Source organism: Phodopus roborovskii, unplaced genomic scaffold, assembly GCF_943737965.1.
Source record: "Phodopus roborovskii unplaced genomic scaffold, PHOROB, whole genome shotgun sequence".
Lineage (NCBI taxonomy): Eukaryota > Metazoa > Chordata > Mammalia > Rodentia > Cricetidae > Phodopus > Phodopus roborovskii.
The window spans coordinates 18405367-18477455 of record NW_026126418.1 but is presented as its reverse complement, the minus strand read 5'-3'; the positions used below and the strand labels follow the sequence as shown (position 1 = coordinate 18477455).

Genomic DNA, 72089 nt, shown 5'->3' with positions numbered 1-72089 from the left:
CATGGCACATTAATAACTCATGATGGAAAGGATGTATTGTAAAAGTGAACATTAAACAGTACTGGTGGGAGTAAAAATTCTTAAAGTTGTCATGGAAATCCATATGGTTGTTCCTCCAGAAGCTGAGAATTTATCTACTTTAAAAATGGAGTACTAACATATTGACCTTATGTCCAAAGGATGTGCTATCATTCTACAGAGAGAACCGTGTATTCTTTGCTGCTCTATGCATAATAGCAAAGAGGTGGAAACAGCCCCTATGTCCCTGAACAGATATGAAATGATAAAGAATATAAGGTAAATTTACACAATGGAGTATTACTCACCCCTAAAATTACAACCAAACAAACAAAAAATAGTTCATGAAATTTTCGAGGAAGTGGATAAAACTAGAAAAAAAATATTTTCAGTGAGGTATTACAGAATTTGAAGACAATTTGGTAAGTATTCCCTCTTAATATATATTAGATGTTAAGTCAATTGCAACCAAGCTATAATCCATAGAAGAACCTAGGGTAGGTTTAGAGTAAAGGACTAGAGGGAACAGCTATATCTCATTAGAAAGGGGGAATAAAAGAAATAGATATGGATAGAAAGGGTGCTGGGATGGAAGATCAAGTAGGGGAGAGGGGGGTGATTGTGGGAAAGAATTTAGAGAGAAAAATAAAATTAAGGAGGGTTGAATGGTAGTATGGAAACTTAATACAGTAGAAACTTCCTAAAATATATACATATATATGTGAAGGCAAACTAAATGAAATTACCAAATAATAGGGGAGACAAAGTCTCAAATGGCCATCTTGTATCAACAAATAGAACTGCTAGTATTGGGATATATCTAGTCAAGTTGTTGGCTAAAGGAACCCCACAGGAATTCCCAAACAACCCAGGCTGTTGTAAAGAGTGTATATAGGTTACTTTCCACAACCTGACAGAAAAATTCCATTGATGAAGACAACTCCCACAAATCTCATGAGCAGTGATTTTTAGCCAATGACTACATAAGAGCCTTCACCCCTACATTGCAGTGTCTTTGATACAGTAAGTTATGCTACCAAAGTAGAAAACTAAACACCAAGCTAGCCACAAAACCTTTATCAACAATGGGTATTTCCTGTAAGATATGATGTGGCAATGAAGACACAAAGCTTATGGAAGTTACCAACAAATAGTTGATTTGACTTAAGATCCACTCCATGAGATGGAACCTATACTTGATACCACTCTAGTGAACTAAAACCTGAGACTAGACAGCACAGGAATCAAAGATAAAAGAAACTGATATTGGTCTCAAAAAGGGGGGAAATGAACTAATAAATGATCCCAAGTGATTGATATTCTGCTATATTCATAGATCATTGCCTACTTCAGAGAAAGCTCCTCCTCAGCAGATGGGAACAAATACAGAAACTGATAGCTGACAGTCAGACATTACAAAAAGAATGAGAGATATTGGAACATATACCTGACAATGGGATGCTTCCACCAAATCTTTCCTTTGGAGCTCAGGGAAGCCCATAGAAGAGGAACCTGAATGAATTTAAGAGCAAGACGGGATAAAGGACACCAGAAAACAAGACCCTCCAAATCAACATGGAGAAATACCAGATGAACTCACAAACACTGGGAAGTGTACACAGGACCTTCATAGGTCTGCATCAGATCCTCTGTGTATATATTATGGTTACTGATTTGTCATGTCTGACTGCCATGTAATAATTTTTGTTTTTATCTTATTATATGCTTTTGTTATATTAAGATGAATGAATGAATGAATGAAAATCTAGCCACTAGTATAAATGTTAACACATGAGCTCTCTTTTATTGCTACCAAGAGAAGAAAAATCCATATTCTCCAACAGAATGACATTGAGTATATCAAGCACACCAGTGTCAACTTTATGTCAAGAAATAGATCAACATTTTTCAAACCTCACAGGTTTTAGTGTAGTTGTTGTTATTGTTGTTTGTTTATTGTACCTTCATTTAGTTACAATTTGACTGTCTTTTGTTGTGTTTTTTCTACTTTTGGATGTAGATTTAGTTTTTGTAAACTTAGTTATACAGGTTTGTTGTATTAGTTTTTAGTTTGTTTGTTTGCTTTGAATGAGAACTTCAAGTTGGATGGGTAGCTTGTGAAAGGATCTGGAAGGACTTGGGAGACATAAAGAATATGTTCATAATACATTTAAATTTAAAAAATGTTTTAAGTAATAGTGTAAGAAGAGAGAGAAAGGAAGGAAAAAGGAAAGAATGAAAGAACACAGATTGAATTAGAAAACAGAGTCCATTTTACTGCTGTATCCAAGAAACACAGCCCACCAAAAAGGGTGATAAAAAAAATGAAAAAGTTATTTCAAGCAACTGAACCCAAAAAGCTAGTAAGGATGGCCAGATGCCTACCCCACAATTTACTTATCAGGCATTAGCCATTATTCCAACTCATATTCCTAGATAGGAAACACTTAATCCAGTCACTCAAAGTCCCTTCTACAAAGGAAGATATCCTATGAAAGGCAGGCTTTCTATATTTTGGATTCCAAATTTCTTCCTCCTTGCCTGTCCCTCATATAAAGTAGCCCTTGGCCTCTCACAGGAACTTTATCTGACTCAGTTAGCAAGCCATTTTGTAAGCTTTCACAGGCCCTCCTCCAGGCTCTAGCCCTATGTCTTCCATATCTAACTTGCTCCTACTCTGTATGTTATTGAAAAGGAGAGAGAGCACTAACTATTTTAGAGCTCTTATACATGAGACAAAGAAGGAAGCTTTTTTCCTTCCTGTATGAAGAAATTCATAAGGCATGCTATGCTATTATTTCAGAGGTCATACGGGTTGAAGCACAGAATCTTCCCACCCAGTTACATCCTGAGGATGAAATCAAGAATGTCGCAAGAATCTTGATGTCCAATTCAGCAGGAAGTAGTCTAATGAAAATGTTACCCCTTTTCCAACCACTCCAGCTGCTTATTTAAAAAAAAATCTGGGGGGGGTGTAGGGTAAAGAGGCCAGCCAAAGAGACCCACACTGGCTTTGAACCCAGAGATGGTGAAAGAAACACACTCAGGATCTGAAACCTGAGCCAGTGAAAGAAACACTGTTAGCCCTAAACCCAGACTATAAGAAAGACACCCTGACTCTGAAACCAGGGCCAGGAAGTATGCTTTAGCTCTAGAACCAGAGCCAGTGATAGAAATATTCTCTGACCCCCAAAATAGATGCAGAAAGGTTAAAAAGAAAAAAGGCCAATAAAAGAAACACAATAAAAAGGCCAATGAAAGAAATACAATTTGGCCCAGAAACCAGAGCCAACTCTGCTCCTGACCAACAGAAACACAAAGCCAATCAATCCCTGAACAGGAAACTAAGCAGTTCCTGAGCACTTTTGAGGTTCAATATTTATTCTACAACAAATTTGAAAAGTCATAGGAGCTAGGTACCTAGTAAAAGACTGTGGTGTGTGTGAGGAGAACCTCATTAAGGGGGGGGGAATAGAAAGCAGTGAAAGGACAGATACTGGAATAGGAAGATTAAGTAGGAAGGGGAAGACAGCATAAGAGGAAAGTAGGAATATGTGATTGGACAACTCATTCTGAAGATCATTTGTGAGAAGCCATATTGAAACCTACTACTATAAAAAGCTTTATAAATTAGATGCATATTTAAAAATAATCTAAATGGAATCACCATGTAGTAGGATAGACAACATCTCAATTGAAGCATCATATACTTCATTATAGTATACATAGTGTACAACATATACTATATAAAACATCTGGTACCAGTAGTGTATTTCATTTTTAATAAGGCACTGGCCAAAGGGTCCCATGTAATCCTCCAAACAGCACAGGTGATTAGCAAGATTAGAGATTACCTTCCATAACCTGATGGTAAAACCTTATTTGTAAAGTCATTTACTTATATCATCAAACTCAGAGAAGTAATATGAGTGCCACATTGAAACTTCATACCTACTGACTAGCATTCATGATACAGAAGATACTCTGCATGCTATTTAAGGAAAATCATCATTGTCACCTGTATGTGTATCTTGTGTGGTATGGTGTGTGTGTGTGTTGGTGTGTGTGTATGTGTGTGTGTGTATATGTGTGTGTACGTGTATTTATTTTGTGGGGAGCCCACTTTTCTCTTTGTTTTTGTCCTATTCTAAATATTTTTTGTTTTTATCTTATTATATTTTTTAAAATTTAGATGCCTCTTTATTTTCTGATGAGAGAAAGGGTATCGATGTGGGTGATTAGGGAGGTGGGGAGGCTCTCAAAGGTATTGGGTGAATGGAAACAGTAATAATAATAATAATATAATAATAATATATTTCATTAAATAAATCAGTTTAAAAAATATCACCAAGATGGAAATCATGTAAGAAAATCACCAAGAACCTGATACTGGATAAGTCATGGTGGCCCCATGGGAAAATCTACTATTCTGCTAATGGAAGATAGCAGTAAAATGACCCCGAAAGACATATTGCAATATTCATAGAGCAGAGGATTGTTTGACCAGTATTAGAGAAGCTTCTTCTTGATGCAGATGGGAATTAATAAAGAGATCTGCCACTGGGTGATGAGTAGACTGTGTAAGACTTTGGAGCATAAGTCCTAATAGAATGTCTGCATTAAACTCCTCTCTGGGAATTCAAGGAGCTATGCCAAGGAGGTATACAGATTCTCAGAGCCAGAGAGGGTGGATGACTCCTAGGAAACTGTCCTCCAGACACAACAGGACTGAAGTATATATGAACTCACAGAAACTGTATCAGCATTCACAGAGCCCTCACAAGTTCAAGTCAGATGGGGATCCAAGCACTAAAAGGGGGGAGTGGATATAGGATACCATCCCTAACCAAGCAGCTATTTGCAACAGAAAACCCATTGGCAAAAAAAAAATCAATTTTCTCCAATGAAATCTCCTTGTGTATCTCAACCACACTCCAATGTAGACCCCAATCTAGCAATAGTTGGCCAACACATAAGGAATTCAATGGAATTTTTGTAGACATTTTACTTCATTTTGGCAACATTCTCTGTTGTTGTTTTGTTGTTAGTAGTGATGATTATTTTGTGTTATCTTGTTTTGTTTTGATTGTTTTGTGGTATTTGGGTTTTTATTTTTTTATATAATACATCATGTATTGATAGTTTGGTTTTGTGTTTTTAATATATGTGTGTATTTTATTAATACATGTTTATTATGTATACATATATATGAGAGAGAAAGAGAGAGAGAAAAGGACATAAAGCTGAGTGAGAAAGATGCAGATTTGGGTGAAATTGGGAGAGAGAAAAACTTGACTAAAATATATTGCTTGAAAAATTTTTCAATAAGGGAAAGAAGGGAAGGAAGCCAAAAAACACAGGTTCAAATAGAGCAAAAGAGAAATTGAAAAAAATTGTCCATATATAATATTTTCTACTCTGAGGTGTTTCATGCAAGGGCTTAGAGTCTGTCAGCTGAGAGTCTGAATCTCCAACTTTGTCCTACTGACACAAACTGAAAAATCATTAAAGCCTGCTTCATGCCAAATAAAGATCCATCTAAGAAGCACAGAAACGAGAATAAAGTTGGTTTGCCACTAGAGAAGGTGCTTAAATAATAGGTTAGATATTTCTTTTTTATCATTTTTTGAGATTATAATTACACCATTTCTCCCTTTTCTTTCCTTCCTCCAAACCTTCTCACCTACTCCTTCCTGATCTCTTTTAAATTCAGTGTCTCTACCTTTCATCAATTCTGGTAATATATGTATATGTACGTTGACATACATATGTATTTCTAAATTCATAAATAATGTACAAATTCAAATTGAAGTAGTCTCCACATTTCAATATAAGTCCTTTAAGTAGCAATAAATTTTAATGGGTTTGGAATCTGGCTTTGATGCTCATGGGAGTGAGCACAGATTTCATGTCTGATTGCAGAGGTCTCAAACTTTTGATCAGTAGGTGCATTTGGTGTAGTGTGGTAGGAAGGAAACAGGAATTTTTGCAGGTTTTGTCTTGGTTCTGGAAGACACCAGTGAAAATAAAGGCTTAAAGCATAGGCCAGCTGAGTGGAGTATGTGGTTTAGAAATCTTTGCTTTGAGAACTAGCCTGCTCCTATGGAGGATCAAAACCTGTATTGCCAGTCTGGAATTCCAGCTCAAATCAGGGTCTGTGAAGCTTTCCTGAGACTGTGGTCACCCTGCAGTACATTTCCATTGAGTAAGATTTAACTTGGGTAAACAGGACCTGACATGGAATATGGAAAGTAGTAAGTGGCTCATTCTGAAGATCCTAAACTGGAGCCCGGGTCCTGGTTTTGCAAAATGATGGCTTTTATTTCATCATTCATAGAGTGGGGGTCTAGAAAGGTCAGGTCCATACTTCCTTGCCTTCCCACACAGAGAAATTCTTCTGTTGCCTGGTTTGGTGTAAGCGTCCCTGCTTACCTGATATGGCTATGATGAATGAAATCAGGCTTGGGTCTGTGTCAATTTTATTGAAGGCTATCAGACTTTTTATACATTTATATAAAGAGAATATAAGGGCAATTGACAGGATCAATACAGTTGTGGTTGCCATACAGAAAAACACAAAGTGGCATGAATGATTCATTGCCTGAGTCAGGGCATTGGTCTCTCAGGGACTGAAAGTCACATTGTGCCCCAGGAAATATGACACAGAAGTTAGAACTATGACATGTACTGCTGAATCTGATATTTTACAATATATTAATAACAGAGTCACAGGGAATACATATTAATATTAAATGTGTTAGTAATCCACCCATGGAACTTAACATTATTTACTATTGTTGATTAAATGTGGAATCTCCTATGTTCAAATGGTTCAAGATTTAGAAAGACAGAATGCTTTAGCTTTCTCATGTTCTGATTTAGTAGTGAATATTATGATCCTCTTTTTAATAAAAAATACTTTATGACACCAAACTTTCTTCAGGGCATTCTTCATCTCCATGTTTCTCAGCGTGTAGATCAGAGGGTTGAACATTGGAGCTATGATGGTGTAGAAAAGAGCAAACACTTTATCTTCTGGATAAGAGACAGCTGGTCTAATATATATGAAAAGTACAGGCACAAAAAACAAAATGACAACAGTGACATGGGAACTACATGTTGAAAGAGCTTTCCCACGGCTCTCTGCAGGGTAAGCTCTGATGGTGTATAGTATGAAAGAGTAAGACCACATCAAGACCATGAAGGTCAATAGTCCCATCATGCCTGAATTTGCAACCACCAAAAGTCCCACTCTGTATGTATTAGTGCAGGCAAGTGACAGCAAAGGATACACGTCACAAAAATAGTGATCTATCTCACTGGGGCCACAGAAAGGAAGGCTGGCAACAAGGAAGCTCTGGAGAAAAGAATGTATAAAAGCACCAGCACAGCAGGCAGCCACCATGGCATGGCACCTCCCCCTGCTCATGGTGATGGTGTAGTGCAGGGGCTTGCAGATGGCCACATAGCGGTCATATGCCATCACTGTGAGGATTAGGATCTCAATTCCCCCAAAGAAGTGCATGGTAAAAAGCTGAGCCATGCAGCTGGTATAAGAAATCTTGTTTGTTTTCGTGAGAAGGCCAGTAAGAAGCTTGGGAGTCACTGTGGATGTATAGCATAGGTCTGACAAAGCAAGGCAATTTAGGAAGAAATACATGGGTTGTTCATTTAGCCGGCTGAGTGTGATAGAAATCATTATGAACATGTTTCCTCCCAAAATAGCTGTGTAGCAAAACAAGAACAGCAGAAAACATAGAATTTTAATTTTCTTGCTCTGGGAAAGTCCTAGCAGTATAAATTCAGTGATGTTATTGGTACTTTCCATATTCGAAAGAAAATAATATCCAATAGAGTTAGCTGTAAGCAAAGGGCACAGAAGGATTAAAAATATTTATTAATCATGATATGAATCATAGAAAATACTATAAAAATTATATTCATTTACAAAATCACATTTTTCTCTCTCTAAACATATGTATGTATGGGCAATTCTCATCTCATGTTCTATAGAAATTTTTTTTCATTTGAAAATCTTCATTTCAAAAGCATTAATTATTTAGTAAAAGAAAAAGTTACACTAGTTGAACAGTATGAACAACAATGTGCTGTTACTCTATATAGGCTATGCAAAGGTGAACTTGGGGGCATGGACACTTATCACAGTGTAATTTGCCCAATTAGTAGCTTAGAATTGACAGAAAAGTTTAAATATATAGATTTGTTATGTTAGTAAAACATTTATTTTGTTCACTAATTTTTTCCCCATAAAAAGCATTACAAGTGTAAAATCCATTCGCTACATGGGCTCAAAACTTTATGTACTTATAAATACTATAGGAAACAGGATAGAGAATATCATAGCATGTGATGTCTACTTGTTCTGCTGTTTTTAATTTCATAGTTCAAAAATAATAATCAATAAATTACAATGTGACAAATAAATGTTGCCACAAGACACCAGAATATCAGTATCCAAATCCATGATTAGAACAAACAAGAAACAAAAATGTAATAATGTTTAAATAAATGAATGTTTAGAACTTTAAAATTCTGAATTTATTGAAATGACTTCATAAAATAAATATAACCCAGGATTTTGTTATGCTAGTTTGCACATCATATAGGAGGTCCCTAGCCTGTGTCTCCATTTTATTTAAACTCTAATACCCTAGTTCTTTCAATTGCACTCAACTTGAAAAGACTTTATTTGCTCTTCTACCCTTAAGAAGTTTACCTATCCTCTGTCATATTGTCTAATCTGCATATCATCCAATCCCTCCATGACCAATACTGTCATTAACATGTAATGCCAGTGTTCACTCTTCTGTGATTCTTCAAGGTACTATTCATACAAGTATCTACAATGTCTTACATTCTTACTGCTCTTCATAATTTGGTGTTGTGGTAGATGTATCTCACTGCACAAGTTTGATGTTCAGATACAAGATCAGGCAATATGTTTTCATATAAGAAAATCATTAAACTCCTTCATGGTCACCAAGGCTTCTTCAGTGTGATCATTTCCATTATCAATCATGCATGACTGCAGGGGTTATATTAGCTAGTTTTCAGTTGATAACAAGCACTAGTAGTGAATTTCTCTCTAGCTACAAATATATATTGATTGTACATAAATACTAAAAACTACTCTGAAAAGTTAATATAAAAATGAGTGATATCATTATGTAGATAAAACAGCTGATGTCTTAAACATACCAACATAAAAATGTTTACTTTTTACCTTTCTGACAGAATACAATCTCAAGAATTTCACAGCTAATATACCACTCATATTACAAAAGCCTGAGAAATCTCTCTACTCTTTAAAAACAAAAATAATAATTAATTTCTAAAGTATTTAGAAACACACTTATTGAAAACTATTAATATTCCTTAACATTTTTCTTGATATCTGAATACTAAAAACCTATTTTACCTCCTTAAACTTTTAACTTTTATATTGTTTCTTTCACTTATTGATTTACTTATTTATAATTTTTGATCACAACTAAGAAAGTCAAGGTCATTAATCCTCTGTATCAGAGAATCTCGTAACTCTCATGAGAGAAATTTTTCCTTATAGCAGATGGAAATTAATACAGAGACCCACACTCATAATGTTGAGGTAACAAAATACTACAGACTGTTCAGCTTTAAAAGAGGCATTCATATCTCACCCTAATGCTCAGAGATCTTTGCCAACGATGAAAGGAAAAGGAGTAAGAGCCAGAGATGATAGGTAATTTTAAAGAAACAAAGGAAAAAAGAAAGACAGACAGACAGACAGGAAGGAAGAAAGAAAGAAAGAAAGAAAGAAAGAAGGGAGGGAGGGAGGGAGGGAGGGAGGGAGGGAAGGAAGGAAGAAAGGAAGGAAGAAAGAAAGAAATGGTTTCTGGGAACAAGAAGACAGAGACACATATGAACTCACAGTGATCATAACAGCATGCATGACTTGCAAAAGTTCCAACTATACAAATCCCAGCATATAGAATGGAGAGTGAATGTAAAATCTTACCACTAGCTAAGGAGCTATTAACATTTGATGGCATATAGGAGGGGAAAATGTTTTGTTTTAACAATGTTACCCCTTATAGTCTGACCATCTATCAGAGTAGGCTTCAAAGTCAAGGCTAGCTAAGTAACATATATTCAACTGCATACAGAAATAAGAAAAAACTTTAAAATTAAATACTGATTGTAAAGTTGGGTAGAACAAGATGGGAGGATTGAGAAGGTGCTCAGTGGAGGAGTTGAGGAAGAAAATATCAAGCAATATTGTCTGACATCCTCAAATAATTCATAAAAATAGTTTTTAGGGTCAAGGTAAATTGAAGTTTTATCCCAAAGCCTTGGATTATTTGTTATCTCACACATAATTCTGAGTCTCCATTAATTCAAGTACTACTTTAGTTTTTATTCTTTTTTGCTCCTCCTCCTCCTCCTTCTTCTTCTTCTTCCTTTTCCTCTTCCTCTTCTTGTTTTGGGGGAAGGATGTTTCAAAGACACAGGGTTTTTCTGTGTAACCCTGGCTATCCTAAAACTTGCTTTATAGACCAGGCTGCCCTTAAATTCAGAGATATGCCTCTGTCTCCCAAGTTCTGGGATTAAAGATACTTGACACCACCACCTGGCTTCACTCTATTTTGTTGATCACCTGTGTTCCTCATTAATGTTCATAATCCTCTGTATGAAATTCTAAATCTTGTATGATATTGATATTTTCTATTTTTCTTTCACCATTCTCTATGTATTTATCCCACAGCGCAAGACAGAAAAGAAAAAAACTCCTTTTTGAAGAGATCCCATTACTTTTTATACACTTTTTCTTATATCTCTATATTCTTTTTTTATAAATTAATAGTTTGTATCCAATAACTTTTACTAATATCTTTATTTGAAAATTTTAGATAAAATTTTCCAAAAATGTGAAAGGAAGAGAAAGATAAATTTATAAAATGGGTAGGCATATACTTGCACTACTTACACATACTATACAAGTATGGTTCATTTTATTACTTATTTTGTTTTAGCTATTAGTTCCAGATGGATGATTATAATGTTACTTACCAGGTAATCCATCAGCCCATATGTTTTCTGGTTCTAGGAAGTTCCTGCTCCTTTCTGTGAGAAAATATACTCTCCTAAAAAAAAATTCATCATTGGATATTTGGGGAGGGCTTTCCTGTTTCTCTACTCAAGATGTCCATTGTGGTTTTAGAGGTTGTAAATATAGTTAAAATTATCTGATTAAATTCCAAGATGTGACAAGTGTATTACCTGGGAGATTAGACCTCAAGGTATTTTCTTACTTTTTCTGAAGTATGAGGCATATCCCAAAAGAACATTGGATCAATGTGCAACTTGAAAAAATTTAATTCCCTCAGGCTTTCAAAAGTAGTTCCTCCAAAGTTAATAATGAATTATACTCTAAAGTGTCTGCATATAATCATTGGGCTGACATGCGCTCAATACTAAATAGTCTTAAACTCTGTACTCTGTAATGAAATAAATTCTGAAGACATACTAAAGCCTACTGAGTGACAAATGACATGAAATAAAAAGTTATAATACAGGGAAGCAAAAACAATGTCTGTGCTTGGTTTGCACAAAAACAAAAACAGTTGTTCAATGGGCAACAGGCATCTTTGTATTTTAGTACTTAAATCTCAGTGACCTCATTCAAGTTACTTGGCAAACACATGTTATCAGGTTTAACAACCAGCAGTGGATGAGGAACTGTCATCAATCCCCCAAATTACGGGAGTTCCTGCAGGCAAGATCCTTGACCCCCAAATCCTGGCCTCTGCCAAAGACCGAGGTCTCAGCTGGAGAGTGCCAGTTTCCAGTGAGATCCCACTATCCTGCAAAACCTTCTCAAGTTCCAGCTCAGCCCTCATCCTCTTCTGCCAGCTATTGGCCAGAGGTGAGTCTGGGCCCAATGGGGCTGCCTGTCCCCTACAACCACTTTTCCCCCCTCCCCCGCCTAACCCCCTGGGATGGCCCATGATCCTGCTGCTCCTGTCTCTGGTCCCCATCTAGAGCACCCTTGGAGCTCTGATACACCCCCACCCATCCCCGCCACCAGCCAACCCCTCCCCCGACCCTGTGCCCTACCCCACCCACGGTCCTGCCGCTCAGGTTGAGCACTGGGACAGAGGGTGGAGACAACAGTCCACCCTACTTTGGAGACTTCTAGGAGCAACTCTGAACAAAGGAGCCCTAACTATCCTTGCACGACCACTCACCACCTGCTTGGTCTCTGACCCTGCCTCCAGTCCTTTGCTGGAGTCCCAGGCCCCTCCCAGAGATCCACCTATTTCTGCCCACTCGGAGTTCCTGCAGGCAAGATCCTTGAACCCCAAATCCTGGCCTCTGCCAAAGAACCAGGTCTCAGCTGGAGAGCGCCAGTTTCCACTGAGATCCCACTATCCTGCAAAACCTTCTCAAGTCCCAACTCAGCCCCTGCCCTCTTCTGCCAGCTATTGGCCAGAGCTATTGGACAGAGCTATTGGCCAGAGGACCCCTGTGAGTACCTGCTTACATCTTCTGGATCCTCATCCTTGACCCCATCCCTGGATCTCTCTCTGCAGAGAAACCTCCTAGAGAGCTTGGACTACACAGAGCTACAGATATTGAATCTCAGACACACATAAGCCCATCGGGGAAGTACCAGAGGGGGGGGGGGATACACCACCAACACCTACTGGAAGAAGCTATGGGAAGAAGGCAATACAAGAGAACACCTAACAACAGAAAGACAAAATGACACCACCAGAATCTAGGGAATCTACACCAACTAGAATGGAACACAACAACAAAGCAAAGGAAGCAGAAGGGTACGACTTAAAAATTACCATCATAAAAATAATAGAGGCCCTCAAAGAAGATGTGAGAAAATCCCTTAAAGAAATGGAGGAAAAACCAACCAAAAAAGTGGAAGAAATGAACAAATTCCTTAAGGGAAGTACAGAAAGCCAAGAAAAAACAATTAACCAGGTGAAGGAAACGGTTCAAGACTTGAAAACTGAAATTGAGAAAATAAAGGCAACACAAACGGAAGGAATGCTGGAAATTGAAAAGCTGGGCAAAAAATCGGCAACTATGGACACAAGCATAACCAATAGAATTCAAGAGATGGAAGAGAGAATCTCAGGCGCAGAAGATAAACTAGAAGAAATAGATTCATCGACCAAAGATAATCATAAATCCAACAAATCCTTAACACAAAACATCGAGGAAATGTGGGACACCATGAAAAGGCCAAACATAAGAATAATAGGCATAGACGAAGGTGAGGAAGCCCAGCTCAAAGGTGCCGAAAACATATTCAACAAAATCATCGAGGAAAACTTCCCAAATCTGATGAAAGACATGCCCATGAAAGTACAAGAAGCATACCGAACCCCAAATAGGCTGGATCAAAGAAAAAAGACCCCTCGACATATAATAATCAAAACACCTAGCATACAGAATAAAGAAAGAATATTAAGAGCAGCGAATGAAAAAGGACAGGTAACATATAAAGGCAGACCTATCAAAATTACACCTGACTTTTCCATGGAAACCCTCAAGGCCAGAAGGTCCTGGATAGATGTTCTAAAAGTATTAAGAGAACACGGATGCCAGCCATATCTCTTCAATATCGTACTAGAAGTTCTAGCTAATGCTATAAGACAACAAAAGGAGACCAAAGGGATCCAAATTGGAAAGGAAGAAGTCAAACTGTCTCTATTTGCAGATGATATGACAGTTTACATAAGTGACCCAATAAACTCTACCAGGGAACTCCTACAGCTGATAAACACCTTCAGCAAACTAGCAGGATACAAGATAAACTCTAAAAAATCAGTATCCCTACTTTTTTCAGATGACAAAGAGGCAGAGAAAGAAATCAGAGAAATATCACCCTTTACAATAGCCACAAGCACCATAAAGTATCATGGTGTAAAGCTTACAAAACAAGTAAAAGACCTATATAATAAGAACTTTGTGACTGTAAAGAAAGAAATTAAAGAAGATACCAGAAAATGGAAAGATCTCCCATGATCTTTGTTAGGTAGGATTGACATAATAAAAAATGGCAATCTTACCAAAAGCAATCTACAGATTCAATGCAATCCCCATTAAAATCCCACCACAATTCTTCACCGACCTTGAAAGGATTATAATCAACTTTATATGGAAAAAAAAAAGACCCAGGATAGCCAAAACAACCCTATACAATAAAAGAACTTCAGGAAGCATCACCATTCCTGACTTTAAGCTCTACTACAGAGATATAGTTCTGAAAACAGCCTGGTATTGGCATAAAAATAGATAGGTAGACCAATGGAATCGAATTGAAATCCTGATATTAATCCATGCACCTATGAACACCTGATTTTCGACGAAACAGCTCAAGTTATGCAATGGGGTAAGGACAGCATCTTCAACAAATGGTGATGGCACAATTGAATAAGGGTGTGTAGAAGACTGCAGATAGACCCATGTCTGTTGCCATGCACAAAACTCAAGTCCAAATGGATCAAAGACCTCAACATCAATCCAGCCACATTGAACCTCTTAGAAGAGAAAGTAGGATGTACCATTGAACAAATTGGTATAGGAGACCACTTCTGCAACATAACTCCAGGGGCACAGACACTGAAAGAAACAATTAATAAATGGCACCTTTTCAAACTTAGAAGCTTCTGTAAGGCAAAGGACACAGTCGACAAGACCAAATGGCAGCCCACAGACTGGGAAAAGATTTTCACCAACCCTATATCTGACAAAGGGCTGATCTCCAAAATACACAAAGAACTCAAGAAACTAGTCAACAAAACACCAAATAGCCCTATTAAAAAATGGGGTACAGAACTGAAGAAAGAATTCTCAATGGAGGAAATCAAAAAGGCTGAAAGACACTTAAGAAAATGCTCCACATCCTTCGCTATCAGGGAAATGTGAATCAAAACAACTTTGAGATACCATCTTACCCCTGCCATAATGGCTAAAATTAGAAACACCAGTGATGCCTTATGTTGGAGAGGATGTGGAGAAAGTGGGACACTCCTCCACTGCTGGATGGAATGCAAACTCATACAGCCATTTTGGAGATCAGTATGGCGGTTCCTCGGGAAAATGGGAATTAGTTTACCACAGAACCCGGCAATCCCCCTCTTAGGCATATACCCAAAGGATTCACATCCATGCAACAAAGACATCTGTTCAACTATATTCATAACAGCACTATTTGTAATAGCAAGAACCTGGAAGCAACCTAGATGCCCCTCAATTGAAGAATGGTTAATGAAGATGTGGCACATCTACACAATGGAATACTACTCTGCAGAAAAAAATAATGGTATCTTGAAATTGCAGGCAAGTGGATGGCACTTGAAGAAACCATCCTGAATAAGGTAACCCAGTCACAAAAAGAGGAACACAGTATGTACTCACTCATATATGGATTTTAGACCTAGATCAAATGATCACCAGCCTATAATTCACATCACCAGATGAACTAGGATATAGGGTGTATGTATTCTAAGAGATTCATATAAAGTCCCTCACAGAACTGGGAAGGGACAAGTCCCCCAGAGCTCAGGTAAAGTGGGGGAAGACAGTGAATGGAGAGAGAAGTATGAGAAAATGAGGGGGACGAAAGGAAAACCTGTGCGACCAGGAAGATTGAACCTGGTTAGGAATAGAAGATAGGAAAGAGAGAGAGAGACAGAGACAGAGACAGAGACACAGAGAGAGATCATAAAAGAGGGAGCCAATATTGGTTTGAAGATAAAATTGAACACAAAGAAAGGTCTAGAGTACTACAAGACTGCTCCCAACTAACAATCTCAGATTCCGTGGAAAGGCTATCATAATGTCCTTCAAGGAGAGTGAGATCAACAACTAGCTTCTCCATGGAGCCCTCAACTAATGCCTGTTGAAAATAGGAGCAAACACCCATACATGAATACTGAGTCGAACTGGAACCCAGAGGCAGATGGAGAGGACAAGACCGCGGCAGAAGCACATAGAGACAGCTTACCTGAACAAGGAGGAGTTAAGGGGCCCCTGACTGATGGCTGGGAAGCCAGCATGGGACTGACTCAGGCCCCCCTCAATGTAGGTCTCAGCCAGAAGGACTGAGCAGTCTGGGGGACCTCAGACAGTGGAGCCAGGATGTATCCCTGGTGCACAAAATGACTTTGCGAACATATCCCCCATGGAGGTATAACTGCCTTAATATAGAGACAGAAGAGAAGCCCTAGTCCCTACTTCACAGGACATGTCAGATCTACATGACCCAAACTGGATGGCATTCCCCTGCACATGGAATTGGGGTTGGGGGATGGGAGGGGAGGGTGTTTAGAGTGCATGTGAGAGGGCAGAGGGAGGGAAGGAGGGAGGGAGGGTTGAGTTGAGGGACAAGTTACTGAGGAAAAGGATTTCTATTTTTGTTTCCACAGAAAATGAAAAGATGTGGATTCCTTCCAGACTAATGAGGTTTGATCATGCCAGACCACCTGAAACAGAGTACAAGCTGATCCTACATTCAAAACAGCTGGACAAAACAGCCCTACAGACTACAGCCAGGATATCTGAATCTTCTTCGAATCCCCCAAGACAGCACCCCTTACCAGCAGGTAGTAGATTGGAAAGAACGACGCCCAAATTCCCAAATATTGTGTACAAATGTTTGTTTTCATTTAATTGGACTTTGTTATAAAAAAATTAAAAAAAATAAAAAAAATCCCCCAAATTACATTTGACAAAAGGAAATTTAATCCTAGGACTTCAGGAGCCTGTGTCATGTTAGAGGGGTAGTTTGGAATATGAGATATTTGGGGGATCTGCTCAGTATCAAGGTGGGTTTTTCACACAGGAGAGCTAGCCTGAAGGCTGAGGCTAACCTTGTGTTTAAGATACTCTGGATCCTTGACTTAGGACTAGCATGGCCATGCAGAAGGTGTTAACACAAAATTGTAAGGGTTAGCCTGGAGTCTGGGATATGTAATTCACCCAAAGTCTGTGAGGTTAGTATGGTTAATATGGTACATTTTTGGTCCTAGGGTATTCTTTCCCTTTTTTGTATAAAATTTCTTCACTGCTCTGTGTGTATGTGTGTGTGTGTGTGTGTGTGTGTGTACTTGAAATTCTCTCCTCTTACTTTGTTAAGCTTAACCTTTCTCAGTTGAATTCAGAATCCTTAGTATGTTGTTATTAAATGGACTGCATGGGTTTTGTCTATATATTTGGGTGTATGGGTGTAATATTAACAATTATATGAGGCCATGGGTTTGAGAGAGAATATAGGGGCAAAGACTGGAGAAGAGGGATGATTCAAAATCTTGAAAATACGGTTTTCATGTACAGAACTCTCAAAATATTTTCAAAGATAAATAAAACCTGACAAAACAGTAAAGAGAGTCATGAGGAACATGTATTTTAATATTAAATTTTATACTTACTCTTTACACTTTATCCTTTATGTGCTGACATTTGTAATCTGTACATAATAATTATCATTACATTCTGCTATTGAAGAAACATGGAGATCAATACTTATTTTCATTTTATTATTTCTCTATCCCTGTACCAATGTTAAACAAGTATACCTCCTATAGATATTATACATATTATCCCCCATACCAGTTTCTAAAAATGACCCCAAAACTTCATCCCTTAACTATTTTGCCATGCACAGAAGGCAGATTCACATTAGCTCAGAAGTTTAATGGTGTTGTATTCAAATGGTAAACTATTTAAGCATAGTCCAGAGATCCAAATTTTAGCCACTTATTGCCTGAGTTATGTGCCACCAGTGGGAAACAAATCAGGTGCCTTTGAATCCCACAAGCCTTCACTGCTTGTGTGGTTCCCGAAACTTATCTATCACACTTGTTTGCTAGGTGACATCACATAGGCCTGTGATTTGCTACTTTGATCCATCACTCTCTCTGTTCTGATGCAGTCCTCTGTTTTTGCTGGTGCTTCTTATGTAGTAACTTCTGTGTAGTTTAACATCTATCATATAACAGTATGTCAAAGTCCTCATTATTTAACAATATTACAAATTTAATAAAACCTATAAGATACACAAATTATACAGTACCAAATATTTTAGTAGAATATTTTTCTTTGGTATTATATCATAGTCATGAAACATGTCTAGCATGTTGTAGTCGTTAGGGATAACCCTGACCACTGTTGTTGCAGGTTGAGTATTACAGAAACCATCCAGAATAAAAGGGAAAGAATTTGTTCCTACAGAAACAGTCATTCTGGATATAGATTTACTTTTCCTCCCAACAATGCTCATATCACTAGTACAATGCATGGATTTGAGCAACACCTTGTTCATTGTCATTTTTTTCATGTAGCATTACGTTTGGTTATATTATATTATAGTAAATGTTATATGAAAGCAGATATATATATACCAAACTCTCTCATATTATCATGTATAGTAATGTAGACAATCCACTATCTAGGAATACCTATTTGAAGATAGGACTACAAAGAGATAACTAACTCAAAATGCAACTGTGTAGGTTAAGCCCAGTATACTATGATTGAGTATACTATATAAAGGAAATTTTGAACACACAGAACTCTGGGAATGTTTGCAGAAAAAAGGCTATATCACATTGTGTAGGTATGCCTGTGTAAATAAGGAAAATAGTTCTAGAGAAATCTTGAACTTTAAAAAATGATATGGAAAGGAAATGAAGAGACGAGAAAAGAAAATCACCTTATAACTGTTATTTAGGTCAATCATTCCACAATAATTTCCAAGCTTGACCCCAAAATAATAACATGAACAATGACTTTGACTTATTTCAGAATGAATCTAATAGGGCTAACTGAACAGTCAATATACGAAATCAGAGATTGTACTTTGGAAAACTGGAGTTAAATAATTAATGAAATATTCACCAATATATTATAGTGTTTCTTTTTTAGTCTCTATAGTTATAGAAATGAAAAGTTGTTTATTGCATTATCTCATAAAACCTCATTTACAGAATCTTTTATTCCTGACATGTAATTTATAGTCCTTTCATTCAATGTCTTTATTTATAAAATGTATGCTTATAATATATATGTATATGCATATACATATATATATTATTGAATTTAAATGGTTTCCTGTACATGCTGTGGCCCTGTGTCTTTATTACATAAAATAAAATAAATTAAGCAGTGGTTGCAGTGATTAGTGTCCTAGACTATGATTGTGCATACATAGTAACAACAAGGATGATCAATATACAAAACTAACAAAACTTTGTAAGTTATCTTTTTTAAGCTGTCTAGAATGTATGGTTGGTGAAAGAACAAAGCCACAGGGAAATGGCAGGCCCTGGAAGAATTAAAATTCACAAATTCAACACATGGTTTACACAGAAATGAACCTCAATTCACTGAAAGTCACACTACAGCAAAAAAGAAAGGAAAATAAAGGACACAAACAGTAATTATGAACAGTTATTAAAATATCATAAGCAAAGACAAGAACAAGACAGTTGTAGAAATGCTTAATATTCACATATATACATTTTTTCATGTCTTCCTTGGAACATGCTTCTTCTACAAAGATATTTGATGATAACATATTTTCTTTATGGCATTCTTCATCTCGTTGTTTCTCAGTGTGTAGATCAGAGGGTTGAACATGGGAGCTATAATAGTGTAGAAAAGAGCAAACACTTTGTCTTCTGGGAATGTTGTATTTGGTCTGATGTAAATGAAGAGAACAGGCACAAAAAACAAGAACATAACAGTTATATGGGAACTACACGTGGAGAGAGCCTTGGAACGGCTTTCTGCAGGGTAACCTCTAATGGTGTATAATATCAGACAGTAAGAGAACATCAAAATTACAAATGTAACCAAAGCAATTAGGCCTGAATCAACAATGACAAAGAGACCAATTCTATGTGTTTCAGTGCAAGACAACTTCAGTAACGGGTACACATCACAAAAGTAGTGATCTATCTCATTATTATCACAAAAGGACAAAAAGGTAATGAGAAGAGACTGACTGGCTGAGTGAAGAAATCCTCCAGTGCAACAGACAGCAAGGATTTCAATGCATCTCTGTCTATTCATAATGATAGTGTAGTGCAGAGGCCTGCAGATGGCAACATAGCGATCATAGGCCATTGCTGTGAGAATGAAGATCTCAATGGCTCCAAGAAAATGAAGAACAAAGAGCTGTGTCATGCAGTTATTATAGGAAATGACCTTCCTCTCTGCCAGTAAATCAGTCAGAAGTTTGGGTGTCACTGTGGATGTGTAGCAAAGATCAGAAAGTGACAAGTGATTGAGGAAGAAATACATAGGTTGGTCAACAAGCTGAGTGAATGTGATAGAAATCATTACAAGCAAATTGCCCATCCAAATAGCCATGTAGCAAACTAGAAATAGTACAAAGCAAAATACTTCAATGTGTTGGTTTTTAGAAAGCCCCAAAAGAACAAACACAGTAACATTCCCCATAGTTCAGTGCAATAGAAATACATGGCCGGTCCCTGAAAAGACAGATGCATTGATGAATGTCAGTAATATAAAGATCATAGATGATTTACATTGGTATGAACCTGTGTTTGAGGGACTAATTCACAGAATGTACATCAGCTATAACATGAATAAAGCTGAATTCAGTTAATAAAACAATGAAAGGGAGGTTTAGAATGAGGATTAGTTGCTAAAAGTTTTCAATATATAGCTAAGCCTTTATAAAAGATGAGTTTGGGGTCCTTATAGACTCAGAATTTGATGAAGATAAAAGTATAAAACAAAGCCCACATAAGGTGTAAACTTAAATAATAGCTGTAGTTTTGACCTACAGAATACATTGTATTTTGAATTCAGTTAGACATGTAGAAAACAAAGTTGAACAAAATTGATATGCATAGAAAAGTGTATGTACAATTATGTACGTGCACACGTGTGTGTGTGTGTGTGTGTGTGTGTGTGTGTGTGTGTGTGTGTGTAGTGGAAAACAAGTACTCATTTTTGGATAATTAGTCAGGTTTCTGTAGACATGGTTCAGTGGTTAGAGTGAGTATGGCTCTTGTACAGGATCTGAGTTCAGTTCTTAGCACCCATATGAGATGGCTCATAAGCACACCTGTTCCAGGAATCTTATGCCCATATAAAGGCACATAGGTCTACACACTATAATAAAGTAATATTAATAATTCCCTCTCTTTTTTTCCTATTATTTTACTTGATTTAGGACCATATTGTTAATACTTTATAATCCAAGGATATTTAAGTCTGTGGGCATTTCATTAAAAATAAAACACTGAATTCAATGCAACATGGAAGTTAAATTAAAATCTAGTTGAAAACAAATTCTTTCATACAATTTTGCTTTAAAAATATTTTATATCAATATATAAATACATCATTTCCACCATTTCATTTTTCCCACCAACACATGCCAAATCCCACTCATTACTTCATCTATAATACCACAGCAGTGTGGCTTCCTAAACATGATCTGAAACGAAGCACTAGACATGCTAACAGAGAAGGGAAAGATTCCCCAACAAACATTCAAAGAACAACAGGCAAACAAGGAATGCAAAGAGTGAAAGAAATGTTTTTCTTATGGATGAGATCCCTAATTGGTTGCCTAATACCAAGTGGTCAGTCCTGAAATCATATACATATAATTATACAGATAACACAAGTTCTATCTATATATTTATATATTATATAATACTTATATAGTTAAATGACATATAATTAAATAAAAGTTTATTTCCTCTTATATGCATTAAATGAATTCCCCCATTCCTAATTTGTATTTTATCCAACATGTGCCACTTGTCAAAACTATAAGAATCTTGATTTGAATATTTCAGAAACAAGTTATATAAAGTTACCTGTGTTTGCATATACCTGACTACTAGGTTCTATATTCAAATTATATTCTGTATGCATAATTGGATAATAGTTACTCTTTTTCTGTTAATCAAGTTTATCTTTTAGGTTTGGTAATCAGCCTAGAAATAGTCATTAAATGGGTGTGAATGACAAATAAATTAATAAATTATCAGTGACTTCTTAGCCAGAGATTGTTAAGATCTGAAACTATAATTTAAACTCTGATGGTACAGAATTCAGTATATCTGACTTTGCAGAAATTGCCACTTCATGTCACAAGATAGCGTAAGTGAGGTTGTAAAAGATTTACCAGTTAAATTTGTTATATCAAAACAAAATTATTTTTTACTGAAGATCACGGAGAAAATTGATAAAGTAATATTAATTTATTGATCAAATATAAAATGACAACCAAACAGGATTTGATTTAGAAAACTGAGATTGTGGGTTAAAGATTGCTAGTACTTCTTTTTTTTTTTTTTTTCAAGAGGACAAAATGCTATTATTTTAATATAGAAGTCATTCTGGTAGAGGGGAAATCAAATACAATCACATCTTAGTATGTAAAGAAATGCATTTACACATTTGTGATATGCCAATCTGTATTTTAATGGAAAATAAAAGAAGTACAGCAATAAATATGATCCCCTGCCATTTTCCATTTTCCAACCTCATGTGGCTCTACCAGTCAAATCAAATTAAATTAATTCCCCTCAAAGTAAATATTGGCTTTATATTGTTTCTTTGTTGACTTTTCACTCATGTTGCAATTTTATGCTATCAGCAGCTACAACACAAATTAACATTTCAAGTCCAGCCTTGGTGACACATGCTTGTAATCTTGCAATCTTATGAAGCAGCAACAGGGGAATTCCCACAGTTCAAGATCAGCATGGTCTATACAGTAAGACCCAGACTCAAAGAATAACAGGAAAAATATAACTTTTGAACACTCTAGGGCATGAGGTTTCCATAGGCAGCAAGGGTATCCTTTCCTGTTACTTATTTTAAATGGGCTATTTTTCCAGCACGACAGTTCAATAATCCTTCAGTTAAAGTAGAGTGATAAGTGTTAGGATATACCAAATTGTTGTGAGCTATCTTTGTGAGGCTGATTGCTAGTACTTCTAATTTAGTATCATTTTCAATAGTGTTGGAAGAATAACAGAATTGTTAATTAACAACTCACTTGCCTTTATAATAATTTTGATTCCAACTAAGGGTAAAATTGTGATATTTACTGAAAACATCTTTTGTATAATCTAATAAATTTAATATCATTTCTCATTTACTCATTTGTTAGATTCCCTTCCAATTTCTTTGTTGTCAACTAAGGTAACCATGTTAACTCCTAAAATAAAAATGAAAACATTATCATTTTAATTACTGCTGAGAAAGAATTAATTTATTTCTGCAATGTTATTTCAAGATTTACAATTATATTATATCCAAACCACTGAATTCTGATATTTAAAATGTAATTAATTTTTAAACATGTGAAACTGAAACAACTAGGGCTAATTATAGTTTTAGTGTGATAAAATATCTGACCCTCTTAAGCTATTTTCATGAAACATCAGTAGGTATAACTCTCACTTAGTATTCAATCCTTCCTACACTCCATGTTCCTATGCTCCCTAATATAATTATTACTTTAAATGAAATAAAACTAAAAACTATTTGTAAACCAATTTTACTGAAGTGCATACTAAGTCATGAATATCATAATTATTAACTATTGTCTTGTAGTTAAACCTAGTAAAGTGTAATCTAAAGCAATGCAAGTAAAACTTCTAGATACCTATACTATAATACATTTATTTCTACTACAACTTAAAACAGAGGTTCGATGCCTCAAACATTTCAACTTAAGTCTTTGAAGCTGAAAGCTCAATATGCATTTGATATTTGTAAATTTAACCTACAAAAGAGAACATGGCTTACATGCTTCCTCAAATAGTAAGAAAAATCCACATATATAAAATCCCAGCCAACTTTCATGACTCTGTGATTTTTGTCATGTAATCATTTTCCTCCAATGATAGTAGTGCTGGTAAGTACATTTATAACTATGGCTTTTAGCAGTAGCTGGTTTGAAATAAATAACTTTCAACTTTAGATGAGTTTGTTAGAGAGTAACTCAGTACAGCAAGGATGCTTAAATGATTCTGTCTAGTCTTCTTATTTTTCCTGATATCCTTCCAGTGTAGGGTAAGTATAAATCCTTATACTTGTTGAATTATGGAAATAAATTACATCATATATGTAATTAGTGGGTAAATAATTATTCAATGATTACATAATCCTAACCACATTCTACATCAGACGAGACAACTAAAAACAGCCAAGTTTAGAGTGGCTTGCATGTGCCTAATTAGTACTTTCTGAAGTTTACCACAGCCAATTCTCTTTTTATGAGAGTTAGAAATTTTGTTTGTCCTTTTCCCTTTCTTTACCTCTGAGGATTAAGGAAATAACAAGTGGTTGTTGCCAGAATTCATTTCATGCTTCAATTTCTGCTTCTGAATTTTGTGACAGATTGTGAATAACTTTATGTTTAACCAATACTCTGTTGAAATACCAAACTCTTTAGTGATAGTTTTCTTGATATGAAAATTTCTACCTAGGTAGGCATCATTTCCCTGTTGTGTCCACTCATCTTTATGAATGTCACATTATAAACGCTATGGAAACATTTTGAGTATATCTCAAATTAGGTTTTTCTCCAAATCAAAACAGATACCTCTATTTAACTTTTACTCATATCATACAGAATAATGGGAGGGGAAATATTTATATTAACTGATTGCATATTTCATACTTTGTGTGCCCTTTATTTCATTTCCTTTATACTGTTTTCTGCCTTTCCAATTTGATATTTTAATATTCCTCTAATACATTTTTTCAGAAATTTTTAATCTTCGTATATTTGTCTCCCTCTCTCTATATAGTCTAGTAGCTGCTTACAGGAAAATATCTTACATCTTTTTAAGACAATTCACATCTGTCACTCAACATATGTTCACACAAAATAGGGGTCATGTTCATAAAAGAAAAAACAATCTTAGGATAAGTGGAATTAGTTAAAAATCCAAATTAGTCAAATCACAATATCTATTTCTATCACTAATATTATTTACATTTTTTGGTTTTGACCCTAGCCTTTATTGGCTGAGCCATCTCTCCAGACCATACTAAAATTATTTAAAAAGAAAACCAGACTCATAAAATCACTGGATGCTTTATAAATTAAGAAACAATCTAAAATAGTTATTTGTCTTTAATTCTATTTATTGATTTTTTTCCTTTCCTTGAATTTACCTGACAACATTATAAACTTACCAGATTAATTTCCTGCAGAGCCAAGTATCAGAGAAGCTGAAGCTCGCACTGGATGTGGGTTTTAAATAGTCATCCAGTCACACATGACGTTGCTGGTGATGTAGGCATCCCAGGCATTGTGAAATCCAGGTTTTGTGGTGAAAACAAATGTAAATTTGGATTTTTTGAAAGATATATCAACTCCATGTTCTCTACAGTTTTCTAAGGGAAGAGAATACCTTTGACTTCTATGTCAACGGCATTATTTTCCTTGTTGATAGTATAATTTCTAAAGAAAAAATATCTAGTGTCCTTTATTATTGTTTCAGTGGTTTAGGAAACTTGTAGTTAATGAATTATTGAAAACATACTTCCAATTTTCATAAGTTTAATGTGTCATTTCTTCACATATGTCTCATTCATCACTAAGAAGTATAGTTAATGTATGATTTCTTAAAAATACGTTTTTAATTGTAATGGAATTGTATTACTTTCCACCTGCCCCTTCTTCCCTTCATCCCCTCCAAGGTAGTCTCCCTCACACCCCTCTCTGTCTCCTTCACTTTCAAGTTGACAGCTTCCTTTTCTTTTCTTTTTTCTTTCCTTCTTTTTTTTTTTTTTTTTTTTTTTTTGATATAATGCTCTTGGCTTGTTACTAGCATTTCTTATTGGCTATCTTTGTCTTGAATATTAACCCATTTCTATTAATCTAAGTATTTCCACGTGGTCTCATCTTACCAGAGAGGGGGCCCAGAGTTGTACCCTGTTGGTACTACAACTTGAAACTTGAAACTCCTCCCTACTACTTCCTGAAACCTCCTTGTCTCCTAGTCCTGCCTATCTTGCTTTCTTATTGGCCAACAGAGCTTTATTCAGTAACCAATAAAAGAAACATATTTACAGAATGACATCTCCAATCATCTTCTCTTTTCTGTCTAAATAAAAAGAAGGGTTTTAACTTTACATAGTAAAATATATAACAAAACGGCTATCAAATAAGAACCACAGTTAACAATGTTCAATCCATTAACATTTAGTAAGATTTAAAGAGTTCTACCCTGTTGGTCCTATATCTTGAAACTCACCTTCCTTTTATTTATTGTTGTCTCACACACACACAAACACACTCATAAAATAATGTACACACATGTGTATTTACATAGTTTTGTTCATTTACTTCTTTCAAATTCACATTAATCCTTATGGTTTAGAATAAAATTATGATAGGTTAAAGCATATAAAGGATTCCAATATACTTAATCATGGTAGGACATATCTCTTGCATAAGATTGTGATGATTTCAATTCTAACCTAGCATACAGGTACCTGTGCTAAAACAGGGAAGGAGGAACATTGATGTAGAAGCATGGCAAATTTTAACATTAACATCTATAGTTACTTGAATATCAAGCATACTATTTCTACAAACATACACTGACAATGCATCACAAAAGGGCTTTAAATGGAAAAAGAAAGACTAAAAGTGACAGAAGAAAGTCTTCTGAGTAAAACTAAATCCATTAATAATTTTTAAAGGTACATGATATTAGTAGTAAACCCAAGACCCTCATCCTGCAAAATGTTAAAATTATTTTTAAAAGCTAATGCTCTAAAGTATTGATGTTTCCAACCATGGCATTATCTGTCTCTTACTATAAAATAAATTGTAAAGACAAAAGAAATAAAGAAGACGCAAAAAGGAGAAAAGGCATTTAAAATTTATTATTTAAAGTTCCAGTAATAGTAAAAAAAATAAGATCGGGCATGGGAGGGAGAGGGAACTGTGATATATATGTAAAATAAGAAAAATAATATATATATATATATATATATACATATATATATATATAATTAAGATTAGAAGATTCTAATAAATAATGAGGGCTATTGAAAAATTATAGAATGTTTTAAATCTGGAAAGAGCATATATCAAGGAGATTAAGAAGAGGGATTGTGTTCTATAGAGAGAAGGAACAAATATTTTACTTGTACAATTATTAATCTGGATATATTTTGTAAGAAAATAATCTCTTTTCAATAAAATGCAAGAATAAAAATAAAGAATTAATGGATTTATGAATAATTATGAAAACAAATTTGTTCTGTGAAAAAAAATTCTTAAGTAAGTATAAATTAAGAAATATAATAGGTAGGTACTAAAGAAGGAGATGAGCTTTTGTTTATGATTTTAATTTGTAGATAACAATTTTATTTAAAATATGAATATAAATGTACCTATAGATATATAAAAGTACCTGAAATTCATTACAAAGGATATAGTTATATAATAATCATTAATGACAATGACAGTCTTAATTCCTGTCCTAGTTTTAATTGGTACACATATACTAAAGCTGAAGTGGCATATCCATCATATTTTCCATACTGAAACTTACATTATACTTGTGGCTTAAGCAAATGGAAGAAAAGAATGGATGAGGTACATCTACACAATGGAATACTACTCTGCAGAAAAAACTAATGGTATCTTGAAATTCGCAGGCAAGTGGATGGCACTTGAAGAAACCATAATAAATGAGGTAACCCAGTCACAAAAAGAGGAACACAGTATGTACTCACTCATATATGGATTTTAGACCTAGATGAAATGATCACCAGCCTATAATTCACACCACCAGAGGAACTAGGATACAAGGTGTATTCTAAGAGATTCATAGAAAGTCCCTCACAGAACTGGGAAGGGACAAGTTCCCCAGAGCTCAGGGGAAGTGGGGGGGGCAGCAAATGGAGAGAGAAGTAGGAGAAAACAAGGGGGAGGAAAGGAAAACATGTGTGACCAGGAAGATGGAGCCTGGTTAGTAATAGAAGACAGTAGAGAGAGAGAGAGAGAGAGAGAGAGAGAGAGAGAGAGAGAGAGAGAGAGAGAACCTAAAAAAGGGAGACAATATTGGTTTGAAGATAAAATTGAACTCAAAGAAAGGTCTAGAGAACTACAAGACTGCTGCCAATTAATCCCTGGTATTGAAAATTAAGATTTTTAAATATTTTATTCCCTATTGGGAAAAATGGATATCCATAGTTGTGCATTCAAAGGCCCGAGAACATAGCCTCAAGGTTCACAAAGGTAATGAAGGGGTAGCCCAGAAGTCTTATAATAATTGCAGAGAAACTACCTGCGGTTAAGGACACATGTGAAAAGTATATGTAGTGACATTTTGGCAAGGAATGTCCATGAGACTCTCAAAACATACAACCTTTTACTTTTGCCCTTATTTGTTACCCCTTTTGATCACCCCAGAGTTAGAAAATAAGTCCCTCTTGATAAAGAAATAATTCACTTCTGAAACAGTACCCAAAGACCCTGAATTAAATTTCACCTGGATGTCTTCTCACTGAGGACTAGCTTTCTTGATTCCAGAAGGCATGATGCAAACTTCTAAAAGAGAGAAGCTACTAAAACTCCTATACACCTACAATGCCTATTAAAAAAATTAACTACTGGCATGAGTAAAAAACACTAAGGATCTAGTAGTTGAATGCATTATTTGGCAGGAAAAAGTCTCTAATTGAACTTAAGTAATGCTTCACAATTTGAATACCATGCCTAGTATTGGAGACCTACCTAAATAGTCAGTTCTAGTGAAGTCATGGATATTAAGAAGAATCTACATCTACTGCTTTACTAAAACAACACAATCCTTAGCAATAATATGAATGTTTATCTTAATACCAACAAGTGAATGTAGTCTTTATCCTCCAACAAGGAATCTGCAAGACACAGAGATCATTACTAAAATCTATTACCAATTAAAATTCAGAGTTGTGGAATCCCATCTCAATGGGTACATTTACAAATCACTCCCATCCCTAAGGCTCAGGGAACATTATGAAAAGAGACTGGAAGGATTGCAAGATCCAGGGCATCAGAAAATTTGCTATGACACTGTTTAGACCTGGAAAGTCAGAGGACACACCCATAAAATCTGACTAATATGACAGCCTAAACATCAGATGAAAGATAGTAGAATAGAAAACAGAGGGGGAGGGAGAAGTGCATGTTGACTACCAGATCTCAACCCTTCATAAAGAACTACAGGCCATTAATGGGTCTTGAGAGTGGAAGGAATAGTCTTTCCCAGGAAAGAGCCCACATATTCATTATCTAGTACCAAGAAAAGGGGTCAGCCCTGAAAATATGCATGCAAGTAACAGCAAACTGTCTGATCATGTTCAATTTAGGAATACAAACACACACAAATACACACACACACACACACAAAGATATATATATATATATATATATATATATATATATATATATAATTGATGAAAGAAAGAGGTCATCATTTTGAAAGAAGGGGTATATGGGAGAGTTTGGAGGAAAGAAAATGAAGAAATAAACACTCTAATTAATTTTAAACAGACATGAAATACTATTCAAAATATATAAAACAACCAACTCTGTTACCCAATCCCAAATGATACATTTACATTATAATTCCTACATGTTCCAGGAAATTACTAAGAAATTGAAGGAAACTATGAAAGTTTTCTGAATTTAAATATTTTAAATAATCTATTAAATGCTAGACTAAACAACACATTTAATTTGATGCAGGCATTTGTAAATCTAAAATCTATGTTCTTATTATTTAATTTCACTTTTTGCCTTGTTCTGTAGGCAAAAATGACCCCACATGCATTGTACATTATTAGTTCTTAAATAATATTTTGATCTGGTCCAACTACATTATAAAGAGTGAATTATTTCACTCTTAGATATAGTATTTAATTGCATATATTAATATCATAGTAAAAGAAGCAGCATTATGTGATATTTGAAACACTGCAGAAATAATGGAAGTAATTAAAGTAAGAAAAAAATAATATTTACATTCACAATTGTATATTTTTGATATCAGTGTTATCTTACATTGTCTCTTTTTTGTCATCCACAACAATATCTGATGACATAAAGAAACCTCCTATGTTTCTAAACCTTTAAAGAAATTCATATAGTAGTATGTATGTGAGCCTAAGAGGCACTAAAGACTCTGTTCAGTATACTAATTGAAAGTACAGGTAAGCAAGAAATTATCCCTCAAGTCATGTCTATTGTATATGGTAAATGCATTCAAAGTTCAGAATAATTATTATTCAGAGTCTGAATCCATCATTAAAATGCTATAAAGTACTCTTTATTGTACTAAGAAAATAATATTAAAAGACTAGATAATTAGGGAAAGAAACAAAGAAAACAAATTCTGTTGTATTCTTGAGATGTCTTTAACCCCTCTGGTCTTACAATTCTTACTCCTTCTCTTCCATAGGATTACCTGAGCCCTTCCAAATGTTTGGCTTTTGGTCTTGCTTCTGCATGATAACAATTTTATGGTGAGAAAATTGTTACAAAATATGTCAAAAGCTCCAAATTCAAAGGAGGGATGAAACTCAAAATACTGTGTGTGTGTGTGTGTGTGTGTGTGTGTGTGTGTATGAATATATATATATATGCATATGTATTCAAATATTTTTATCATTTTTAATTTGAAAACAATTTTTCACATTTTACATGCCAATCCCTGCTTTCCACACCTTCCCACTGTCCCATTACCCATTCACTTCTAGGTGAGAGTAAGGCTACCCATGGGGAGTTAACAAAGTCTAGCACATCTATTTGAGGCAAGCCCTCCCATCCAATGTTGCATAAATTTAGTGGAAGAAAAATAATAAATCATACTGGGACATATGCATACAAATATACATTACATGTCCACATATAAATATATCTATCTGATTGTCATCTGTAAAGAGTAAGGATCCCTATAAAGGAAGCAAGCTCCAAAAATCTAGTTCAAAAACTAAGGATAAATCCTGGTCTCACTGTCCATGACCTCACAGATTGTCAGAGGACCCATGCAGGTTCCCCTGCTGTCAGTCTGGATTCAATGAGCTCACACAATCTCAGGTCATCTTTTCCTGTGGGCATCCCCCAAATGGTTTTACACCCTTTGTACACATTTTCACTCCTCCCTCTCTTTGAGTGGACTTGGAAAGCTCAGCCCAGTGCTGAGCTGTGAATCTCTGAATCTGCCTACTTCAGTTGCAGGATGAAGGTTCTATGATGATAATTCAGGTTGTCATCAACTACATCTTGTTACAGGGGAAGGTCATTTCAGGTACCCTCTCCACTAATGCTTAGGGTCTATTTATATCTTTGTATAGTTTAGGCTATGGTTCCATTGGGACAATATTTTACAATTATTATGTTCCAATGTTTCATAAAATTTAGTGGAAGAAAAATAATAGATCATACTGGGACATATGCATACAAATATTCAGTACATGTACACATATATCTATATCTATCTGTCATCAGTAAGGAGTAAGGTTTCTCTGCCCCCCACCTGGTCTTGTCCCGCCGCCGTGCCTGCCCAAATTAATATACTGTATTTGATATTATGCTGTTGGCCAGGTACTAGTTTCTTATCAGCTAGCTCTGTCTTAAGTATTAACCCATTTCTATGTATTTCCACGTGGTCTTACCAGCGAGAGGCGGCTGGCAGTTCTGCCTTCTCCAGACTCTCCATGTTGACTCCTCCTTACTCCTTCCTCTTTCCTCCTTGTCTCCTAGTCCCTCCTATCTCCTTTCCTATTGGCCAAAAGTGCTTTATTCATTAACCAGTATGAGAAACATATATACATAATGGTATCTCCCATCAGTCATCTATCTGCATAATCTATTAATATAGAAAAGATGTTTGAATATTCCAGTGGTTTGTTAATAAAATAACTGATGAGATGGCCTTTAGTGATAAATAATCTTTTATCAAATAGAGGGTAAATATTTAAATTTCTGTTCCTCTAAAAATAGTTGAGGATGAGGATTTCCACTTCTTCTCTAAGACTCTTGTGAGGAAGTCAAGCTTGAGATGCCCTACATGGCCAGTATGCATTTTTTGGATTTTAGCATCAATATTACTGACAGACTTCTATTGTTTATCTTGTATGTGCTGTTTAATCATGTCATCTGAAGTATACTGTTCTCTCCTTTTTGTTTGAATATTGTTTGTTCAGTTTTACCACTCTGAATGAGGAAAATTCATATTCTTCCAGTCCATAGACATTGCAAAAACTTGCTTGTTTATCACAGAGAAGCCAGATATGGCCCAGGATGAGAAGCAAATCATTTGGGCTCCAAGTTTTTGCCTGTCAGATGAATCTATTTTGTCACTAAAAGTAAGGGCAAAACAGCAGATATCTGCAGCAAGTTAACCCTGTCTATTCATGACAACTAAACTCATTAGAACCCCCCCACACACAAAGATTATAAAATTTCACTAAATTCCTCAGTGATTTTTTATTTCGGAAGATGAATGAATCCTTACTTATTTACTTTTATTACATTTGTTTTTCTGTGGGTCTGTGTTTGTACCTGTCTCTCTGTGTATCTGTTTCATATCTACATATTTCTGTTTTACTCCGTGCTCTCTCTCTCTCTCTCTCTCTCTCTCTCTCTCTCTCTCTCTCTCTCTCTCTCTGTGTGTGTGTGTATGTTTGTGTGTGTGTGTTTAGCATGGAATCTATGTGAAAGTCAAAGGGCATCTTAAAGGAGTCTGTTTTCTCTTTCTGTCATATAGGTTCTAGGCCTCAGACTCAAGTCATCAGGCTTCATAAAAGAACCTATTACAGCTGAGCATCTTACCAAATCCAGGAGAATAAACCTTAGTAGTGGGTGTTCTTTTATTTTGCATCCTTCAATTTTATAATATACTAATGAAAACACACCCACAAATTAATCATATTATTTTATGAACCTGATGTAAAAAAAAACCATATCTCTAATATCTCTAAATCTTTGTTTTTGAAGTCTGGTTTCCTAGGTGGGTTGTATCAATTAGTTTGCCTAGATATGTGTTTTCCTTTTTATAACCATTAAATTGTACTTTCTTTTCTTTCATCCCAAATGATGACTTTTCTTTAATTTTCATATCCTTGAATCTATACTATTAGAGGTGTTCTATTTCAATTTTACCTTCATTACAGAGATCCTATATTCAATATGCTAAGTAGTTTTTGTTCTTTTTATTTTTATAGTTCATAAAAACCATAAAAGTTACTTTTATCATGTTGCTTCTACTGAACAGCAATCAGGATTATTAAGGATCTTGTTTATCTCAGCCACTTGGAAGGAAGAAACTTGGGTGTGATTCAATGTAAAAATCAAACATATAACTCGAAATACATTTTTATGAAAGGGAAGACTTAACTGGATAACCAGTAATGAAAGTCACCACAGCAAAAACACATGAGTTAGCCATATGTCTACATGCTTTGCATGTATCAAGTATATTAACCTTTATAACAACCCAGTAGAAGGAGATTGCTGTATTTCACATAACCACATGTAGATACTGTCTATGGTGCTGAAGCTTTATATCTGTAGTGGGAAGAGAAGTGGTATTCGAGTGTGCTCATCAAGGTGGCACACTCCTGTCACTTGGCCTCACTGACAACACTACAAATCTAGCTGGGAACTGATTTCTGTCATTTGAGGTTTAATTAATCTAAGTTGTGTGAAGCTCACCTCTGAACATTATGTGACATGATGAATTTTTTTTCTGAAGATGTCTATTACTAACTAATAGAACCTTAAATTACTAATTAATTGATTTAAATTCATCATTTTAGTTTTTTGAAATGAGATATATTTTTATTCAGGGCTTTCTGATTATTTTACCCTTCCTCAACACATTCCAGATTCCACTAACCTACTTACCCACCCTAACCCAGAACCTTTGTTGCTCAGTGTCCTTAGAAAACGATTCAGTACCTAAAAGAAAGAAAAAATTATGAAAAATTAAGATAAAAGTAAAAAACAAATAAACATGTAAAATAGAAGCTCTATTCCTATTAAGGTAACCTCCTTATGGGACTAGATTTTCTACTTCTATTCAGATTCCTAGCACTTTTGTAGAAGAGTCCACATGAGAACATCTTTTTCTGGTGTTGTACCTTTGCTAGCCTTGACTTAGATTTAAAGAATCACCTGTACAAACATTTGTTTTACTTACTGGGAACATCAGGCTAACTGGCTTTTGTGGGCTATAGAGACTAAAAACCAATGAAATTGAAGAAGTTTTTAAAAAATTACTTGATCACTAAACATGTTCTCATTAATCCAAACTACAGTTGAAGTTGTTTAAATAGTTAAAACATGCAATATATTTACAATTATAAATTTTGATGGGTCAGTTGTAAGGGGTACGGTTTTTCCGCCCACCGCCTGGTATTGTTCTGCCACTGCGCCAGCCCCAAATAATATGCAGAGACTCTGTATTTGATACAATGCTGTTGGCCCGGTTACTTGTTTCTTATCGGCTAGCTCTGCCTTAATTATTAACCCATTTCTGCTGATCTATGTATTTCTCTTACCGGGGAGCCGGTGGCATACTGCTTTCTCCAGACTTTCCATCTTGACCCCTCCTCCCTACTTCCTATTTCCTCCTTGTCTCCTAGTCCCTCCTATCTTCCTTTCCTATTGGCCAACAGTGCTTTATTATTAGCCAGTATGAGAAACATATATACATAATGGCATCTCCCATCATCTCCTCTTTTCTGTCTAAATAAAAAGAAGGGTTTTAGCCTTAACATAGCAAAATATATCAGACAAATAAGAATCACAGTTAACAATATTTAGTCCATTAACATTTAGTAAGATTTAAGAAAATATTCCATCATCTATTTTATCTTGTGAGTCTAAAGTCCTATATGTACCTTATCATTGAATCCTAACTAAGGAAAACTATAACCATAACTATCTGTCTTCAACTCCTTCAAAGACCACAGAAGGATAGTATATAAACTCTAGAAATGACAGAGACATCTTGCCTTGTCAGTCACCTGAAGTTCTTCTGTAATCTTCCATCTTCAGCCCATAGGCCATAGTGTGTCTGACAGACTCTCCAGTAAAGCAGGAAACTTTAAACTGTCTTCTTGTATTGGCAGTTTGTCAGTCACTTTTCTCTGTGTCCTGCAGACTGTCTGGCAGCCTCTTCCATGAAGCAGATTTCTGTAGCAATGTCCATCTTGAATCAGCAGTCACTTTTCTGTGGGCCCTGCATGTCCAGTTTATATAGCACAAAGTCAAACAGTCCAGACAAGAGCAGTATCTTGTCCAAATGGCTAGTCTTGCCATATTGGAGGCAAACTTCATAACGCGTTTTTCAATGTCCATCTTCCTTTCTGACACAGGTGGTGTTGCCAGGAGCAATTGTGCCTCATTGTCAAGAAAAACCCTAAACCATTTTAAATGCCATATTCTGTAGGTCTTTGAAAGGTTTGAAGAATGCCTATCCATCTCAAATATATGTCTGTATATCTAGAAATACTAACTAACTTAACTATAAGTTCTAACTATCATAGGTAACTATCTATAATCTGTACTACATTATACATTACATTTCTAATTGAGCTCAATAAACACAATACCTAAACAAAAGGAGAAATATACATATCACCTTATTGACCTTAAATTGTATCAATAAATGAAAATCTGTTCCAAAACAAAGTATTCATATCTATATCATAATTCCCATTTTACCTTTAAAAAGATATTGGTTGTGATCATTAACCATTTATAACCAAGTCCATTTAAATGAAAACAAACATTTATAAACAATATTTGGGAATTTGGGCGTCGTTCTTTCCAAACTACTTCCCGCTGATAGGGGGCGCTGTCATGGGCATCCTAAGAAGACCCAGAAATCCTGGTTGTAGTCTGCAAGGCTGCTTTGTCCAAGCTGTTTTGAATGTTGGATCACCAGGAACTCTTGTTTCAGGGGGTCTGGCTTGCTCAAACAACATTAGTCTGGAAAGAATCCACAGCTTTTCATTTTCTGTGAAAACAAAAATAGAAATCCTTTTCCCCAGTAACTTGTCCTTAGACTTAAATTTTGGAGTCAAAGCATTTTTAAAATATATAAATTGAATTAATTCAGCAGCATTTCCTTTATCAGTTGTTATTATTTTCTCGGCAGTCAAACAATGCAGAGACAACACAATAGCATACAGTAACCAGATTCTCTCTTGAGTTTTTCATCTTTTTTCCCCAAGCCTATGTATTTTTTTAAAACACACTGTAAACTTCTAGCACCTTTTCTTAATGAGAATCTGTCTTACTGTAAATCTTTATCTTTTTCTGGCCATGAATCTTTATCTGTTAAACAACATTGTTAAAATGAAAGTCTTTGTTTCTGCCGCGGTTATCAAAGATGGTGGCGGGTAATTTTACCGCCAGCAATGAAAGCTGTGGTCACTGCCCTGGTCAACACTGCCGTCCAGCAGGCATGCTGCCAGCTTGGAGATGTGGTCACTGCCATAGCCATCTCTCATACACACCAATAAATTGTTAGCAGTGTTTTTTTTTTTTTTTTTTTTTTAAAGCCATGCGGTTTTTTGCAGCTTATGTTGAGTCAGGAAACCTCTCTTAAAGGAGCCGCACAATCTGCTTGTCTTTCGCAAGTAAGAGTTCAACCAAGAAAAATGCTGCTAGCAAGAAAGCTTGTTTGTCTTTGTTCCTTTGTTTCTAAAACCCTTTTTTTAAGCTTTTGTTAAATTTTAAGTGTAAGTTCTTATTAGCCACGTGGGCGCCATTTGTAAGGTGTAAGGTTTTTTCCGCCCACCGCCTGGTATTGTCCTGCCACCGCGCCAGCCCCAAATAATAGGCAGAGACTCTGTATTTGATACAATGCTGTTGGCCTGGTTACTTGTTTCTTATTGGCTAGCTCTGCCTTAATTATTAACCTATTTCTGCTGATCTATGTATTTCTCTTACCAGGGAGCCGGCGGCATACTGCTTTCTCCAGACTTTCCATCTTGACTCCTCCTCCCTACTTCTTATTTCCTCCTTGTCTCCTAGTCCCTCCTATCTTCCTTTCCTATTGGCCAACAGTGCTTTATTATTAACCAGTATGAGAAACATATACATAATGGCATCTCCCATCAGTCAGTAATTCTTTTAAGTCTTTTATTATGTGCACAATCATGGCCTGATACTGAAGAGCACTGTAGTAGCAACAGGAATTTTAAATTTTTACTTCCTTTTAGAAGTTGTCAAAAATATCATATACAAAATGGATATGAAGGCTGAATTGAGAGATCCAAATATAGTTCAGCTCTTAAAATTGCTTATCACATGTCTAAGAGCTGGAATAGTAATGATGAAATATGTTGAAGGAACTGGTTGAACTTGGTTGCTATGGAACTGACAGCCATTTTATGCTGGAGAGACTTCCATTTCTGCAGGTAAGTATGCCATCTGACTTTCTGGGGATACATTGATCAATTTAACACTATCAAATGAATTAAATTATTTTTATATATTGCAAAGATGTGAATTTTGATGAATAGAATGAACTGATCATGTTCAAATTTACACTTAAAAGGCTAAATAAAACAATGAAAGAATGGAAGATAATTAAATTATTGCTAATATTATAACTATGCAGGTAAAATCTAACAAGTGCTTAGGATGATAGTAGTGGAGATTATGGTTGGAAAGAAATGAATGGTGAAGAAAGAAGGGTCATGGGTTTAATGGTAGAGAATCTAAGCAAAGATAGTGTGAAGGTGAGAAGCTTACAATTATGAAAAATAACTATCATGAGTGGTTAACCAGAGCTCTGCAAATATCATGCTTTCTATTTTGTTCATAGACATGTGAATATTTACATGGCAGTGCACAGAGTTCTTAGGATAGTTGCTCATATGTTTAGATATTATGTTGCAATTATTGACTTAGAAATTTAGAGAGGTCCCATGGCTATTGTGAATATTTGTACTGGGCCAATTCACTGTCTTTTATGTTTAGAAAGATTGAAGAACTAATGTGTACTTATTTTTTTTTCTTTCTTGATGTATATTTATTGTCCATACACCTGCTTCAAAAAACATTTTCATATAAGATAAAATACAATTTGACCATATTCTACTCTCATACTAATTATGTTCTTCCTCCTCACTGCTCTTAATTTCATCCCTTTCTCAGACATGTTCACTTCTATATTTACCTTGTTTACTCGCAAAGATTCTTATTAGTTTATAATAAGTCTAGATTCCATGGGGGCTTTGTAAAGCACTGAGTGTTTAATACTCAGTAAATAGCCATATAGAAGATAAAGGTATTAACTCTGCCTCTGGACTTTGCCCATGGCAAAATGGATGCTTAGGTTTGTGTTTCTACAGTAAGGATACACCAAGGCCCTGAGATAACACATAAAAGACAAGATTAGGGAGATTGATTTGATTAAGGAGAACAGTTTGACTGCCAGATTAACTTGATTGAGATATACATTATAAATGAAGACCTAATTGTTTCTGATTTCCAGATGTCAAGAGAATGGAGGTGGCTATTATCTATCATTACATGGAAATGTTTCCTATTAGATTAAACTATTTTATTTTTGTGATTGTGCATACAAAATATTCTTGGTTGGGAGCATTAAGACTGAATCCTTGAAAGATTTGAAAAAAATTGTGTATAATGCAGAAGTCCTGTATATGACTTCCTTGTACCCCTAGCCTACCTCAAGTTTATTACAATACCTTCGAGATGCAGAAAGTTAGCAATTCAATATATACTAGAAGCTACAGGTTGAAATGATAATACCATTTATTCTGTTTTCCAAAGTTGTGCTCTCTCTACCTCATAAGTAGTATTCAAGGGTTTTGAAATCCTTGAGTTAGTGATAGAGGAAATTGGTGTTAGTCTATATTTAAGGTTTATGAGGAACTTTATGATATAAATCTATTTTAAATAGTAGTAGAGAGAGTAGAAAGAAGATATTTGAATCATATAACACATGACCTATATTTGTGCCCCACAAATAAAATTTTACTACTTACTAAGATTTCTTACAAAGCATACATTTGACTGTAGTAACAATTTTAAACCTATCTTGTTCACTTTATTTTTTCATAGTTTTAGTTATAATTTCACCAAATGGTTCAGGTGGCTAGGTTCCAAATCCCAGAATTCCATTCGGATTATAATCATGACCATTTGCACTCAGCATTTTTCTGTTTTCTGTGGTCAATCTCTTGTAGTCATGGCAAGCACTTCACACATTTAGTTGTAACCTATATAACTTAATGCTTCTAAGAATCATCTTGCTTATTCTCATAATAAAATTTTAATGGCATTCATTTTGTTTTATGATAAATGATGCATTAACAGGCATACTGAAAAAAAGGGGATTTTAGAAAGTTGTTTGATACTTGCCAAATTAAATGATGGTTTCATAATCTAAACTTAGTATTAAAATATATGTGTGTGTAATTCAAAATTAGAATATTAACTTTTCATGGGAATGTCACTGAATTTTTCTCCTGAATTGTTGAATAATGCAAGCACTGGAAGCATGAATTGATTTCAGAGGATAATTATCATAAACACCTTTAGTCAAGTGGCAGGATACAGGATTTATGTAAAAAGAAAATCTGTAGCTCTCTCCTATATATACACCATAAATATGCTGAGAAAGTAATAAGAGAAATATTATTACCCTTCACAAAGCCACAACAACATAAATCTACAAAAAGTGTTTATAAGCTGTAGGAATTCTTTGCATTCTTTTCTTTGTTTCTTCTTTATTGATTTCAGTCCTCAATTTGATAATTTCCTGCCATTTACTCCTCGTGCATGTGTTTGCTTCTTTTGTTTTCTAGAGCCTTCATGTGTGCTGTTAAGTCCCTACTGTGACTATTCTCCAGGTCACTTTTGTAAGCAGTTAGTGTTATGAATTTTCCTTTTAGCACTGCTTTCAATGTGTACCAAAGTTTGGGTATGTTGTGTCTTCATTTTCATTGAATTCCAGAAAGCCTTTAATTTCTTTATTTCTTCCTTGACCCAGGAATAATTCAACTAATCATTGTTCAATTTCCATGAGTTTGTAGGCTTTCTCAAATTTATAATATTGTTAAATTCTAACTTTAAATTTTGGGGATCTGATAAGATAAAGAAATTTATTCCATTCTATTACTTTCTTTCTTTTTATTTTTTGTTTGCTTCTGTTGTGGCTTGCCTTGTTGCCTAGTATGTGTTTTATTTTAGAGAAGGTTTGATGTGGTGTTGAAAAGAAGATATATTCATTTCTGTTTGGATGGAATGTTTTATAGATGTCTGTAAATCTAATTCAGTCATAACTCATAACTTCTGTTAGTTCCTTTATATGGTAGTTAACCTCCCATTATAAGTATGAGGGTCTTATGTGTGATTTAATTTTATTACTTTTCCCCTTGCTGCCTTCAGAGTCACGAAGAGGCGCAACATGTGGGTCATAGAAATTGAACCTGTGTCTCTGGGAGAGCCCCAAATGGCTCTCACTAAGCCATATTGCTAGCCCTGTGATTTAAATATACTAATGTGAGTGTTTTGTATTTGGGCTATCTTGAATGCCCTTTCCCTATAATGAAGTGCTAGCTAGGAACAATAGCATAAGGCCTGAGATAACTGTTATAAGGAAGTTATTTGAGTCTTTTGGAGTCTGCTCCAAATCATACTCAGTGCAAGGCTTTATGTCAAGCATCTTCATAACAAGAGACTGGGACTTATGCTGAGTAGTGAGCTCTAATTTTTTTTTCTTGGGATTATGATTGAGGCATTAAAATTTCGAAGACTGTTCATTGCTGTCTTTTTTAATTTGACCACTCTTTAGATAGATTTAAACTCATCAGGCTGTAAGTATAAAATTAGCTAAGTACTTAATTGTCCTGGTATTTGGCCATGATGATTTATACCTTAGTTGTATATGGAGTCAAACTAAAATCTACATTGAGTCATTTTCTAATGTGAATAGGAATATATTTATTTGTCTTCTGAATGAATTTTTCTATTGAACAATCCCCTAAAAGCATCTTTCATTTGAGAATTTCTCAAGGTATAGATTAAAGGGTTTAACATGGGAGTTATCATGGTGTAGAACACAGCCACTGCCTTATCAATGGGTAATGTAGTTGCAGGTCTCATGTACACAAATATGGAGGGCACAAAGAATAAGACAACAACTGTTATGTGGGAGACACAAGTGGAGAGGGCTTTGCGTCTCCCTTCTGCACTGTGGTTTCTTAGTGAGTACAGGATTACTGTATAGGAGCCCAAAAGAAGTAGAAATGTTAATAGACAGATAAACCCACTATTGGCAGCAACAAAGAGCCCCAGAATGTGGGTATCAGTGCAGACCAGATCAAGCAAAGGGTTAAGATCACACATAAAGTGATCTATGACATTGGGGCCACAGAAGGGTAAATCAATAATAAACAAGATCTGTATGATTCCATGAAGAAAGCCTCCCATCCATGACACTCCCACTAACAGGTTACATACTACTCGGTTCATGATGGTGGCATAGTGCAGGGGCTTGCAGATGGCCACATAACGATCATAAGCCATAGCAATAAGTAGGATGACTTCAGTAGCTCCAACAAAATGCTCTGCAAAGACCTGGGTCATGCATCCATTGAATGGGATAATCTTTTTTTCATGAAGCAAATCAAAAATCATTTTAGGGTTATTGATAGAAGAATAGCAGGCATCAATAAAGGATAGATAGGCAAGGAAGAAGTACATTGGGGACTGTACCAATCGACTGTTCGTAATGGTAACCAGAATGAGCAAATTTCCGACCACAGAGACTATGTAGATGACCAAAAACACAGCAAATACAATTTTCTGCATTTTTGGGTTCTGTGTGAGCCCCAAGAGAACAAACTCTGTCACATTTCTCTTTTCCATCTGCTTCATCAGAAAGTTAATCACATTGTCAGGGAAAATAAGGCATCCGCAAATTCATTTGTATCTGTATTCTCATTATTAACATTTAGATGCTACTCAGTTGTAAAATTTCGTGAGTATAGATGTTGTTATTGTTCATGAACAAAAAAAGCTATTCTCCATACTTCGTTACTCAAATTGACTCCTGTATGACTGGATGAAGAGTACTGAAAAGAGCACAAATAGCAAAAACTTTTGAAAATACAGCTGTAAGTTGAGGGTTTCAAGTAGTTTGTGGATCAAAGTAATAGTCACCAATGTGAAGCTAAAAATGTTGCTTCTTAAACTTATTAAATAAAGAACCACAGAAGAAAGGAAAATATAACTAAAAAAACAAAAAAACATTTGAGTTATAAACTCTAGTCATCAATACAGTAAATTGACTTTCATGACTTGGAAAAAAAAGAATTGTGTTCAGGTCTCAAAAAAATCCAGAGAAGGTAGCTCAGTTTTCTATTCATCACTTAATAAAGATATTTGGCTTTGCAAGAAACAAATATAAATATGTTATGATTACATTCATTTCAGAAAAATTACCAGGATCTGGAAAAATACTCATCTTGATTTACTTTTCAAAAAAAGTATTAAGAATCCATATGTTACTATAAAATGATGCATAATAATTTACAATATATGTGAAAGACTTCTAATAGCTACAATAAAATATTTTTTCTATGTCTTACACATTATTCCTCATTCTTTTAATAATTTTAATAACCTGTATTGCTGCTGTTATTTCTTAATTTAGAGGTAAGGAAAAGATGAATAGGACCATTTATAATATCAATATCAATATTAAATAAAATGACAAAACTTTTTCTTAATAATAATATATCACACATTTAAACAAAGTTGATGATTAATATCATTATTTTTTCTACTAAGTTTATACTTATTTTTATAATATAAACTATAGATGTTATTGTTTCTATGCTGGAACTCTGAAGAAAATGATGACATTGATTATTATTGCTATTACTTAATTTTGCCTGCTAAATTTTTATATTGAACTATACATTTTTCTTCACTCTACTTCCCTATTCCCCACTCCCTTCCACTTTTAACAGCCATTATTACTCACATTTTTACCATCAAGCTTTACATTCCATATTATTATTTTATACAAATGTTGAGTCATAATTTTATCTCGAATGTGCTTATAACATTCAATGCATTTTATATGATTTGGGTGTCAGTGAACATGCAGATGCATCGTGATATATTTAAATTCCAAGTATGAAGAAATTCAAGCTTCTAGATTCTGGGAATTGGCCTATCATAAGGTCACTTTTTGCTAACATCATTATAAAGTGGAGCTCCCAGGATTCTTTGTAACCCATAAGAACTACTGCAGCAGTGGCCAAACATGTCCATACAGGAATAGAAAAGAGCAAGTGAAGCTGGCTTTCCCTCCCATCACTCCTCTCACTTTGCATTCTTTTCCTTGCACATCAAGAAGCTGCTTCATCATCCATTTATAAAGTGAAAACTGCCATATAATTTACTGTTAGAGTTGATTAAAGAGGCAAAATATATACAACAGTTACAAGAAAAAGACTTCAAATTATATTTTTAAGTTGTGTGCATTTAGTAGATAAGATTAAATGAGTGGGAAAAAAACATAGGGAAATGTTTGACACCTGTCATGAACTCAAGAAGAATCCTCCCCAAAAGTATTTCTAAGAAGCCACAGGTATAGATCTCAAAATGGGTTTGTGCTTCTAATCAAGAAATTAATAATAATGTAATTAATACTAATATTTAAGACTTATGAGTGAGTTATAACAAATCATTTTTATCCTCGTGATTTATTCTGATTATTAATGGAAATACACAGGGACAAAGAAATATTTCATATAATACATAGGTGGGTCTTCTTAGTTTTTTTTTATTTCTATTAGTTCCCCATTATATAATGAGAATGGTAAAACATGTATCTGACATATTTTAAATATTACAATGAAGAGGAAAATCTCTGTGACTGTATTTGACAAACAATGAGAGGTAACAATTCCCATATACGAAAAGTCAAAAAATCTAATAAGCACATTTGAAAAACTTACCTTAGCAGTTGGAAATGATCTTGACCATGGTTGTGAATGTTCAGGGTTCACATCAATACCACCTTCGTGATACTTCCCCTAGAGAAAAGATACTTTTACTATGAAATATATGAATATATTTGCTAAGAAATTCCATGGATAATTTACTATCAAATAGAAATTTGTACTGGGAGTGTTTTCGTAGGAAAATATATTCCTCTGTTCCCCAAATTAAATTATTTCAGAGAAAATGTGAACTTGATCTTTATAGAGCACTATAGAGCAAAGAATTTTTTGTTTCCTGATTCTGGTCCCATGAGAGAGCCAGTAGCAAAGTTGCAAAAAAGCATCCAAATGTATCCCCTCATGGTCAATCTTTCCATTAGGAAACATCTGTGCCCTTCTTTAAAAGAATGTTTTAAGCTGTATGCCTTAACATTTCAGCACTTTTATATTTGAGTCTTGTCTCACAGGTATTCATTATCTCCTGTGATGGAAAGAACTTCTCTTAGAAGCTGGTGTTCTGGAAATATGTATTTGGCATTTACCAGCTTTTCAGCTGGGAACTGAGTTCCTAGAACTTGGGAAGTTTAAGGTTTTATTCCATTTTTAAACTTGAGTTTTTCTTTTTAGGAATCTGCACATCAGCAGCACTTAGCACATAATCAGGAACTTGCCATATGTCATCAAGGCTGTCAAGAGAGACTCCGGTCTCTCACACAGCCTGCAATCACACTCTAGTGCTGGGTTTGCATTTCAGACTGATGTGGATAATGGAACTCACTCCTGGCCCTCTTGTAAACTCTTTCTAAAACCAATACTGTTTTTCTTTTTGTTTATTTTAAACTGATTGTTCGAACAAAGACATATTTTATTATAAACTTGTGTTTAATTGTTGTTATTTAAAATCCCTCTCCTATGTAGTATTCTATATCTTGAGACTAACTGAGATTTCTTTGGGCAAAGTAGTGTGCAGAAGAATTCGAATGGCACATGAAATGTTGATATGTAACACTTAATATGAAATGCAAGAGGAGAAACAATGTCAAATAGGTGTGGTGTCAAAGCACACACACACACACACACACACACACACACACACACACACACACACGGAAGAATGGTAATGATTTTTATACCAATCATGGTAAAACTCTACTGCATTCTGGAAATTTTTGATGTGACTTGAAAAAGAAGATTTACAAAACCAGTTTTAATTTTGAGCTCAATTGTGCATTATACAAACACCAGTAGTCTGTCAACCCAGTAAAACAGGGTTTGTTTTAGTCATTATTTCTACCCTTCTAGATCCACTTCTTATCTCTGACTGGGAACACAGAAGAAAACTGTTGTATCAGATTGAGGCACTTAGTTAAAATTCAAGTGCTAGTAAAGAATTTGTATTGAAACCAATATAGGATTAACTTCATTCATACAGAAAACTTGAGGCAATAAACAGTCCGAAATAATTCACAAACAAATTCCCCTTCATCAAAACTTACATTTCATAGTTTTCAGAAGCTGGCATTAAGACAGCCTGATCAGCTGAACTATTTTTGGACATCACCATGGTTATTACTATGACAGTTATTATAATTACTAGCCTAAATGTAGTCTGTTAAATTTTGGAATTTTTTGTACTACAGGTTTTCAAAGTATGACCTGAAAATTCTCTATATTTAATTAGTGTCTGTTGTATGTCCCCCTTTTCTTTTATGATCTTGTTAATTTGCATCTTCTCTCTCTCTACTTTTTGTTTAGTTGGGATAAAGGTTTATCAATCTTGTTGGATTTCTGGAATAATCAACTCTTTGTTACTTTGATTCTGTATATTGTTTTCCTAGGTTCTACTTTATTGATTTCAGCTCTCAATTTGATTATTTCCTGGTGTCTACTCCTCTGGAGTAAGTTTGCTTCTTTTTCTTCTAGAACTTTGATTAGTGCTGTTTATTCTCTAATGTGACTATTCTTCAGTTTCTTCATGTGGGCACTTAGAGTTATGAACTTTCCTCTTATCATTGCTTTGAAAGTGTCCCATAAGTTTGGATATGTTGTGACTTCCTACTCTGATGGGAGATGTCATTCTGTAAATGGTTCTCATGCTGGTTAATGAATAAAGCACTGTTGGCCAATAGGAAAGGAGATAGGAGGGACTAGGAGACTAGGAAAGAGGAAGTAGTAAGGAGGAGTCAACATGGAAGAGTCTGGAGAGAATAGAACCGCCAGCTGCCTCTCGCTGGTAAGACCACGTGGAAATACATAGAAATGAGTTAATACTTAAGACAGAGCTAGCCTATAAGAAACTAGCACCTGGCCAACAGCATAATATCAAATACAGAATCTCTGTGTGTTAATTGGGGCTGGCACGGCAGCAGTTCAAGACGAGTGGTGGCAGGCAGAAAAACCCTATTCCTTACACTACTCATTGAATTCTAGGACGACTTTAATTTCTTTATTTCCTCCTTGATGCAGGAATGGAGCAATTGGGCATTGTTCTATTTCTATGAGTTTGTAGCATTCCTTCAACTTTTGTTGTTTTGACTTTTGTCTTTAAAGCATGATGGTCTGATAAGCTACATGGGGATATTCCTTTTTTTTTTTTTCTTTCTACCTATGGAGCTTTACTATATTGCCGAGTATGTGGTTGTGGTCAATTTTAGAGAAGGTTCTATGTGGAGCTGAGAAGGAGGTATATTCTTTTGTGTTTGGATGGAATGGTCTATAAATGTCTGTTAAACCCAATTGGGTCATAGCTTCTGTTATTTCCTGTATTTTCTTGTGAAGTTTCTTTCTGGTGGACCTGTATAGTATTGAGAGGGGGGGTGTTGAAATCTCCCACTCTAAGTGTACTTAGTAATTTTTTTTATTAACTAATATAAGGAGTAAGGTTTTTCCTCCCGCCACTGTTTTGTTCCATCTGCCGCTTCAGCCCCAATTAACACACTGAGACTCTGTATTTGATATAATTCTGTTGGCCCGTTACTAGTTCCTTATCGGCTAGCTCTGTCTTAATTATCAACACATTTATGTTAATCTAGTATTTTCACATGGTTTTCTCTTACCCGGGGGCCTGCCGGCATTCTGCTTTCTCCAGACTCTCCATCTTGACCCCCCCTTCCTACTTCCTTTTTCCTCCTTTTCTTCTAGTCCCTCCTATCTTCCTTTCCTATTGGCCAACAGTGCTTTATTCATTAACCAGTATGAGAAACATATATACATAATGGCATCTCCCCTCAAACTAATGTGGGTTTGGGTGCTCTGTATTGGGGACAGAGATGCTCAGAATTGTAACTTCATCTTGATGGATTTCTCCTGTGATGAATAAGAATGACCTTCTTCACCTCTTTTGATTGACGTTAAAGACTAATTTGTTGGATGTTAGGATTGCTACACTTGCTTGTTTCCTGAGTCCATTTGATTGGAAAATCGTTTTATCCAAATAATAACTGTGAGGTAATTTCTGTCCTATCCTTGAAGGTGAGGTGTATTTGTTGTATGCAGAAGAAGGATGGATCCTGTCTTTGTATCTATTCTTTTATCCTGTGTCATTTTATAGGTGAGTTAAAATTATTAATATTGAGGGGTGTTAATGGCCATTGATTGTTAATTCTTGTTGGTTTTTGATTTGTTTTAGTGGTGTATTTATAAGTGGATTTTCCCCCAGTATTCTTTTGGCTGTTTGTAATGTGGGATTATCTATTGCCTGTGATTTTGTGGGTGTTGTTGACTTCTTTGGGTTGGAGTTTTTCTTGCAGAACTTTCTGAAGGGATGGATTGGTTGATAAGTATTATTTTATTCAGGTTTTGTCATGGAGTATCTTGGTTTCTCTGTCTATATTGACTGAAAGCTTTACTCAGTATAGTAGTCTGGACTGGTCCATGATCTTTTTGTGTTGGTAGATTATCTATCCTAGGCATTCTGGCCTTCAGCGTTTCCATGGAGAAATTAGGTGTAATTCTGATAAGTTTGCCTTTAAATGTAACTTGGCCTTTTTCCTTTGCTGTTCTTAATATTCTAATATTCTTTATTCTGTATGTTTGGTGTTTTGATTATTATGTGGCGAGGGAACCTTTTTTTTTTTTTTTTTTTTTTTTTTGGTCCACTCTATTTGGTGTTCTGTAAGCTTTTTGTAATTTCATTGGTATGTCTTTCTTTAGATTGGGAAAGTTATATACTATGATTTTGTTGGATTTTTTTTTCTGAACTTTTGAGCTGGGCTTCTTTGCCTTCTTGTATACCTATTATTCTTATGTTTTGTCTTTTCCTGGCATTCCACATTTCTTGTATATTTTGTGTTAAAGATTTGTTGAACTTAAGATTTTCTTTGGTTGATGAATCTACTTCCAATAGTTCATCTTCAGCATCTGAGATTCTCTCTCCCATATTTTGTATTCTATTGGTTATGCTTACATATGTAGATCCTGATTGTTTACCCAATTTTTCTATTTCCAGTATTCCCTAGGTTGTGTTTTCTTTATTGTCTCTGTTTCAGTTTTCAGGTTTTGAACTGTTTGAATTGTTTCCTCCATCTGCTTGATTATTTTTTCTTGGTTTTCCTTGCATTCTGTAGGATATTTGTTCATTCCTTGAATTTTTTGGTGTGTTTTTTCCCTATTTCTTCCAATTTTTTTGTTTCTTTTTTCTTTCATTTATCTACCAGATTTTATTTGAAGGCCTCTATTTTCATGAAGTTGTTTATAAGGTAATTATCTTCTGCTGCATATGTATAGCATATTCAGGTCATGTTGGTTTAGAGTCCCTAGATTCTGGTGGTGTCATATTGGTTTTTGAATGCTGAATGTGTTCTTGTACTGCTGTCTTCCTATCCCTTTCTCCAGTGGATGCAGGTGGGATCTCTCTCTCTCTCTCTCTAATATCCTATCCTGTTTGTTGTAGGTGTGTCAGGAATTTGATGTCAGTGACTCTGGATGATTTGATCTCATGGAGGTCTCAAGCTTGGGAGTAGAGAGTCCAAGATTAAGGTGAGGGAACCCTGTAAATGGTCCCACAAGACAGGGCAAGATCAGTAAAGCAGAGGCCTTAGGGGAGTCAAGATTTAGAACTGACTCAAGTAGTTCCAAAGAAAAGATGGGGGAGGGGTTAGACCTGAGCTGGCCCTAGACTCAACTCAAGCAAAGGGAGTGGGGGGGGGGAATTGATGTGAGGACAAATTCTGAGGAGTTCTACATGGTAGGGTGAGTCCATTATGCACAGAGCCAATGCAGGAAGCTGGAAGAATAGGGTGGATGTGCTGGACCCCAGCCTGCCAAGCATTCACCTCAAGCAGAGGGCAAGGGATGAGCCAAGATTGAGAGTAAGGCAGGCTCCGGATGGTCTGTCATGTCACGGAGGGACCACTAACTGTAAGAGAGGGCTTATCGAGGACAAGATGCAGAGCCTACCAAGGAAGTTCCAAGAAAAGATGGATGAGTGACCTGAGCCAATCCTAGACTCACCTCAAGCAGAGTGATTTGGGGGGGTCCAAGGTTGAGGGGACAGAATGGTCTAGATGGTCTCAAGTGGAGGGGTGGAACAACTGTACTCAGAGCTCTTTTGGTTGTTTCTTTACACTAGAGAGAACACAGTGTAAAGTGGGGAGAATATAAGTCCTTGATTATAGAGCTTTTGTTTCAACTTGCAATTTATTACTACTAATGCAGTTGACTCCCAAATATAATCTGAACTTCAAATTTCACAGTTAAATATTAAGAAAACCACAAGCAATGCTTGTTAGCAACAGGGTTGTTTATATAAGTTATGGTATTTTAATTGTTGATGTCAGATTCCAAACTACCTTGGTTCTAGGTTATGAAGTTGGGAGATGGGGAAGATTCATTTTAGGATGTGTTGTCCTACTGTTTCACTATTTTCCATATTCTAGTATCTTGTTGTTATTTTGATTCTTAGTCATTACATGTAGTTGTTTCTCCTAGTTGTATACTATGCCAAGTGTTGATTGTAGCCCATGAACTAGCCTTGTTCCAAGCCATTGCCTATGGCTGCTTTCACACCACAAGGTTAATATTTGATTCAGAGAGAGTATGGTCTGAAATGACTATTTTAAGTTACTGATTTTTGTGGAATGTTTGCTAACCCTGATGTAGTATCTCTTATTTCAACCACTCCTTATTGTATACCCCAAGTATGGTGTCATAAAGGAGGTCCATAAATTCTTCAATAAACCTGACAAGAAAAGATGGGGAAAAAAGAATTCTAAACATGACAGAAGTGAGGCTTCCTAGCTTGGAAAAATTAGAATAAATGCTATAATTTCAATAATGTTAAAGAAGGGATTTTAAGTTGTTACCAAACTATAGTAAGAGACAAATTTTAAGACTTCTCACATTTCCTAATTTTTTTCCTGAAAACAATCTCTTAACAGAAATGCCATGCAGATTGTGTAGTAGGGAAGGACTTGTCACAAAAACAGGCAAAAGTTTTGATTTTCTGTGAAGAAGAAAATCATAGCAAAGAAAGCCATATCATAACTGTGAGGGTCATAGGTAGAGTGTACTTAATACATGGTGATCTTTATAAAATATCTTGAGATACTATTAAAAATTATGCTCAAGGAAGCAAAATTGGACTTAAAGGTGTCAGTGTTCTAGGGTACTAGGTTGTTTTCCTAGCTTTTGTGAATAGAGCAAGAATGAGTATGGCTCTAGAATAGGATGTCACATCTTTTGGGAATATATCTACAAATAGTATAGTTTGATTCTATGGAACTCTCTAAACTTGTGTGTGTGTGTGTGTGTGTGTGTGTGTGTGTGTGTGTGTGCATTTGAATGCAACAGATTACAATGTCACCAACAATCAGTGAGTGATCCCTTTTCCCACATCCCTTCCAGCATTTATTAAAAAATTTGTTTTATTGATCTTTGCCATTCTGATTGGGATATGATGAAAACTCTAAGTTACTTTAGTAAATACTTATTTTTGAATCAAGGTATTTAGTCCTTTGAAACCACTCAAATTTTTCTATAAATTAAAATTTTACAATGAAATCAGGAAAGCATTTAATTTCTCCTTGTAATACTTATGTAAAAGAGTCTTAAATATTAACTCATTTCTATCAATCTAAGTATTTCCATATGGTCTAATCTTACTGGAGTGAGGACTCGGACTTCAGTTCTCTCAAGTCTCTACATGTTGACTCACCAAGATTGCCATTTTTACTAAGTTGATCCTACCTATCCAAGAGCATCGGTGATCTAATTAAAGAGGTATTATCCATCAGTCTTAGTCACGGTTATGGTAAAGCAGGAGTTACAAGGTACAATGAGCCTCCAGAAATATTTTTCTCATGATTCGCAAACATAGTCTGGATATTTTTGCTATACAATTTTTCACTGCTATTTCAAGTAACAAAGTTTTTAGTCCTGTTTATGTTCTATGGACACCACAATCCAGCAGAAAGTGCTTCTGCATGTCACCTTCAACCTGGGAAACCAGGCTGTCAACACTCCCAGGCTCAGGAATTAGACTATACATCGAATTATGTTTGTGTCCATACCCCATTCTACTAAGGGCAATATGCACATACAGAAAATTATGAGGAAATTTAAGTAAAATCTGAAGCTTTTCAGAATCTAAATATTTTAAATAATCAATTAAATGAGACACTAAACAAAGTATTTAACCCAATGCAGGTATTTGTAAGACTAGAGTCTATGTTGTTATTACTTCATTTCTAGCTTTGTTCCTAGGCTAAAATGACTCCACAAGCATTGTATATTACTTGTTTTTAAAAAAATATTTTGATTTGGTCCACTTATAGAGTTTATTCTGTATTATTTTAATTCTTTGATATAGTATTTAACTGCACATGTAAATTTCATAGAACAAGAAGTAGCATTATGTGGTATTTGAAGCACTGGCATAGTAATTAAAGTAAGAAAAAATAATATTTACATTCACATTTGATATTTTTGACATCACTGTTATCTTACATTGTCTCTCTTTTGTCATCCACAACAATATCTGATAACATAAATAAGCTTCCTACTTTGTTCCTCAACGTTTAAAGGAATTTATACAGCAGTATGTATGTGAACCTAAGAGGCATTAAAGACTTTGTTCAGCATACTGATTGCAAGTACAGGTAAGCATACAATCATCCGTTAAGTAATTTCTGTTGTATATGGTAAATTCATTTAAAGTTGAGAATAATTATTATTCAGAGTCTGAATCCATCATTAAAATGCTAAAATACTAAGAGGCTGTGTTGAATATATTTGTGAGATTTCAGATTCATTTCTGAGTGTTTATAAAATAAAATCTTTATAATACTCAGAAAATAATAATATGAAAAGACTAGATAATAAGGGATTAAAAACAAAGAAAACAAAATCTAAATTTGAAATAGTGAAGATAAAGCATACTTGACCAAATGCTTGTTCTTTGAATATGAATTAAAAATAAATGTAAAGCACTGTAATAGAAATATGGTACTTTATCAAAACTTAGCTAATATGAATGTTAAAATTTAATTTTATCATTTATAATTACTCTTAAAGTAATTGAAGTAATATAAAACCAGTGTTCTTCTAAATTTTCTTTCTTATTTTCTGCTTATGTGTTATTTTCTACCATTTTCAAACTATTAAAACTTGCAACATTAATTGCTTAACATAATAAAACGCATCTCATCAAAATCATTAAGATTAATGTAAAATATTTTATTATTATAGTCAATTACTAATTTGTGGATGGGTGTGTATCACTGTGTAAGGGTGTGGTCCATGGGCCTGGATCAAGTACATGATAAATACTAGGAAAATATTCTGTCTTTGTATCTCTGACTATAATGATAACACCTTTATTTTTTCATTTTTGTACACCAACCACAGTTTGCTTTCCCTTCTCTACTCCCTGTACCTCCTCTCTTCTCTTCTCTGCCTGCCCCTCATCCACTTCTCAGGGGGAATGGGACAGGAGGGTGGTTGGGGGTGGGATACGAGGGATGGAGGAAAGGAGGGAGGGGAAGGAGAAAAATGGAGTATGGGAGACAGAGAGAGAACTGGGATCAATATGTAAAATTAAAAAATAATGATAAAAAAGAAGAAGAGGGCAGGCCTCCCATAAATATCAACCAAAATGGCATAACAAATTGAGTAAGACTATGCACCTTCCCTAGTATTAAGACTTGATAAGGCAACCCATTATGAGGAAAAGGGACACAAAAACACAGGTAACAGAGGCTGAGATTGTGCCTGCTCCACTGCAAAGAGTCACACAAAAAGACCAAGCTATACAGCTGTAACACATGTGTAGAGGTCTGAAGTTAGTTTCATGCAAGCTCCCTTCTTGGTTCAATCTGTGAAAATGTGTGAGCTGTTGTTATTTGATTCTATTGTATTCTTGAGATGTCTTTAACCATATGGTTCTTGCAATACTTCCTCCCTGTCTTCCATATGATTAATGGATCCCTTCCTAATGCTTGTCTGTTTGTCTTGCATCTGAATGCTAACACTTTTTATGGTGAGAAACTAGTTGTGAAATATATCAAATCTCTAGATTAAAAGCATGGACTAAACCTCAAAATACTGAATATATATTCAAATATTTTTATCATTTTTATTTGAAAACAATCTTTTCTCATTTTACACACCAATCCCTAATCTCCCCATCTTCCACCCACTCCATTCCCCATTCACTCCTAGTTGAGGGGAAGGCTTCTCATGGGGAGTCAACAAAATCTGGCACATCTCTTTGAGGCAGGACAAAGGCCTCCCCTCCACCGTGTATATCTAGGCTGACTAAGGAATCCCTACAAAGAGAATGGTCTCCAAAAATCCAGTTTAAGCACTAAGGATAAATCCAGGTCCCATTGCCCATGGCCTCACAGTTTGCCCAAGTGACACACCTATCAGCCATATTCAGAAGACCCAGTTCACTCCCATGAATGTCCCCCTGCTGTCAGCCTAGAGACAGTGAGCTCCCACTAGCTCAGGGCATCTGTTCCTGTGGACATCCCCAAAATGGTCTTGCCCCCTTTGCTCATATTTTCACCCTTCTCTTTCTTCAACTGGATTCAAATAGATCAGCCCAATGCTTAGCTGTGGATCTCTGCATCTTTCTACATCAGTTGCTGGATGAAGGTTCTATGATGATAATTCAGGTAGACATCAACTACATCTGTTTACAGGGGAAGGTCATTTCAGGTACCCCCTTCACTAATGCTTAGTGTTTTAGTCCTGATCTTCTTTGTGTATTCTCTTGAATCTCCTTTGTCCCAGGTTTCTCACTTGCCCCAGAATTAATCCCTCAATCAAGATATTTCTTTCCTTTTTCTCCCTAGTATTTCCAAGGCTTTCAAAGACCTTATTGTGTCCCTTTATGAAATAAACTTCAATGTGACTTTAAAAGTGTCATTTGACAGAATATTCAATAATAGTGTGACACTCTTCACATTATTAGGGGTAGGGACTAGAATATTTCTCTGACAGTATTACCTGGCAATAATTGGCTGCATAATTGCTATGATAGAGTATTAAGTATGTTAAATGGCTTGTTTAGCGAATCCTTCAGGGGTGAAAGAAAGGAACATGATCTTGGTCCCTCTGAGGCTGGGCATTTGTGCATGCTACCATATACCTACTTATAAATATTTTGTGTAGAGAAAAGATTCTATTTTTCATATACTTCAGTGACTTTTTCAGTGTAAGGGTGACTTTGACTTTAGAAAAATTTTTATATAATAAAGTGGACATTAGTGTTTTGTTTTTTAGAAAGAAAAGAATCTTTTCTTCCATTGGGAATATAACTGGGGTCTTCTGAATGAATATATGGATTTTGTTCTCTCTCCATTGGTTTTTACAACAGAAAGCAATAGCCAATGAATCTAAAATACAGTTTCACCTGGAAAGACTCAGTCCTCCAATTTGCATGTTGCAAATACACCTGTATAAGATTAACCGCCAAAGTGAATCAGTTCTGAAGACAAGTAAACTATGAGCAATGTATTGGAAGCAATCTTTTTGTCTCCAAAGGAAAGGGTAAGTTTTCAAATATACTTAAGCTATATGTTTATCTTTTCTCACATTTAGTACCAGCTATCTTCATTTTGAAACATGGAAAGCCTAAAATAATAGAAACATGTTTTTGTCATTGATGAGATGTTGGTAATTGTTTGTGTTACTTTATCTTACACTGGTGTCTGAGACTGGACATTGTCTCATGTTATCTACACATGTCTTATTCTTCAAATGTAGAGTCAAGACAGGAACAGGTGTAGGATCTCAGGATATGGAATCTGTTTGCATTAAAGCTGCTGAGACAGTATGACAATAGCAATGAAATCTGAGTTGGGGTCTTGCATAAACTTTCTGTTTACAATTCTCCCTGTTTATTTGGTGAAAGGGCTATAACAAGGAATAAAAGAAATGGGTGTACTTAAATTTTAAAACACAGTATCATACATTATTTACCCTCATATGATATTTGGCCTGGTTCATCTGCTGATCTTCTTCCTCCAAATTTACTGGAAATTATAATCTTTTCCTTTTGACTATGACTCTTCACATAATTGTGATAGGAATTATTGTTTTACAGATGTAGATAGGGGTTAGAACACTGATCACAAAGGATTGCCTTCTGGTCCTGGGGCTTTTCTGGCTCCTATTTGACAGACATTTTTGTAATGTGTGCAGTCTGGAACAGCACAAACTTATCTTATTTGGGTTTGTAAAACTGTCTGAAAACACAGTGCTAAAATATAAATGAGACAAGTATGTTCAAGGCATGAAGATACTCACCAAATATACACAACAAACAGTTTACGACGGAAGTATATTAGTAACGCCACACTAGCGAGTTTCAAACTACATAATCTTTGCTGAGAAAAACGGGATCTCTGTCCAGACAGAAAAAGAACTAGGAGTTTTGGAAACAGGAAAGTTCATCTGGCTACAACATGTGGAACTTACAGAAAAAGGGGCTGTCTAGGCGTGATTCTATGGAGCAGACGTGGTGAGGCACAGTGGGAACATTGATGTTGAAAGTCACAGTGAGTATCTCAACCACTGTGTTCAGAAGCAGTAGTAACTTACAGCATTGGAGTCATTTCATTTCACCTGTCCAATTGTCCCTTTCTAGTGATGACAGGAAGAACAGGAGAGACTATACAAAAAATAAAGCTAAAAATCTAATTGCTGATCTTTTTTTTTTTCTCTTTAGAGCCATATAAAAGATATATCAGTAAATGCCATCAGTGATTTTATTAATAAAATCCTGGGATATTCAAACTTCTTTTCTGTATTAATTAATAGATTATGTGGATAGATAATAGACAGACAGAGAGGTAGATACAGATATGTGTGGACATGTATAGTTGTATGCATATTTCCAATATGATTTATTGCATTTCTTCCACTAAATTTTATGAAACATTAGAACCTAATTACTGTAAGATATTGTGCCAGTGGAGCCATAGCCTAAACTATACAAATACATAAAGTCCTTTATTAAACAGAGGGTAAATATTCAAATTTGCTGTTCCTCTAGATAATAGTTGAGGATGAGAATTTCCAGTCCTCTGAGACAGTGACTCTGATGGGGAAGTCAAGCTTGAGATACCCTAGATGGCCATTGTGCTGCTTTTGTTTTTGTTTTTGTTTTGTTTTTGTTTTTTGTTTGATTTTTGGCTTTCAGTATCAATATTACTAACAGACTTCCATTATGCATTTTGTAATCATTTGTTTAATCATGTCCCATGTAGTACACTGTTTTCTCCATTTTGTTTGAACATTGTTTATTTGTTCAAATTTACCACTCATAATTAGGAAGTTTATGTTCTTCCAGTCTATGCACCTTGCAAAAACATGCTTGTTTATCACAGAGCATCCAAATAAGGTCCAGGATGAGCAGCAAAGCCTTTGGGCAACAAATTTTTTTGGGACAGCTGAATCTATTTTTTAATTAATGATATAGGGAAACAGAAGATGTCTACAGCAAGAGAACTAAACTCTTCAGAACCTCCCACACAAAAATTGTAAAATTCCACTAAATACTCAGTGTTTTTTTTTATTTCAGAAGATAAATGAATTTTATTTTTATTACATTTATTTCTCTATGGGTCTCATTGTCTCTGTGTCTATATCTCTGTGTCTGTTTTATCTCTTTCTTTTATTCTGCTCTCTCTCTCTCTCTTTGTGTGTGTGTGTGTGTGTGTGTGTGTGTGTGTGTGTGTGTGTGTACCATGGAACATATGAACATATGTGAAAGTCAAAGTATATCTTAGAGGAATCCATTTTCTTTTTTCTGTCATGTTGGTTCTAGGCATCAAAGTCAAGTCTTCAGGCTTGGTGAAGAGACCTTAAACTGCTAAGCATCTCACCAAGTCCTGGTGAATAAATCTTATTAGCAGGTGTTCTCATCTTTTGCATCCTTTACTTCTATAATTTACTAATGAAAACACATGAAAATTCATCATATTACTTTCTTGAACCTCTTACAAGAAACCACTTAGATCTCTAAACCTTTGTTTTTCGAAATCTTGTTTCCTAGGTGGGATGTATCAATAAGTTAGCCTAGATATGTGTTTTCCTGTTCATTGCCATTATATTGCCCTTTCCTTTCTTTCATCCCAAATGATGCCTTTTCTTTAATTTTCATATCTTGGAATCTACAATATTAGAGGTGTTCTGTTCCAATTTTACCTTCATTACAGAGATTCTATATTTAAAATGCAATTCAGAGATCCTATATTTAAGATGCATTATAGTTTTGTTCTTTGTGTTTTTATAGTTCATAAAAACCATAAAAGTTAATAAATCACTGGGAGAGGGGATGGGCTTTGAAGTTTCAAAAGCCTACACAAGGCCCAGTGTCCATCTGGCAGCCAATGGATCAGCATGTAGCTCGCAGCTACTTCTTTGGCACCATCCATGCCACTATGTTGATAATGGACTAAACCTCTGAAATTGTAAACAAGCCCCCAATTTAAATACTTTCTTTTAAAAAAAAAGTTAGTTTTATCGTGTGGCCTCTACATAACAGCAATCAGGATCATTAAGGGAAACTTGGGTTTGAAACAATGTAAAAATCAAGCAAATAACTTGAAATACAATTTTTATGAAAGGGAATGATTGACTGGATCCCCAGTAATGAATGTCACCACAGCAAAAACACAGGAGTGTGTAGCCTTATGTCTGCATACTTTGCATTTGTCAAGTATACTAATCTTTATAGCAAACCAACAGAGGGAGATTGCTGTATTTTACATAATCATATGTAGATACTGTCTATGGTGCTGAAGGTTTATATCTGTAGTGGGCAGAGTAGTGGATTTCGAGTGTGCTCATCAAGGTGGCACTCCTGTCACTTGGCCTCACTGACAACACTGCAAAACTAGCTGGGAACTGACATCTGTCATTTGAGGTTTTAATTAGTCTAAGTAATGTCAAGTTCACTTCTGAGGATTATATAACTTGAGGAATTGTTCTTTTCTTTCTGAAGATGGTGTCCATTCTTCTAACTAATAGAATCTTAAATTACTAATTAATTGATTTACATTCATCTTTTTTGTTTCTTGAAATGAGATTCTTTTGTTCATACAGTGTATTCTGATTAGTTTCCTCTCCCTCAACTCTTCCCAGATTCTATTCACCCACTGACCCACCCAAATCCACACCCTTTCTTGTTCAGTGTCCTTAGAAATAAAATCAGCCTAAAAGAAAGATAAAAATTATAAAATAAGATAAAAATAAAAACACACATCAATAGAACAAAACAAAAAGAAAAAGAAAGTATCCAATTCCCAATTATTAAAATGGGGTGGACTTTGTCAAGGTAACTCTGTTTTATCCTTGAAAGAGTAAATAATGAGTGTTATATTTAAGGAATGTGTTATAGGGCTAAAAAAAAAAAAAAACAAAGGCATTAACAAATCAGTCTATTTGACATGTGAAGATGTCACAAAAATAGTTACAAAAAAAAAAGGCAAACGATTCTTAATTAACAAATCTCAATATGTTGCTAGGTTGATATCTATTCAAGCAAAAGTCAAGATTGAAAATGCCTTTAAAAAAGATGACATTTTCAGGAAAAATATGAAATTGTAAATTGTTTCCATATAATTTGTATGACAATAATGAAATTTATTTTTATCAGCCAACTAACATAAAATAATGTCACAAGTAAAATTCATCATGAAACTTCCTTTTTCTGAAAATTCATTAATACTGTAATTATGGTCACAATACACAGAACAAAAGATATAAATATACCCACAAATCTCTTTAGAAGTAGATATAATAAATTAAAGGCATTTCTGTCTGTGCAGCAAAAGTGTGAATCCAAAATCAGTTGTATTATAATTATCTTTAGATGTTTAATTTGCTATGGACATTTAACCATGATGATAAATTTTTCAAAAGTAAGATAGACTTAATAAAGTGATATAAAGTTTTGGAAAACAGCTAATATTTACCTATAGCAATGATTTCTTTTTACATTAGGTAAATTTCTTTATGCTTCAAAAATGTTGCTTTATTAAAATATTATTTATGAAAATGAAAATTACAAGCAGTTTGTGTCTCAAAGAAAATATGTATATATTATTACAATATTAAATTTAAATTTATACTTAAGACTCTTCAGAGATATGCAGGAGGTGAAGAGTTGCTGCCATGACTAACAACCTGAGATTTATTCCCTGGACCCACATGGTGGAAGGACAGAATCAACTACTCTGGCCTGAATGTGAGTGTGGTGGCATGAGTACACATTCTAGGGCAAATTTATGGTATGAAATTACATTGAGGATTTTTTCTATCATGTAAGATACAAATGTTTAAATAAAAATCAATGGAAAGAAAACATAAAGCTTAACATTGCAACAGTGGAGATTTTCACATATTGAGAAAATACATAATTCACAATATACATATGTAAAGGTATATATAGACATATATCATTTTAAAGAACATTTTTAAAGTTTAAGTGTATCAATCAATTTTAATAAATGCTCAAGCTTAGTTTTCTAATGAAATTAACCTAAATGTAGTAAAAATATTATAATGTTTCTTTGATTATAACAACCTCAAAGAATTGTCCAAACTCTTATTTTATCATGGTTATAGTAAAGTGGTATATTAAATATAAGAGATAATATTAAAATATGATTAAATAATGTTTTTTAAAGTATAATTTATCCAGGAGCTAAAATACCTGAACAATAGCCACAAAGATTAATGAATTGAAATGATATTTTCAATAATCTTAGTGGTCAATTGCATTAGGTAATTCCTTTCACGTTATAGAGTATAGGTAAGGAATTAGTAATGGAGTCTATGTATGTATGTATGTATGTATGTATATATGCATATACTTGTATTGTCATACACATGCATGTATGCATGTACTCATGCAGGTACTAATATCTTCAAAACATTCATAATGAGGTATAGTATATGTGTTCAAAGCAACCCAACAACACGTGTTTCTTCCTACATTTCTAAATCACAAATTTGCTTTTTCAAAGAACAAAAGCTACACTTTGGAATATTAACAGAAATCAAGGTACTTGAAACAACACTCATATTTTTCAATCCTCAAGTTCAAAGTTTTTGATCCAGTCGACTAGCTTCTGAGTCAATAGTAAATCTCTGAGTCCTAGGTATCTAAGCTGAAATTTTATAAGATGGACTTTGGAGTAACTGAAATAATCAGGGAATTCATGACAAAGAAAGTGAAACTAACAGTCTAAACAGAACCAAGGAATTTCAAAACCAGGACACTGACCCAAATATGCCATTTCTTTCTTGACAGGTTAAACATTTGTCATCTATTTCCTATCTACTACAGCCATTGACATGATGCATAATAATAGCGTGACTGAATTCATTTTGTTTGGGTTAACACAAAATCCAGAAAAACAGAAGGCAGTATTTGGTGTCTTCTTGATTCTTTACCTTATGACTCTAATGGGGAATTTTCTCATTGTGGTGACCATTAAGATAAGTCAGACACTTGGGAGTCCCATGTACTTTTTTCTTTTCTATTTGTCCTTTGCTGATGCTTGCTTCTCTACAACTACAGCCCCTAGATTGATTGTGGATTCTCTGTCTCAAAACAAAACCATTACCTTCAATGAATGTATGACTCAGGTCTTTGCAGCTCACTTCTTTGGGTGCATGGAGATCTTTGTGCTCATCCTCATGGCCTTTGATCGCTATGTAGCAATCTGTAGGCCTCTAAGATATGCAACTATAATGAGCCAGCATGTCTGTGGTGTATTAGTGATTCTTGCCTGGGTTGGTTCTTGTATCCACTCTTCAGCACAGATTTTCTTGGCTTTAAGACTACCATTCTGTGGCCCAAATGTGATTGATCACTATTTCTGTGATTTGCAGCCATTGTTGAAACTTGCCTGCATGGATACCTATGTGATAAATTTGCTAGTTGTGTCTAATAGTGGTGCCATATGCATGGTAAGTTTCATATTACTGCTTATCTCTTATATTGTCATTTTATACTCTTTGAGAAACCACAGTGCAGAAGGAAGACGGAAAGCCCTTTCTACTTGTACTTCTCATTTCATTGTGGTGGTCATATTTTTTGGCCCCTGTATATTTATATACACACGTCCACCAACCACTTTTCCAATAGACAAGATGGTAGCTGTGTTTTATACAATTGGGACACCTTTGCTCAACCCTCTTATCTATACTCTGAGGAATGCAGAAGTAAAAAATGCCATGAAAAAATTATGGTGTGGTAAAGTATGATTTCATCTGATAAACAATATGTGACAATTCTAAACTATAGTTCTTTAATAGTTTAGTTTTAATACATGGCCTGGGAAGAGAAAATATTTCTGAGAGTGTATGAATTAAGATATCTGTCTTGTATATGCATGTATAAATAATAGCCTGGGACAAGTGAGATGGCATAATAGTAAATGTTATTGCCACCAAGGCTGATGATGTGGGTCCCTGGAACCCACAAGATTAAGGAGAGAATAAACTTCCACAATTTGACTGCTAACCTACTCACTCACATGTGTTATGTATTTACATAAATAAGTAAATACATAAGTTCATGTGATAAAAATCATAAAAATAATAATCTTATTTGATCTTCACATATAGATAGAAAATTAATCATGTACATATGCATATAGATAGGTAAATAATTAATTGTTAAATAATTGTTTATATGTGAAAGTGTATACATTACTCTTAAAGATTTTATTCTACTTTATTTTAAACATGTTTATAAGAAATCATACAGAGCAAACTTTCTAAAAGAATGATTTTAGAAACAATAATCTGTGTATATCCTTACAACTCTGGGGGATTTACAGTTATGAACTATAATAAAATCTTGAAAGTACACCTGAAACCCAGATCTTCCTTATAAAGCTAGTAGAACTCCTGTGGATGGTGATAAAAGGAGGATTTCATTGGAGGTGAATTAGAGTTTTTGTTATTTTGGGTTTTTTTGTTTGTTTGTGTGTTTGTTTGTTTGTTTGTTTTCCACATTAACAGTGGAGAAGTGGGGCCAGGAGAGAAGAAATTTAAGCAGCCAGAATATGCAGAACAAGAAAGAAAACCACTATCTAATAGGGTGAAAGACATACAAACATAAAGATAGGGAAGGATGATAGGGAGAGGCATGGAAAGATTGATTCTCTCTGGGTGGATAAAAAGATCATCATCATCCTTATTGCTTGTTTCAGGTATGTGAATATTTGGAGGAAGAAAGGAAATTTCGTGTTAAGAATGTATTGTTAACCTGGAATAGTTTAACTTCTTAGTACCCCATGATTAATAGAATTGAGAGAGGACATAATTCATATTTCTAATAATGAAGGTCAAAGGTAGAGCTTATCCCCCTTGGACTTTTAGCTATTTGAGTATTTTAAATTGTGTATTTTCAGTTTCAATTTAACCTAATCAAAATTGTTATAATTCACACGCTGAATATTTCCTCTCACAATAAAACAAAGCAATGATTTTTCACTATCACAGGTAATAAATTACATTGGTACCCAGAAATACCACTTCAACTAATAATTTCCTTCTGGAATGCAATTCATTGGTAGGAAGCTTTGTTAGCATGAAAAACACCCTGGGTTTCATCCTGAGAACAAATAAGAAACAAACAAACAAAAATTAAGAGGTGATGAAAAAGGCACTATACTATGTTAATAAGAACATTTCTCATTTGAACATAAGGTTATAACGTCACAAATTTTTCTAATAATTTAATTATGAACAATTGATAGCAGAGTAGGCAATGATATCTCAAGGGATATTTCTCAAAGTTTCTAGACTCCTATTTACAAATGTCAATTTTGCCTATATCCTGTCCAGTTGGATATTCATAATTTTCATTATGAATATCCTTTGATATTCTTTGAGTTTTATTTTCAATGTCCATGGAGATTTTTAAGTAAGTCAGAAAAACAAATAAACATTTATTTCTTATCTTTGGCTGTTCCTTCAAATTTCATATTGCAAGAAAGACCAGTTTACAAGTCTTTAAATGTGAATGCATAAGATTTTATGAAGAGTCTTCTCACTGTTAGGTAAAGTCAGAGTTCCAAATCCCCTAGATATTAGATAAGACCTCCATCAGAAATTTATGTGCTCTGTTCAAATGCCCCAATGCTGGCTGTGATGTTGATTGCCATCGTGCACAATCTGGAATCACCTAAAAGATAGTTCCGTAGGCATGCCTGTGAGGGAAGATCTACCTTATGTTCATTTAGATGGGAAAGCACATCTTAACTGTAAGTGACAGAATTCCATGGCCTGGAGTCTCTTGAACTGAATTCAATAAGATGAAGAGTTTGTGTTTTTACTTTCTTCTTTCTGACTATGGTTGCAAATTAGAAACCATTGGCTGCTTCTGTCATGATCCTCCTGCTATGATGGACTGTATTCTCAAACTGAGACAAAATAAACCATCCCTCATTCATGCTAATTTTGCCTCAGTAATGTGAATCATAACTAATGAAAACCAAGTAACAAGCTGCCCTCCATTGCTGTTGTCCTACAGAATACTACCATAAATTTGGAATGTTCCAACTAAGTAGTCTTGTCAAAAGGTTAAGAATTACCAACACAGGGAAGTTATAACTGTAAGAGATATTGAATAAGTCCTTTCTCTATTTTGGTAATTACACATAGTATATTGTTAAAATACAACATTTTACCCAGTAATTTTTGAAATTACGTGTCAAATATTAAAATATATACAAATTTTAAAAATAAAGTCTTCAGATTTTGTTATTTTTAGTTTGAAAAGTTATTCTCCATCTTCAGCTAAGGTCTGGAATCTGAAACTATGAAAGACAGACCAGAATATATAAGGAGACAAGGGATGGAGAGTTATACAGAAGACAGGAAAATCTTGTTTGAATTGATGATTTTTAAACTTACTCATTGAGTATGGAAATGGAATATATTAATGGTTGTATATTCTTGTGGGTATTTTGAGGCCTCTCAAATAATGTTTACCCAGAAATTTCTAATTATATACCCTTGGTACAGAGGAAACTGTCTACCCTTTGCTTTAACTACGACCATCCTGTTATTGTTTCAAAATGCTGCATCTCTCCACTCAGGTTAGTTCCTACAAGATTTCTATGTGGTTCCCCGTGAACAGTGACTGGCAAAGGTCCATAACAAACACTGTTAGTAATGAACACTGTCATTACAGAATAGTGTCAATGATAAACTATCATGCATATCTTTTACAAAGTCAACAGGTGCCTATTTCTGCATAATTTTTTTTCTCTTTTTTATTTTTTATTTATTTTTTATTTAATTTATTACTTTACATGTCGATCCCAGTTCCCTCTCCCTCCCTTCTTCCTTTCCTTCCTCCCTCCTTCCCTCCCTCCATCCTGCATAAATTTTTATGATCGCAGTCTCTTAGACCCATCAATGGGCGGGGTTTCATGCCAAATAATAGGGATAGAAGAATGAAAACACACACACACAGACAACACAACACACACACACACACACACACAAATGACAATCAATCTCATCTTTAGAATAATTGTTCTAAATTTAGCATTACTAATCATCCTGACCCATACATACTGCTCAGCTTTGTCCTCTTTCTCTCTTAATTTGGAAATTCATATTTTTTCATATACTGTCATTATCATAGAAATAAGCAGAGTGGCTTAAAGATTCTTTGTGATTTCATACTATGTCTAATCAAACTTTCAAATGAAATGCTTAATGATAGAATAAATGTTGATGCAAAAATATGTTGAATATCAGCTACTACTGTCTGATGATTTATTTGCTAACCATTAACTTAGAAGACATATTTAGTCATTAAAAATTAATAATTTTGGGTTTGTTTTGTTTTGAAACAGAGTCTCTCTCTCTCTCTCTCTCTCTCTCTATATATATATATATATATATATATATATATATATATATATTAGAATCCATTTTGTACACCAAGATAGCCTTGAACCACAGACATCTTTTTGCCTTGGCTTACTGTCTGCTAGAAGTAAAGGCATGAGCCAGCATGCCAAGTCTTCAAAAGTAATTTTAATTCTGTTTGCTAAATTAATAAGCAAAGCATCAGGTGATTCAAATTTATAGGATGAAGCTGAAAATATCTTAACACTAAGAATTAGCTTTCTTAGATAGAACTTTATCAGATTAGGAATCCCTACATACTAAAAACATAAAGTTAAGGATTTCACTCTAAGATGTGTTAATACTAAACAAAAAAATTTTGAGGTTTTAAGAAACATCCAAATAATTACATTAATTCTAGAATTTTCATTACTTACTGTTAAATAGCATAGTAAGTATAAAAATATATAGATATCATGAAATACTTTTAAAAGTATTGTGAAAATTGCTTTGCTATTGGAGGAGGAAAGGAAAATGGAAGCTAGATTAAAACTCATTCACATTTTCTGTTTAACTACACGAGGTAAAATTTGGATTCTGTCAATGCTATCAAAGAAGTTTAACTTTGGATCACTTTGAAAAGGACCTTTGTCCTCCCACAGACATAAAGGCAGCACCATTGTGCCCTATACTATATGTAGAGATAATTTTCCTCCATCTGTTGGTCTCTTACATTTTCTGTAAAACATCATAACTATTTACTCTCTTATTTCTCCCTTTCAAATTTTTTCATTCACTGATAGCTATATGGTTGTTTACATTACAATACATTCATGAATTATTTATTTTCATTGTTATTATAAAGCAGATTATGGTAACTAATTATTCTGAAGAAATTATAAGAAAAAAAGAATGTTATCTGAAATTTCACCTCTGAGTAGAAATCTTAACAATCTCCCAAAATAAAGTACCTTCCTAAAGTCATCATAAAATTCTACTTAATAATGTCTCTGATACTGGGGTTATATTTTAATTACTAAGTTACTTAATTATTTAAATGTCCTGGTCTAATAAGGATCAGGAAAAACAGTCTGAATAGATGTTTATTCAGGGAGAAATAACTTACCACAAAGACAAATAAACACCAGCAGGTTCCTGGTCCCAATGATTTCTCTAGATGCTCTCTGTCCCTGTCCAAACTGTGTATAGGCAAATGACAGTTCCCAGATTTTGTTAGCCTTTGCCTTACACCTATCGGCTTCTTGATACACGGCAGAAATTGTGATTTTAATCTTAATAACATGCTTAAATTTAGAGAAGGAAAGCCAAATCCAACTCCAAAACCAGCATTTCCAAGAACTGGGACTAAAGGAATACTAGACAGTAAAGAGAAATCCCTGTATAGAAGTAGTTCACTAGAATTATTGTTACCATAAATCATATTTCTCTTCATTAAATGGTTCTTTTGGGAGTGCTATCTTCTCTTCTGTATGTACCTACATGTTCAGTGTCTTTGGGCTGTTTGAAGATGGATGTTTTCTTTTTTCCTGTAAGGGCAAAAACAGAACACTTCCCCTAACTTTGAGAGGTCTCCGCTCAATTTATGAGAACTTTTGTTAGATGACTTCTCATTTCTCTTCATTGAGAAGTTTAGTTTATCCTGTAGATACAAAGGCAAAACCCCTACCCCAATGTAACACATATCCTGGTTTCAATATTGAGGTCAATGCATCCTTGAAATACACCTGCTGGTTTAGTTTAGAAGTTTTTTCTATTGTCCAGTATCTTCCTGCACTGTTTTTCCTTTTTTCAATAGCATTAAGAAAGTTTAATGTTAATAAAGCATTATGTAATCTGTGTTTGGGTGACTTGGTTTCCCCTGCCTCTTTATAGGGAATTTCTTTTAAAGTATGAATATACCTCTCAACTATTGCTTGTCCTATAGGATTGTGTGGTATACCAGTCATGTGCTTCATGTTATAATACTCAAATCTGTTTGAATTTGCTGGAGATATATGCTGGAGTACTGTGGCTTTTATTTTTTGCAGGTATGCTCATAATGGCCATTACCTTTAATAGGTATGTGATAACAGAATCAGCCTTTTCAGAGCTCAGATCATTGGCCCATTGAAACCCTGAAAATGTGTCTATAGTGTGGTACATATATATTAGTTTTCCAAATTCTGCAAAATGAAACACATCCATTTGCCATATTTCATTCCTATTTATACCTTTAGGGTTACTGCCTGGTGGTAAAGGAGTTTGGTTTAGAATGGGCAAGTAGGTCATTCCAATACTATTTATTTCCTTAGCTTGTTGCCAAGTGATAGAAAAATCATTTTTAAATGTTTGCTGTTCATGTGGTTTTTCTTATGACACTCCGAGGCTTCTAGCATACTTCCTATTAATAACCGATCAATTTAATCATTGCCTTGTGCTAGAGGACCTGGATATATATATATATTCCTACTTCTGATAGTATGTTGTAACTTTTATTAACAATGAAGTTAATTCTGTACTGTCAGAAATAAATTCTGTAGTCTCAATGTGTAAGACCACTCTGTGTATTCAGAGTCAGTAACTATGTTGATGGGTTCTGTAAAATTCATAAGTACCATGAGAATGGTGTACAAATCTGCCTTTTGTACAGATTTGAACAATTTTACTTATTTTACTGACTTATATCCTGCCTTACCAGATTTGTTTACAGCAGTGTAGAATGTAGGAACTCAAGAGATAGGTGTTTTTCTTACAATGCGTGGAAGGATCCAAATTGTTTTCTTTATGAATTTGATTCTTTCACAATAGCTCAGAGGCAGCCTCAGAGGGTCTGGGAAAGAAACATCGCCTCACTGTAGCTGTAGTCCTTAAGTCAGCACAGAGGCATGTGAGCACTTAGAAGAGCATGGCGCTTCTGTGCCACCACCTAGGTGAGACCTGATCTCCCAAAATCAGAGAAATCAGTATCCCACTTCTAACACCAAATATTGTGGTTCAATAAGAATCGGGATAGATGTTTATTCCGGGAGAAACAATTTAAAACAGAGGCAAATGAACACCAGCAGGTTCCTGGTCCCAAGGATGCCTCCATATGCTCTCTGCCCCAGTTCAGCAAGCAAGAGAGTGTTCCAGGACTCCTTCCCCAGACCTAGTTCCCCCAGGTCACTTCTGCCCCAGTCCCCACCACCCACCAATAAACATGGTCAGTGCCACAGGTACAGACAAAGTGAATATCTCGCTACATTTAGATAGTTATAAAAGGCATCTCTGATCTTTATTCTGAGTAAACAAATATATTGAGATAAAGACATTTATGGAGGCCATACCTTAGTGGTAAAACACTTACTAATGATGAGAAAAGTAGAGTGACCAATCCTTACTTTGTTGAGAAAAACAATATCAGCAAAGGAAGAAAGAATATAGTTGTGTAGTCTGGCTTCACTGAAAAATGACATTCAGTTTCACAGTTAATATTTTATTCATGCAAATTCATTGAACATATCCATGAATTCATATATATTGCTTCATACAATTGTGTATGAATTTAATCATATTCTGAATTCTATTCACTACCAATTTGACCCTTAATACTCCACCTATGTTTTTATCTTTCTTCAGAATAGTTCTATTTTTCTGTTCATAATACATAAATATGTTTCTTTTTCCATGTTTTAAGATATATTAACATAGATACATATGTTATAGAGGCACTCACTCAAGGGATCAAAAGTAGTATAGCTTTAAGGGCTACTGGAGCAACAAGAATGTGGTTGATATCTTGTAGGAAGGTGTTGAGTAATAGAAGATGTCCTTTATACAAAATGGCAATGAAAGATGGTTTAACAGAATTCCAAGGAAAAGCAAGGAGTTGCAAAGGTATTGTGAAGTAAAGGAAAGGTGAAATGCTGGAAAATTTATGTATCGTATATTTAAATTAGTCTAAATCATAGCAAATACTCATACAGTTAGACATAAAGCATGCATTTGATTTCAAAGAAGGGAATATTTATACATTATTCATTTCTGAACGAAAAACTACTTCTTATGAGGAACATGATTCTTAGCATAAAAGTGACTTGGAAAAGAAAACCTTCTACTTCCTCCAAAGTTTCTTCATAGAATTTTTCACCTCCGCATTCTTCAGTGTGTAGTCAAAGGGATTCAACTCAGCATGGGTGTGACAATTGAATCTGACATAGCCATGGCCTTGTCTGTGGGGTAGGTAGATACAGGACTCACATAAAAGAGAATGCATGACACAAAAAATAACAACCACTGTGAAGTGAGAGCCACATGTGGAGGGGGCTTTTTGTCATCCTTCAGAGTTATGAGTTTTAGAGAACACAAGATAATTACATAGGATGCAATTAAAATAAGGAATATAGCCATACACATCACCCCACTGTTGAAGATGACAATGAGACCCAGGATATGGGTATCCAAGCAGGCCAATGTCAACAACTGAAACAAATCACATATAAAGTGATTTATGACATTGGGACCACAGAAAGGTATTTGATACATGAAAAGAAGCTGAGTAGTTGGCATGTGCAAATCCCCCTACCCAAGCTCCTCCCAACAGTATGTAACACATGTGAGGATTCATGATGGTCACCTAGTGAAGAGGTTTAGAGATGGCAACTTAGCAGTCATAGGCCATCACAATAAGCAGAATGATCCCCACACCTCCAAAGAAATGTTCTGCAAAGAGCTGGACCATGCAGCCTTCAAAGGAGATGGTAAGTCTCTTGTCTACTCATCTATTGCCTCACAAAGTTCCAACACTTGCAGTATCACAACCTTCTCAAACAGTCCTTAAAGGCATGTCCTAATGACGTACTTCTTTCAGTGGGGCCTCACATTCTCAGAGCCATTTGACTTTTGGATTCATCTGTGAATTATTTAGGATCCAATAGTTTTTCAAAAGTTCTGTGACCAACAACTAGTTTTTCAATTTATGAAGCTTCTAAGGACATTTTCAGATTAAAACTACTATATATGTATATTGAAGATGACTGATATGAGTTCATTGATATATGCTATCCCATATTATTTTCTACTGCTTCTAAACCTAAACAAAAGTGAATTTATAGAAATTTAATATAGGCTTAGTGTTTATTGTAGTATTATTCAGCAATTATAATTTCTAATGTTAACCATGGCTGCTTGTGAATAACAAATAAAGAAGTCCTTAGAAGTGTAGCCAGTAGCAACCTGTATATCCTCATTAGTTTTCAACAGATACAAAAGGGTTTGAATGATACATAGAAATTTCAGTTAGTAATATTGCAAAAGCACTTCAACATAAAATGTCACACCTAAAGAGTATTTATGTATTGATGAGTTAAGATTTCATTCTCATAAGGGACTAATTTTTGTGAGATTTAAATTGTTCTTATGGCTGACATGATTTCCCAAAAACCTGTAATTACACAACAAATTATTACTAAGATGAAAGCCCATTTGCCCTTAGGAAAAATAATTTTAGGAAGGCTCATATTTATACAAAGTTCTGTTGGTGTTCAATAAACAGATATTGAACTGAAGTTTAGAGATAAAAATGACATTTTTTCACCTGCAATTTGTAGCTATAGAACCATAGACATAAGTAAATTATTAACAATCTTCACTTGGTTTTTATCGTATCCATTCATTAGGAGTATAGTAGCAAGATCCTTTCCACATCCTTACATTACAAACAATTTCAAGATGCATTAGTCTATGTTACAACCAGATAGTGAGACTGAATGCAGAAAGTGTAGCTAGCTTTTATACACCCAGCAAAAGAAAGGGAATTTAAAACTATACAGTGTTTTTAAAAATGTGAAGTTTTCACTATAATTATTTATAATAAGTGGAAACATTTTATGCCTTGATACTACAAAACACTTTAGTAAAAAGACAAAGAACAAAAGACTAGTGTCTATCCTCCAAGATTAATAGTATTTCCTAAGCCGTTTTATTAGACCATAGTAAAATAGCAATCATTTTATCTCAGGTAAATTTTATTATAGAATCAATATTTTAAAAATTTTGAAATATTTTTATAATATGCAGCATATTAACATAATAAGATGTTTTGGAATTATTATGAAAGCCCTTTATATAATTGAGTGATCCAAAATCAACCACAGATTTACTGTATTTTGTTTTATTTTTTACCATCTATAACCTAGATATAACTTTATTAACTTGTCCATTATTTGTGTCTATATATGTTCTATACACATTTATGCAATGTTTCAACATATATGATTAAGCAACTGTTATATGCCAATCACGGCACCTAAGATACAAATATAAAACCCTAATTTTTCTTGCTTGGTAATCTGAATTTCATGTAAGAAATATTGAAAATAAATAATGTATCTACAAGTAAGGTGATAAATGTTTTCTTAGAAATTTTGTATGTGCTAATAAAAATGACAAACACAGTGGTGGGCAGAGTCACTTGGATTAAGGAGTAGTCTACAAAGTATGCAATTAAGATTGGTGCTTAATTGTACTAGAGATTTCACATTTGCACAAAAACTTGCAGAGGTGAGAAAGCTAACCAATGGATAGTTACATCAAAAACTATCTACTTTACTTGTGGAATGGTAGGCTGGTAAGTAAAGAAGGGATTCCAGGACTGGGGTGAGAAGAAGTCACAGATGAAAATCAGAGTGGAGTTCATTTTGATGAGAGAG

General features: G+C 34.8%; 4 protein-coding genes and 1 pseudogene across 4 annotated transcripts; 1 reads left to right on the top strand and 4 right to left on the bottom strand.

The window, feature by feature from the left end:
• Positions 1–6850: 6850 nt before the first annotated feature.
• Positions 6851–7846, bottom strand: LOC127221832 (olfactory receptor 4P4). The gene has a single exon (XM_051183819.1). The coding sequence runs from the start codon at positions 7844–7846 to the stop codon at positions 6851–6853; it is 996 nt and encodes a 331-aa protein (XP_051039776.1).
• Positions 7847–19596: 11750 nt separating this feature from the next.
• On the bottom strand, positions 19597–23530 carry LOC127221830 (olfactory receptor 4P4). The gene is made up of 2 exons (XM_051183818.1): positions 23518–23530; positions 19597–20504 (listed from the first exon to the last, which is right to left on the bottom strand). The coding sequence occupies exons 1-2, from the start codon at positions 23528–23530 to the stop codon at positions 19597–19599; spliced, it is 921 nt and encodes a 306-aa protein (XP_051039775.1).
• Positions 23531–37007: 13477 nt separating this feature from the next.
• Positions 37008–41989, bottom strand: LOC127222001 (olfactory receptor 4C46-like). Its single transcript, XM_051183924.1, has 2 exons — positions 41082–41989; positions 37008–37038 (listed from the first exon to the last, which is right to left on the bottom strand). Exons 1-2 carry the CDS (start codon positions 41987–41989, stop codon positions 37008–37010), a joined length of 939 nt encoding a protein of 312 aa, XP_051039881.1.
• An 18887-nt stretch (positions 41990–60876) lies between these two features.
• On the top strand, positions 60877–61791 carry LOC127222000 (olfactory receptor 4C11). The gene has a single exon (XM_051183923.1). It carries the CDS (start codon positions 60877–60879, stop codon positions 61789–61791), a length of 915 nt encoding a protein of 304 aa, XP_051039880.1.
• A 7702-nt stretch (positions 61792–69493) lies between these two features.
• Positions 69494–72089, bottom strand: part of LOC127221999 (olfactory receptor 4C6-like) — a 9382-nt pseudogene continuing 6786 nt past the window's right edge.

Excerpts from the sequence above, each read along its gene's own strand:
- LOC127221832 (XM_051183819.1), bottom strand. The coding sequence starts at position 7,846 with ATGGAAAGTACCAATAACATCACTGAATTTATACTGCTAGGACTTTCC.
- LOC127222001 (XM_051183924.1), bottom strand. The coding sequence starts at position 41,989 with ATGAAGCAGATGGAAAAGAGAAATGTGACAGAGTTTGTTCTCTTGGGG. Across the intron at positions 37,039-41,081 it reads GCTTTTAGGGGATTGTTCAA|CCGCCGGCTCCCTGGTAAGA; the intron begins TAGAAAAATTCA and ends GAAAGCAGTATG.
- LOC127222000 (XM_051183923.1), top strand. The coding sequence starts at position 60,877 with ATGATGCATAATAATAGCGTGACTGAATTCATTTTGTTTGGGTTAACA.